The following is a 72,089-nucleotide window of genomic DNA, read 5'->3' as shown; positions in this document are numbered from 1 at the left end:
ACATACATACATATATATACATAGATCACAAGGGCATGACAATGAAATCCTAGATCTCCACTGATATCCACAATCTACACATACATACATACATACATATATGTACATAAATACAAACATATTGATGTAGAAGCGTCCTTGCTATCATGTTATCCCATTGATTTTGTTGGTTGCTGTCGAGTTACAGACATTGTTGAGTGTAAGTAATTTTTTAGTCATTGCCAAGTTGAAGTTATCCCATGTCATATTAACACTCAAGTTAGCGTATTATCCCATCTCACTCTTTAGTGTGTGCCAAGTTCCACAGTATGTGCCAAGTTCTTTAGTGGGTGCTAAGTTATCTAGTGTGTGTCGAGCATTCCTTCATGTGCCAAGTAAACCTGTTGATGGTGAGTGTCAGCATTTTAGATGAGTTCTTTGTGTTTGTTTCCAATTTAAGCCAACTTGGTGTAGTGCCTTGGTTATGCATTTAATATAAAGGTTTGTATTAGTGTAAATAATTAATTATTATTACACTTTACTTAAGTGTACTTAGCTTAAATGCATTATTTTATTTTATTAGTTATCATATAGACATCTAGGATTATGTGTACTTATATGAGTTGTCTTATTGACAACATAGGAGTTTACATATTCATCTGAGTTGTCATGTAGACAACACAGTTGTTTGTACTCCAATTGAGCACATGGTGTCTACAACATCTTTTTACGAGATACACCTATGTAAGCTTATCCTCTCATCATCGCACAAACTCCTATGCTCAATGGAGGATAATCCACTCTTGGTGGACATTCGCTAAGTTGTGAGGCTTATCACTTTACTGACTCCTAGTCATTCTAAATGCTTTTATATACAAGCACTTCTAGTGTATATGTATATGATATAATATTCATTCTCATTATTGTTATTACGATCATATATTATTGGTCCATATTGTGCTAGTTCTTGAGCTTCTTAATCTTGGTGTTATTTTTCCCTAAGGCAAATTCTTACAGGTTTCTTATTTGGTAATTTGTAATAGGTTGACTTGTGGTTATGCAAGTATTTAAGGGGATCTTGGGTAGAGTCTTAATCATAATTTTGCAGTGTGGAGGCTTAGCATGTAGTAGCTTGGAGATAGAATTCCACATTTGGGTCTGGAGATCTAGTCTTCTTGAAAGATGTATTCTTCTTTGTAATGGTCATAACCTGGAAGGTCATACAGTCAAGCATGTTGGATGTAAACTTCTTGATTTGAATATATGAAATATTATCTCTCTGGATCTGAATCTCATTTCTCTTGTTCTTTTTCCACTATGTATTAATTTGTTGGTTTTTCGATCACCTCATTTTGGGGTACATCCAAATTAGTGTTGCATCATTTCTATAACTTGGTAGCAACCAACAGAATTAGTGAGATAACGTGACAACCAAGATGCTCCTACATCAAACTACTAGGGTAAATAGAAAAGACCTCTTATGCTCCTCAATCACATACATAAATCTACATATGCAATTTTATCACCTTGGAAAACTATATTTGATCTTGCTAGCTAGGAACAGGTGATTGTTCGTATTATTGTACCTAATCTGATGATAGTTCTACAAGAATTTGTAATGAACCCAACTAATCAGCAATTAGACCAATTTAACTAGGTTATGGCTTGTTTCTTGCCAAAAATATTTGCTATAATATGCTTTTTCTAAAATTTCTTACCCATTTTTCCTGGTCTGCATTATTTTTGTGCAGGATCTTAAGCTAAGTCAATTAGCATGGGTTGAGTGAGTTTTATAATTTTATCATTGGCTTTGTTCAAGTCTTGATTTTAATGAAATAACAAAGAGGTTTTTAGGGTGGAAATGACTATATAATGAAGAGGAAATTTGAAAACTTGCATGTTGAAATGTTGAAATGAAAGCTATCAAGGATCAAACACCTATGGTAGAGTTGCAACACAATGTGAAGTTGATTTTAGATATATATATATATATATATATATATATATATATATATATATAAAATACAACATAAATCATTCCCCATTTGTTTTGATTGTGGAGAGTTTCATGTGAAAGAGGGTGGAGAGCTCCAAACGAGGGAGGAGAGCTCCAAACGAGGGAGGAGAGCTCTGAACATTGGTGGAGATTTCATTGTTGTACTCTTGTGATCGCTGCATTTTGTTGTCATGCCCTTATGATCTCTGCATTTTGTTTTTGTGCCCTTGCTGGAGATCAGTGGAGATCTAGGACTCCATTGTTGTGCTCTTGTGATCTTTTCATTTTTTTGTCATAACCTTGTGATCTCTGTGCCCTTGCTCTAAGATTGTGTTGTCATGTTGTGCCCTTGTGATTTATGTGCCCTTTGCAACAATACAACATCTGGGGTCAAATTGTGATGGCAATTTGCAATGGCGGTGTAATTTGTGGTGTTCAAGCCCAAATGCAGTAGTGTTGGCTCTATGATTTTATTCAAAGGGAGAAGAGGTACCTATGTAAATGTTCTTTTATTTCCTTCTAAACATGCATCTCTTTATATTTCCCCCAATAGGTGATTAGAGAAGCTTCTATTTATGTATATGTATGTATCTATATACATACATACACACACATGTGTATATATACATATATATATATATATATATATATATATATATATATATACACACACACACACACACATATATATATATGTATCTATATGTATATACATACATACAAAAATACATATAGATATATCACAAAGGTACGACAACAAGATGCAGAGATACATACATACATTTATACTTATACACATATATAAATACATACATACATTTGCATATGCAATTTTATCACCTTGGAAAATTGTATTTGATCTTTACTCAATCACCAAGAGATAATATAATTTTTAAGTAAAAATTTAAGCATACTTAGTTTGGTATGAATAGTTTTGATTGAATTCATCCGAGGAGAGTGAGTCTACTCGTGATGATAATGGCTTTATGTATTGGGTCTTTAGAGGAGAGAGACTTACAAAAGATTAGATATTGTTTATGGATATGGGATGATTCATTTGTGTGAATGGTTGATCAGTTAAGTTGCAAAAAATTGGGGTGTCAGTTGCAAGTAGTTTCATTAATTAGATAAGGGAATCAACTTTGAAAGTGAAATGATCAAAATTGGCACGTCCATCCTTATGATAGATATCTCTATCTCATAATAGAAAATTACCTCAAACAAAAAGTGATAGATTTTTAAATATATGGAAAATCAAAAGAACATTCACCTATAATATTTTTGGAGGACAAAAATATAATCTGGTGGAAAAAGCCATGAGCTATGTGGCTCCACATTGTGGCTATTCCATTATCCAGTAGTGGAAACTATTGGAAATGATTGAAAAGATCATGAATGAAGAATAATGGAACTCGTAAAGAATGTTTCAATCATTGTTTTTTCATTGATGTCAAACTTTCTACTTGCAAGAATGACAATTGCTTAAGTGATCCAAATACTATCAATTGGTTGATTAACAAGGAGGTGGCAATTAATAAGATGTAACTAGAGTACCTAGAGAAAGGTTGAAGTTATGATGTTGTAATGAAGTATAAGGATAAGCTAAGCCATTGATGAAATAGTGTATTGATGACATACTCTAAGATACAAAGGATGGACACATCGAGACACATCAAAGATGTAAGGATTAACTAAGTTCATTGGAGAGAACCGAGCTAGCTAGTAAGTGCCGAATAGATTCTCAATTGAAGTTGAGCAAGTTCAACTTAGTGTGTGCTGAGTGGCCTTCAGGTGCCAAGTGAAGATTAGGTGCCGAGTGATCCTCAAGTACCAAGCAACTTTTTAGTGCAGAGTAAAGATCAGGTGGCAAGTTAAATAGAATATCTTTAGGTGTCGAGCATCAGTAAACCAATGATGTGGAGTTGGTACATTATTTGTTAAAGTCAAAGATTCACTAGGTCAGCAGCAATAAGGTCGTTACATCAAATTTTGTGAATTAGTTGGATGATAGGGATGATGAGTAAATGTCACAGAATTCTATGTAATCCATGCAAACCATTTTCAAGGCTAATGCTAATGGATTTATCATGAAGTTTCTAGAAGAAACAATTTGGAGGGAAAACAATACCATTTTTCTCAAAAGATTTGAGCGAGAAATGAAGAACAGAACTTCTTTATAAGGAGTTATAGGTCAAAGATCAAATGTGCATGCAGGAGAGGGAATCGGTCATAAGTGTGATCATGCAAAGAAGCCAAAAGGAGTACGAACAGAGCATCATGACTTTGAGTTGATCAAGTGAACATAGAGTGCTTTGGCATAACAAGTGGAAGAACTTAAGGAGACAAATCTTGAAGGGTAAACAAGCTGTCAGCACTGCAAGGGAGGAAAGCCAAGCAAAGAAAAGGACTGAAGAGCGATCTGAAATATGCAAGGTTGAAGTTGCAATCTGTATCAAGTCAAAAACCCTTCTAATAATTTCTTACCATTGTATTAGATATTGAAACCCTACATTGCTAGGTTAGCTTAACAGCTAAGTTGATAAGCCTTGGGGAAAGGATAAAGAGATCCCCAGGAGAAGGACAAAGAGATCCTCAGGAGAAGGATAAAGAGATCCTTAGGAGAAGGATAAGAGATCCTTAGAGAGGAGGATAGGAGATCCTTAGAGAGGGATAAAAGATTCTTTTGAGAAGGTGACTAAAAATCCCATGGACTTGGGTGAGCCTAACAGCTCTATGTAAATCCTTTAACAAGGTGACATTCTAAGTTGAATGTTCTTAAATCCTTTAACAGGGTCACATCTTACAATGTGTAAAGCCTTTAACAGGGCAGACCTTTAATAGGGCAGACCATCAGAAGTGGTTAAAATCAATTGCGTAGTTATTTTGTGGGTATCATCCCCACCCTAGTTTTACGTTCTTATTCCTGGAGGGTTTTTGGATCATCAAAATCCTTAATGTTATGGTGTGATGCATGTTTACTTTTCATGATTGTTTAATGTTCAATTGCATGCATGATAATTTCAATTATGTGTCATTAAGGATTAGAAGAAAAAGTATTATTGGACATTATTAGACCTTGGATAACTGATTCACCCCCCCCCCCCCCCCCCCCCCCCCAAGTTATTCTAAATAATTCTAATAAACTCTTCACGTTAAATATGAAGACCTTGAAATTAGAAAAGATAACTATTAGAGATCTATATTTATAATGGTAGTCTTAAATGTATGTGATTAAATAAAATAAACAAGAGTATTAGTTGTAGTTGTATAATTCTAGTATTACTGATTATGTTAAACAAAATGTTCAATAAAACAACTATGAAGTAACATAAATGGATCATCATCTCGATCCTATTATGACTTAATGTGAATGCATCTGATCATTACCTAGATGATATTATGCACGAGATCTTTACTCAATCACCAAGAGATAATATAATATATAAGTACAAATTTTTACATACTTAGTTTGGTATGAATAAACTCGATTGAATGCAAGGATAATTGCTTATGTGAATTCAAGACATGAATGATTAATTTAATTTAATACAAGTACTATGCAAGTGTGTATGTATGCATGCAAAGCAATTCACATAGTGAACTGATTTACATACATACATGCACATATGTATACAATCATCATAATCATTTATCCTTAAATCTTACCAAAGCTATTATATATGAACAAGAGATACATGTTTAGAAAGAAAAGAAAAGAACATCTACATAATCCACAATCCATAATAAATAAGATCTCTCTATATACATACATACATATATACATCTATATATACTTACATACATATATACATACATACATACATATATACATACATACATGAAAACAACAATGCACTTTCTAAGAGTTTACAATTGTTCAACAAAATTAATGTTTTACAAGAAAATGCATCTGAAGAATTGTTAGCTCAGAAGCAAGAACATGGTGTTGAAACAATATAAAAAGTGCTTGACATGAGAGGTCCGCAAGTGAGGGTGTTGACCAATCTTGAAAACTTGAATGTTGAAATGAAAGCTATCAATGATCAAACACCTATGCCAAAGTTACAACACACAGTGAAGTTGATTTTAGATAAGGTAGAGGCAGATATTTAGAAGTTTGATAATCAAATTTTAAGGCATGAGAGAGAAGGAGAAGGAGCAACTTTAGAAAGAGAATGAGAAGGAGCATCTTTAGAAAGAGGTTGCACGATAGAAACAACCGTTAGACAACATAGAGGATATTATGGGAGCCATTGAGAATTTATAGTCCAAATATCAAATGCTTATAAGAGTGTTTCAAGTATTGGTACAGTCTCCCTACAATGATCCCAAGTATCAAATACTTATAAGAGTGTTTCAAGGTTGGGAACCACTTCACCATTCTTTACATGGTTTAGAGGTACTATCATTGTGGAAGAGGCTTCTGCAAGGGAATGAGCCCCATGTTTATGGTGTTTCCACAAAAGTAGAAGTTGCTTCTTCCACTCCTTACACTCAACTCTTCATTGAAGTTATTCTTCAATTCCTTACATATGTAATTTTATCACCTTGGAAGACTACATTTGATCCCATTAGCTGGGAATAGTTGATTGTTCATTTTATTGTACCTAACCCAATGACAGTTCTAAAGGAATTTGTAATCAACCCAGCTAATCAGCAACTAGATCCATTTAATTGGTTATGGCCAGTTTCTTTCTAAAAATATATACTATGATATGCTTTTGTAAAATTTCTTGCAAACTCTGCCCATTTTTCCTAGTCTGCATTATTTTTGTGGAGGATCTTGAGGTAAGTCACTTAGCACAGGTTGAGTGAGTTTTTTTTTTTGGATTCTAGAATATGTATGAAGCTGGATCAATTTTTCTGTTGTGCAGCTAAGATGTAATAAGAACCTTTAAAAATATCTCTAAATATACATGTGGTCAAAAGGAGATATAAAGAGATACCTATTTAGAAGTAAAAGAAACCAACATTTACATACCCTTGAAAAAATTTGTAGAGCTAGGGCATGGAAACAAAATTGTAGAGCAAAGGCACAACATGGCAATGAAATCACAGAGCAAGGGTATGACATGGCAACAAAATTAGAGCAAGGGCATGGCACTGAAATCACAGAGCAAGGGCATGGCAACAAAACATAGAGATCACAAGGGCATGACAACCAAATCATAAAGTAAGGGCACAAAAATTAAATATAGAGATATATCACAAGAAAGAAATGCACCAAACACATATGCATAATCACGTAGTTCATTCCCTTGCAGAATCCATAACCTAGTTAAATACACATATATTTCAACCCAGCTAATTAGCAAGACCCATTTAACTAGTTATGGTTTGTTTCTTTCTAAAAATATCTACTATGATATGGTTTTGTAAAATTCCTTACAAACTCGGCCCATTTTTCATGGTCTGCATTATTTTTCTGCAGGATCTTGAGGTAAGCCACTTAGCAGGGTTGAGTGAATTTTATTGTTTTATTATTTGCATTCTAAAATATGTATGCAGCTGGATCATATATGTAATAAGCACCTTAAAAAAAAGATCTCTTTGAATATATAAAGAAATAAATGTTTAGAAGGAAATATAAAGACATACATGTTTACAAGGAAAAGAAAAAACATTTACATATGTACCCCTTCTCTCCTGTAGTGTCTGCCCCTAGTTTGCATTTCTGTTATCATTGTCAAACTCTTTTAGGCCAATTTTATGCTTGACTATTAGTAGTATTACTTTGAGATTATCAAATATTATTTTACATTCAATTGATTAAATGATGAGATTACTTGGTACTCTATATTTCATGTATGCATGATGATTATTCAGTAATTGATGATGATTAGTTAGATGGATTATTATGTGTCTTCTTATGGATACTTACCCCATAGTACATGTGTATGGTGTGCGTGTATGTTTTCTTTATGTATGGTGTTTCTGATGTGGTTAAGGAAGGGAGTCGTAGTCACCTGCTAGTTGGGATCTACACAATGCACCACTTCCTGCCATTGTTTGTTTAACTCAGAATATTGTGTTTGTACATGCATAGATTTTATACAGATTGTAGGTACCAGGTATCGACTTTCCTGAATTGCTAGGATGAGCATACCCTATCGCATTATCTCAATGGTAAGAGAGGGGAGATAAATTCTTAAGTCCAAATCCTAACCTTCAAAGCCATTTGTCCTAGAAAATTAGGACAAGTATCCAAGTTGTTTACCTTTTGAATGCATCGAATGACATTAATTCATGATTATAACCCTTTAGTTTGATCTTGTATGTGTTTTTCTATTATGGGTTTTCATTTTTTTTCTAATGAGTCTTTGGTAATTTTTCTATTAATTAAGTCAAATTAAATTATTAAATTAATGATTTAATTTAACAAAAAATTATTATGGTATTTTTAATATTTAATTATATTTAATTAATTAAGAAATTAATTAAACAAAAAGAATTAAATTTATAAGTTTTAACTCTAGAACGTGATAATATTTATTTAATTTAATAATAATATATTTAGAGTTCATTTTAAATAAATGCTAAATACTATTATTATTTAAGTTAATAAATAATTTATAAATTAAATGTTCAAAAATAAATTAAAAAGTGAAAAAGATATTAAATTATTAAAAGTTTCAAAATTGCATAATGTGTGCATGAGATTAAAATTTAATAAATTAATTGAAAAGAGAAGTCAAGTAAAAAATTACATAAAGTTATTTTATAATTCAATAAATGTGCATGGAAAAGATAAAGAAAAGATAAAGAAAAGTTAATAGGAGTAAAAGTCTAGTGAACAAGGAGTCCTCTCAGGTGAACGCACAATTAGTGCCCCGATTTTAGGAGAGAACTCCATATCACAATTTGAAGGTTCATTTTTGAGGGACAGAGAATTTTGGAAGAAGGAATTTTCGAAAGATAGAAGGTTTTGAGAGGAGAAATTTCTCTCACAAATCTTTTTGAGCGTAGCAATTTAGCATCAGGGTCAAGTAGGGTCTTGTGTTTTGATCACTGAATGAACTATGTAATTCGATATTCCTATCTACTCTGTGATTGTAGAATTTTGTTTCCTCAAATTTTGTTGTATGAATCTTTCTACTCTTCATTCTGAATCTTTTGCTATTCGTATTGAATTCCATCTATATATCAGGATTGAAAGACCAATTAGAAAACCTCATTCTGTAATTAAAAGGAATTAGTTTTAAACTAAGAAGGATTTCAAATGGAACAATAATTTTAAATAGAAAATTCAACTGGCTGGCCATATTTTCCCTACTAGGGTATTGCTGAAAAAATTATTGGGGGGGGGGGGGGTTGTTGATAATTTATATATTTTTGAAACAAAATTATTTAAAAATGGGGTGGGTGGAACCACCAACCCCCTACCCCCCTTGCCTACCTCTCACATCGCAGCAAGTATTGTTGGGACAACAGCACTCTTGTGGCAGTAGGTACTGTTGTCACAGTAGTACCTTGTTGTAGTAGTAACAGTACCTTGTTGTGGCAGACTGCAATCTGCAGGCCGTGCAAGCCTTAAGCGCTTAGTTTAAATTTTTTTTTTGTTTTAAAATTTTCATTTAAAAATTTAATGTAATTATTATTTTATTAATAAATATAAATTTTATTAATCATGTTTTATTAATATTTATTAAATTGATTAATAATTGATAAATATTATTTATTAAAGAAATTTTATTAATAAGTTTTTAATTAATATGTATATTAATATTAATATAGTTTTAGTTAAAATGTATTGATTAATTTAATAATTAATGAAAGATTAATATGATTAATTTATATAATTATTAATTAATTTAATTAAATGTAATTTAATTAAGATTAATTAATAATGGAAGGCATTCAATTAAGTTTTAAATTTATTTAATTATTATAATATGGATTTTAATAAAATCTTAGATTATTTTATTTGAAAATCAACAAGTTTATTTTTGAAATATTTAGAAGATTGACTTAAAATCAAATTACGAGTAATTGTACATTTTATTTGAATATAAAAATGGGGTAAATTGTAAGGGGTTAAATGACAAATCGTAGGTATTCGAAAACTTATAATGAAAATGAAAATTGAAACCTTACTATAAACTGAAACTATGTGTTTTCAAAATCAAACCAAAATTTTGATACCTCCACTCTATTTTTTGTGTGTTGTCTATGTTTTGGGTTTGGGTTGACTAGAGTGTTCGCCAATTTTAGGACATCCACCAGAGGCTTGGGAATTTTACGTTTGTGATATTATGATGTTTGATCTCAATCTTTTAAACTCAACCATGGTAATGTGTCTGCTATGCTCTATGATGTGTGTTGATCTATTGATTGTTATTGCTTTCCAATCACTTTTATAAGATTGAGGTGTTTGTATATTTTTTTATTGGTGATGTCATGTTATGACATGTTTGACTTAACCATTTTGAGTCTTCGATTAGTTATTTTTGGGATGCTTTCCAATTGCTTGTAGAGAACTGATGACTTATTATGAATTATCTTGTGATGCTTTCTAGTCACTTGTATAGGACTAAGGTGATTTTATATGATTCTTTGATTTATAATTTTATGAGCCTAGGGTAGGTTATCTATATGTAATGTCAGGAAGTAGCTTGCAATGGAGGTCGGGGCCCTAAGTGGTTCCCAGGGTAACCCATTGTAAGTTGTTTAATAAGTGAAAAAACTACACTAAATTAGAGTAAAATGAACCTAATAAGAGTCTTTATATGTTCTCACCCATGCCTCGAGTGCTAGTTCAAACTAGGATGGGAGTAGAGAGAACGCTTGGTTGCGACCTTGCATCCGTAGTATGCCTTGTCAATACGAGAGGATACTAGTGGCTGCATAAGGATCACTAGGTGGTCGGGGTCCTAAGAGATTGCCAAGGTAACTCTATCGTGATTCATGTGATGACACTTTCCCACTTACATAGTAAGTTTCCTATGTGTCATTGTGTGCCTCTGGGTCTAGATGTTAGTTTATCTTGGAACCTTTGAGTTAGATTACTTTTAGGATTTCTTGGACTTAGAGAGTACTTTTGATATTTGTATTGATATCCTGTTTGGGACTTGAGACTATCTCCTTAGGGTGGTGGGAGTGAGCCTTTTTGGGTTACCACACGGTTAGGTGGTAGTGCTTTTTTACTCTTACCATTGAGATCCATCCGCTGATACCATGGCTGGAGTTTCCTTGTCTACATTTCCTTTCATTCTATCTTTATCTCTTATGATGGATGTTTATATCTTTTATGATGGATGGTTTCATTTATTGTATTGTACTTTGTATCATGGATCCAAGAAGGATAGTGTAATTCTATTATTATAAATGTATATTCTTTTAGCCTTTCATACCCTATGACATGCACAGTGGATGATTGAGCATTCCTAATTTTATTGCCATGTGACATTCAAAACAAATGTATATTATTTAAATGGACTTTGGATTTTCAATTATTCTTTCATATGGATGTGATATTTGTTAGACTTAGTTTTTAATTAAATTTAAATGTGATTCAACGTCTTAGGATCCTTAAGGAATGTAACCTGTTATGTATGCTTATTGATGATTGTATGTTATTGCTTCCACTATTGTATGTTTGATGTGTATGTTATTCTTTCTTGTTTTAAAAAAAAAAATATTTGGAAAACTTTGTAAAACTTTAAGTTAATTCTTTTGGATCCCTTGGCAGGGCACTACATCACCCTTAAAGAAAATTGTAAATCTAGGGCACATAGATCGCAAGGGTACGATAAAGCAATGAAATTAGAGAATGAGGGCACTACGTGACAATGAAATCGTAGAGAAGAGGCACGACACAACAATAAAAACATACAGTAAGGGCACGGAAACAAAATGCAAAGATCATGAGGGCACAGCAACCAAATGCACCAATCATAAGGGCCATGACAACGTTCATAGCCCTCCACCTCTTTTGTGTGCAACTCTCTCCAAAATCAAAAAAAATAGAAAATGATTGTTGTGTTTCTTTTTTTATGCTCACTAGGGCATCGCAATTACAATATCGACATTGGTATTCTAATGGCGTCGAGGACAATTGCAAAAAAAAAACATGAAAATGACCACAAATTACATCGTCGTTGCAAATTGTCCTCACAATTTGACCCCAAATGTTGTAGTGTTTGTTTTTTGTGTTTGCATTTACATTTTATTTTTTTTCAAAATTTGTTTTCCAATTTTTCTCTAGTGTGATGTTTTCTTGTTTGTAAGATTTTCTTTTGCATAAATTTTTTAATGATTTTACTATTAGTTTTGGATAAACCATTCTAGTATGATATGGAATTTTATATTATAGTTCCCTTTTTAAAGCAATTGCAATTGTCACTATCTCATTTATGGAACATGAAAGAAATGTTTGAATAATCTTCATATTTGTAGGCACGTTAATTATAAAACCAGTTAGTCCTATTTGAGACCTTTTGTGCCCTCATTGTCTAATTTGTGCAAAAGCAAGTCGTGGTGATATAATTTGTTCCTCTAGTTTTGATATACATGACAATATCAGAATCAACTTATTTCGTCTAATGCATTGTGGTGTAGCAAAGACTGGGAGTTTCATATTTTTTATCATTCTCTTACAATGTATGCAAGCATTTGTAACGTATTGTTCTACTATTATGCTAGTAAGTTTGTTGTACATTTCTTCATTTGTTTTGCTAAGTGAATTTATATTTTGAGAAAAGTGCAATCTCTTACAAATATAGCATTCATGTTGAGGTGTATCTTGAATTGCTTTGAAATATATTTGTGTTAGATTTTTTTTAATATGTTTATGTTTTTTTATGATGATGGTTTTGTTGTTTTGTGTTATTTTTATGAAATATTTTTTAAAATTTATGGAGAGATTAAAATTTTCCTCCAATAGTTATGTCATTATCTACTGTATTTTTCTTTTGTGTACATTTTTTTTCTAGTTCTATAATTGTGTCATTTTTTTTGTGTTTTGAAATACAAAGTTGTCAAACAATTTTTTGAATTATATTTTTCAATAATATATGAATTAGTATCATGTTTTAGATTGTTCATGTTGATATGTCTTAGTATTATGTATTTCTTTTTTTAATTTCTGAATGATATTGTTTTCCTATCTATTTTTGTGTCACAATATATTGTATTATAGTTTGATGCTTGTATTCCTATAGTTTTTTCAAATAGTTTTGAGTTATACGACATGTATAGTGGCTCATAATGTATATGTGCAATATTTGTTTCAAACAATATTATGTTTTATACTTTTTTTGATATCCCTAGATTTTTAAAAATATGTTGAATTTGTTGAGTTGTTGGGGACCATATACAAATAGTCACTTTAAATATTATTGCCAACCATTGTAAACAAAAAGGGCCTCCTTCAATTTAACCTTTTGAATAAGGTATTTCCATGTTAATATAGTTTTCCCAATTTGGAACAAAGGATATTGTTTGCAACATAGTTGCTGTTAAGTAATGTTGCATTTAATGATTCACATTTCTACAATTACTCTTTTTTGCATTGCAAATTGATTGTGCAATGTATAGTCTTAAAGAGTGTATATCAAATTCCCCATCCATTAAAGATGAAATCAAATGGAAGAGGCTATCACCACAATTTTTTGTTGGAATTGTATTCATCATGATACCTTGAATTTGCATTTTAGATGTAATTTTTTTCCAATTGCTTTGTAACATATAACAAAAGTTTGAGAGATAAATTGGCGATGTATGATTGTGAGGCATGTAATTTTATTTTTTATATGAGTGGCTCATAGTGACCACCAATAGGGTTTTTGTCATGGAATAAAATACTATATGTATATTTTGTAATGTTATTGTTGAAATGTAAATGTTTTTGTTTAGTTGTTGTTGATCATATTGAAATTGGTATATTTAGCCATTTGAAGAACCATCGAATACAAAATGTATCACCCCAAAGTCCATGTTGTCCTTCTTGTTGAGTAGTTGATGTAGAAAACCTCATTCTTTCTAAGTTCATAGGCACATCATTAACAGAGTGTATTTCATTCAAGAGATCTGGATATGGCTCGTATGTAAATGCTTGCATTGTGTCTAAGTCATTCTTTGACATGGATTCCAAAAAATGATCTACTAACCCATTTCATATTTCAATTGAAATATAATGAAAATGTAGCAAAACTTCTAGAAAATAAAATAAATAATCTCCTACAATGTAATGAAAAGACTTTAGTCTAAATAATTTTTCAGTCTTCGACACAATATCAATTGTAGGTGGAATTGGCATGCAATTTTTTTTATAACTATCAATGTCAACAAAACTATTCATTTTTTATTGTCTAATATATGTAACTTGAATTGAGCTTGTATTTTTTATAGCACTACATGGAATAGAAAATGTATAAAAAACTTGAGATTCATGTTATGTACCTAATTTTGCATGACAAAGTATCTATAGTATTGCTTCAAAATGACAAGTACAAACCTAATTTTAGTTTCATCAAATATAATATCAGTATAACAATAATTAAGTATAATAATAATCAACATAAACAAAGATAATTTTATTTTGACTCAATTAGAACAATTATTGAGGGTTAAAGTTTTGAAGATATTGATAATAAATAAACCAAAATCTAAATTGGAAACAAATAGATCTTCTTAAAACACATAAATCAAGGTGTTATAGTCTATTAATTTTATGTTTACTTCCACAATCAATTGAATATATAGGTGTCCTTTTTTACATTAATTTAGGAAACATATATGATATCCCTACTTCCTTTCAACAATATCTAATATATAACTTAATACTTCATTAATTATCTATCATAATTCTACGTTTTATAAATTATTAATGTCTATTTATTTATTCCAAATAAATTATAATTGATACATTAATTTTTATTATCCAAACTATACCTATCTTTTCTATAATGAAAATTTTTTTTAAAAAATATTATTTCACCAAGCAATTTATTGTCACACAAAAACACAAAATAATTAACCTATTTAAAACAATGATATGTATCCTACTTTAAAACATTTATCTTAAGAAAAGCATGTTCTAGAAACCATCTCCAAGAGAATGTTGCCATTGTTTCACAAAATAAATCATATATATTCTTTTATAAAATAAATCATATAGAAACCTTATAGGCCTAATGTCAAAGTGTGAAAGCAATTTCACTTGTACGAAATCTATATAATTTCAATAAGAGAATTGTCTTACAAGGGAAAAATAATGGGTAATTGCTTCTCCAATGATATTGGTAGAGTATAAATGGAGACATGGTCAGTATTTTTCAAACAAAATGCTTAGAGATTCTTGAAAGTAAAAGGCAATTCTTACTTGTAGATATCAAGAGATTTATGATTGAACTGATTCAAGTTATGATAAAGTACTTTGAACTTAACAGAATTGTAACGTGGAGTAAAATATCTAGGAAAACATATAGTTATGAAATGAAGGGACCCAAAAACTTTAATAATAATCATCATGTGATTTGTTATATCTCACCAAGGTCCCTCTGCTACATTTTAAAGGCACTGGCTAATCTCCAAATAAAATGTACCAAAGACATGCAAAAAAATAAATTCAAACATGATTCTTTTTTAGATTCATGAGAACATAGAAAATTTTTAAAATTTTGTTGTTTTCAATCATAAAATATATAGATCATGAAGATCAAATGCTGAAAAATTCAAAAAAAAATTATATTTTCATTTTTTTGAAATTTAGTAAATGGAGCAATTTGTAGGGAGGATAGTCGCGTCCCATTAAAATGAAGCCTTTTTCATAGGGCAACATTCCAAGTCTGAGATTGTTGAAATGCTGAGAACAAACAGCTGCCATGATGAACTCCATGATACTATTACAAAATAAGTGTCGCATCTCTAAATGTGATGAAGTCTGAGGACTCACAAAGGAACCTCTTTGAGAAGATTTTGACACCCAATGATGTTGGGAAGCTGAACAAGCCGGTCATACTAAAACTCCATGCTAGGCTCCCTCTTGAAGTTGTGTCAATGGTTAATGGTGTCATACTCAAAAATATGGGCAAAAAATGACAAGAAATAGCTCATGACTGAGAACTTATTACAAATGTGTGGTTTCCTCTTGTCTAGTTATAAAAAAAGGTACAGAGATGTAGTGAAAATCCCAGTATTCTGAGTATGATCTATGAAGGAGAGCATAACCATTTGCTCAGTTGAGTCGCAATTGCCACCATGAACTCTACCGTTGGTCATCAAATATTTCCCCTACAATTACAAAGAGAAAGAAAGGTCCATTCCAAAAAACCTTCACATAGAAGCAATATGAGTCACTGTCAGTCAGGATTGGACCTGGTGTCATTTCTTAGGGTAGATCCAAATTTTGTAGCAGCAGTAATTGTGGTTGTAGTGGCTTCCCTTATCAAATCAAGTGTACCATGTTAAATAATGAATACGGTGCATAAATATTTTTCTCCTATTCATATGCAATTGCGTACAAGGCATCAAACCTTCTCCTATTCATATTTTTATTGATTTTCAAGTGTGTTTTTATTTTTATGAACCTTTAAAATGAAACTCTCAAAGTGTTTGCTCATTCCATACACGAGAGACATTATTTAAGGAAGCAAAGCACCACATAGGATCCATTGCATGTGTTTGACACTTGTGTGAAGCATTGGGTTGTTGGATTCTTTTATCTCCATTTGAATATGATCTATAGATTTAAGTAATGCCCATGTATTGAAATTAAGCACTAAATTTTGGATATAATGGGTTAGGTATGAGATACAAGTTATTAATTGACTGAAGAGGAAAGGTCACTACAAAATCAAATATAAAATATGTGTGGAATGTAAATTAAAATACTTAATATCCACTAAAGATTAAAGATAATTGTTGATAGTGTTTGTTTTTTTCCATAGCCTATGATTTTATTTGAGAAAATATCCATGTATCATCATCATTGAACTGACCATCAAATGGAGAATGAAGGAAGCAATCAATCAACTTGGAAATAAAGGGTTATTCTGACAAGGCGGTGTAGAAGATGGTGACTCATTCCTTGTAAAGGGAAGAAACACCTTCGAGAAATGGATCTATTGGCCAAATAATTTTCTCAAGAAAAGTGTTAAATTTATCATCAATTCATAAAGAAACATGAGCTTAATCAATAAATTATGAATAGATCATGAAAATTTTCTAAGGATAATGTCCTAGTTTATAATATGATTAAAAGCTTTATTTATGAGTGGGTTTGAATGTGTATATGGGATATGTTGGAGGGAAACCATGCATTGTTTTTCTTTTGATGGAGTTTGACAAGGGATTTCCCATCACAGTAACAACAATAAAACAAGTAAATTGATCATTTTGTGCATATTGCCTAACACTAGACTATCTATCAGACATATATACCCCTTTTATATGATATGTAATTATTATACATTGATGATTATGGTGGTGAATAAAGAAAACAATACCTTGCATGCATGGACGTTCTGATAAAGAGGGGGGAAATAAGTGGAATCCACATGCATTCAATTGTGGGCAGAGAGAGATATTTACAACATTTATGGTTAATGAAGAGCGCACTTGAAAATAAGAATAAGAACTTGGTGCAATCAATGTCCAACTCTCTTATTTCTCGCTTTCCAAATCATTTTCCAGTCTAGTAGTCAATGTAGGAACCTGATGAATATCAATGTAGCTTGAAATGTCTTGTTCAGTTCACTTCTCTAAAACCTCTTTGATCTCTAGCTCTAGGTTTGCTTGCCTAGCCATAACTATATATTTTATCCTTCTTATTGGTGTATAACTGACCCAATCTTATCTATTGTCAGAAAATAATTCTTTTATCAAAATGAAATGTCATTTTTTAGTCTAAACTTTATTAAAATATTTAACAAATCGTAAAATCTTGCCAAAAATAATGAATATAAAGTTATTCTTTGAAAATGAATTTAAGGATAATTTAAAGATCATTTAATGTTTTAAGTCAATCTTATTCTAACATATAGGAAATGTTAGACCATATTTTTCAACTAAGTTGTGTAATAGTATCCCTATCGAGTTAATTTATTTGAATATTAAGGTAAAAAAGGGTTTGTAACTAAATTATATGTGTAGGTTTATGGTAAAAAGGTGGAAGAAGTAGATTATAGATTATTAGGAGGAGTTACTAAATTAAAAAAATTTATCAAATATATAAATGTCTTCATCATAGTCATACTTCTTGCTTGAATGTCCTTTCCCATGTAAAAAACACATATATCTGGATTCATATGATGAAATCTTATCACTCGTCTTTTAAAGAGGAATCAACTTCTAGGCTTTCTTATCAATATGAAAGAAAACAAAAAGAATACCCTTGGAAAACCCATTCCATCTCATGTATATCCTATTACTTTTACTACCAGCAACAACAAATACTTTCATTGTTGGTATACTGTAGAAACACCTTTTGTAAAAATTGTTCCATTTTCCAGACCTACAGATAATTTCATTGTTGGTTTATTGTAGAAAAACATTTTGTAAAAATCGTTCCATTTTTCAAACCTTTCCTCATTGGAATGAATACCAATGGTACCTTCATAATGAACATGAACAATATAAATGTTGTTGTTAAAGCCCAAAACTACAACATTTTCATAATTTTCTTTAGGTAAACTGAGATGTGTGCACTACATCCACTATCTAGTTGTCAAATCAAATTTTATCACTCGCATCAATATGCCATTTAGTCCTACAAAAGGATGGACAATCATAAAATAATTTCTTCTTTCTCTTCTTGAAGTTGACATTTTTAAGACCTACAAAATAAAAGAATAAAAAATGAGATAAGTGACTTCTAATTGAATTTGTCAAATTAGTGCTTTTTTTAATTACTAAATATATTAGATCAGTCAAATGTCAAAATTCTAAACCTGTTCTTAACAATCATCATAAAAAAATTAATCATATAAACACTAAATTGACCCTCTATTTTCATTTGAAGATTCAAAGTTAAGATGACTAATAGATGTATATATCATTTTTTCTAATGAACATAAACCTGTTTTGAAAGAATGAAGTTTTTAAATAAGTCAATAGCATTAATACTTGAGAAAGTTAAATAAAATAAGTTGGTAGAGTGTGAAAAAAATTAGACGTGCTTCCCAAGGAATGATACTTATTGACAAAACATTACCAAGGAAAACAACCCGTGTGTTCCATTTACAAATAATGTAAGCTTTTGAGAACTATTTGGTAGTGAGTTGTGATACACCAAAAGTTCTTCCTAATAGAAAAAATGAAAAATTGGTGGGAAATTAGTTTTGAAGATTTGAAAAAATATCTAGTATAAACTTTTGCATTGAAATCATCTTCCTTAAATCTTCATTTCACCCTTGAATTGAAAGATCAATTGGTGTACTATTATGAATCAAAATTTTCACATAAACAATGTTGATAGAGTTATTTTCTCTAATAAGTTGAAAACAAATGGAATATTGTGCACTGCCTTAACTATAAAGATTCATTTTTCCTGTGACTAATCCAAAGGAATTATTATTGATCAAATAGTTTGCAAGGTTTAGCTTCATATGAATATTGACTATGATGTTTCTATCCTAAACATTTTATTAACATGCTAGTTATAACTGTTGTGGTTGTATGGGCCTATTTTTTCTTCATTAAAATACTCCTAGTTTTAGTGTAAGAATTTGGTATAGCTATGATACCATGACGAATTTGCCTTGGGGCAAAATAACACCAAGATCAAGAAGCTCAAGAATGAAGCACAATATGGACCAAATGATGTATGATCATAATAAAAATATGATAATGAATTGATGTCTAAATCTTTGGATATTAGCTCATTCAATGATTGATGTTGTTATTATGATCATACATCATTTGATCCATATTGTGCTTTGTTCTTGAGCTTCTTGATCTTGGCATTATTTTGCCCTAAGGAAAATCCTTCATGGTATCATAGCTATACCAAATTCTTACATGGTATCAGAGACATAGAAGCATCATTTCATAGCCATTGGAGACCATTCTTGCTTCACCTCTCAGAGGGCCACCGATTCAGATCCAGCAAATATGCAGTCATTGGGAGCGTCTAGAGCCAAAGTGGATCTCACCATTGCAACCAGAGCATCAATTTGGTAAATTTTTACTATAAATTCACCTACCCTAGGCCATAGTCAAAATTGAGGCAAAATTTTTTTGCAAACTGGAACCCAAAGGCCCAATTTGCAAAATTGGTATGATCTCTTTAGATCTGTGCAATTGATTTTCATATCTACAATCAGATATTGGCATCATATTCAAAAGGTCAAAAAATCCCAAATTGACTTTTGTTTCATCAAAATTAGACATTTGAGGTGAAATCTGGAGTCAATTAATTTTTGGAGGTGCGACGGCGGCAATTCAGAAAAACTAATTACAGAGGTGATTTTCAAACAATGATACCTCCCTCATACGGACTCCTTTTTTCTAGCAATTTTTTTTTTTTTGGGGTAGAATTTCGTGATCTACATATTGGTGTAGGATGTTTGAGATCTCTGTTCCTAAATTTTTTGCAAATCACAAATCCCAATTTTTGCAACCTCAAAGGCTTAGTTCAGGCTCATCTAGACACATTTTCAAGTTCCATTTTTTTTAAGTGAATAATTTTTTGTCTACTTTCCAAATTTGTAGTCAAATTATAGGCTTGTGTGTATAGAAATACCACTTTTAGAAATAGGTCTTATTTTGCATTGTATTGCTTAGATCAAACTTCAAAATTGTTGTATCTCTAAGCTAAATTGCTAAGTTCTAGATTTGAACTAGAAGAGAAGGTTGTAAACAGCAAAATCAGAAGTTCACTTAGGCCTAAATTGGCAAATGGCTATTGTAAATGCACTAAGTATAAAGTGCCAAAATCATACACTAGGGGGGTTGATTGATTATTTTTCATTTTGGGGGTTGCATACATTTATTGATCTCATGGAGTTTTGTTTCACATGTCAGTTTGGTGTTAGACCGAGGTTGACAAAAAGAAACTATCAAAAATGGAGTGTCTTGATAATTGATCATCTAAGAAGAGAGAATAAGGAAGTATTTCCTTATCTAAGTTCCAAAGAATTTCCCTCTAATGATCTAACACCTGTTAAAATAATTTTAGATGTCATTTTTTTTAGTATCAATGCTTATTGCCTTGATGTCATTGTAAAGGCAATTGAACCTTATGACATTTGGATGGCTCTTTGGAAAGCATATGGAGATCCTACAGTTCCTTCATTTCCAGAGGACATTCTACCTCCAGTCACTCCAGTTATGGTACCTTCACCTCTAGATGAGATCCCACCTCCTATTGCTCCTATTTCTTCTACTGATCTAGTTCTAGCCACAATTGCTCCTGATTCAATGTAGTAGGATATACCATGTCTTCCTATTTTAGCTTCATGGGATGAATTCCTTCTAGACATTGCAGCATTTTTTGTGGAGTCTTACATTGAAGATGTGGGAGACATCATTGATGACATCCATCTTCTCTTTGTTGAGGAGATTTCTTCTTCACTTGTTGCAAGGGAACACTAACCCTCAATTACTTGAGCTTTCTTTTGAGACTAACATGATTGTGGACACTTCTTTACAGTAGTTGGAGAAGGACTCTTTTACTTTGGAGGAGACACATTAGTCTTTGGAGATTATATTCTAGTTTCCTTAGACATCATATCTTTTGATGATTCTTCCTACTAGTTGGGGAACATTCTCTACTACACCTATGGCACCATTTCTTCCTACAAGGAGGAACATCATTCAACTTTCACGGTGCAACTTCTTTAGTCATCAAGGAGCTTCTTTCATGGGGGTGCATACATCATTAAGGGGAGGCTACATTGCTTCTCTTTCTACATATTCCTATCAGGATGCTTCATTGTCTTTTGAGGTTGATTCACTTTCATACATGGACATGCTACCTTGTTTACCACCTTCTTTTCAGCATGCACTAGATTGGTTTGTGGCATCTACATTCATCAATGACTTGTTAACACATGAGAAGACTTCAAAGGTAGCATCCACATCATACTACATATGGGTCCCTCTTCCATATTTCTATCCATAGTGGGAAGCATACTTGCACCTATACTTGGTGTATCTTCTTCCTAAAGGGAGAAATGTTGTTTGTCAGCATTGGACTTTCTTTTGTCTTCAAGCACTCATCATTCTGAGATCCTTCACTAAGGGAGGTATTTCATGGAGGGATTTTTCTATTGTATATTCATGATGTATGTCATAATGTGGGGGTGTTGATCACTCCATACATACATGCATCTTTCTTTATTGTACATATCTCTCTTTTTGGGGGAGGGTTTTTCCCATGAGGTTTTCCCTCTTTCTCCATTTTCAGAGAGATTGCATTTCATTGTATTGCATTGTATGTACAGCATTGCATTTGTACTTTGGTACCTAACATGGCCTAGTAGCCGAGACCCATCATGCATTTTCATCATAGCTTTTGTAAGCTTAAGTGCATTCCCCTAAGTTGCACTTAAGGGGGGTTGTTAGTGTAAATAATTAATTATTATTTACAGTAAGTTTAATACTTAGGTTAATGTATTATTTTATTATTTATTAGTTAGACACCTAGGATTATGCATACTCATATGAGTTGTCTTGTTAACAACACAAGAGTTAGCAACTCTATTTTAGTACATGGTGTCTACAACACTGGAGTTCGCATAATCAACTGAGTTATCATGTAGACAACACAGTTGTTCACACTCTTAATTAAGCACATGGTGTCTACAACATAATTTTACATGATGCACCTATGTAGGCTTATCCTCTCATCATTGCACTAACTCCTACACTTAATGGAGGATAATCCACTCTTGGTGGACATGTGCCTAGTTGTGAGGCTTATCATATTTTAACTCCTAAACATTCTAGAAGCATTCTAGAGGCCTTTATATATAGGCATTTCTAGTGTACTTGTACAATAATACAACATCAATTATCTATTATTGAATAATCTGATATCTAAAGATAATCAGTTATTCATTCTCATATTGTTATGATCATACATTATTTGGTCCATATTGTGCTAGTCTTATGCTTCTTGATCTTGGTGTTATTTTTCTCTAAGGCAAATTCTTCATGGTATAATAGCTATACCAAATTCGTACATGGTATTAGAGCTATACCAAATTCTTACATGTAGTTTAATTGAAGGTTAAGTTGTAGCCACAAATTCAAACAATAGATAAAGTGTCAGCACAGAACAAAAAAAATTTAGAGATTTTCAAGGAGAAATAAAATTTAATGAATCCTAAAACCTTGCCAAAAATTATGAATATGGAGCACTCATCTAAAAAAGGGTGTCCTATAAGAGAAAATTAATTCAGCCAATCAGAACTGAATTAAATCAATTATATCAAATATTTAATTAAGAAATATTTATTACAACTTCAGTAATAATCAAACCAAAAAGAAATACAAATGTCAAATTGGTTACCAAGTGAACAAATATTGATTAATTCAGGAGAACTAAATGCAATAGTACACTCCCTATGACAAGTATAATAAGACACTTGAATGAAATAGAACTTAAGTAATCTTAGTCCCTACCTAAGTGTCTCGAAGATTTATATGAAGAGAGTATCAAATTAGTTAATGAAGATTAAAAACTTTCATATAAACTCAAAAAATAATACATTTATAAATAAGTTAGATTTTATTGATTTATGTGATCTTATTATATTATAATACTTAAATTTTATATTTAATAATATTATATGTATAATATATAAATATTATATATTAATAATATCTTATATTTTATATTATATTTAATCTATATAATAAAACTAAATTTATGTAAATTAAATATATAATAAAAAATGATATAAGAGGTAGCACAAATATATTAGGAGAAAATATTTGAAATTAAAAAATACTAGATAAATTCAAATATTTGTTCCATTAAAGGATATATTGTGTGAAATGCATTTCAATATTCTTAAAATAAAATTATAAATGACTATTCTACATTTATTACACTTGCTTATGTAGCAGTGTTTTTAAAAATTCACTCATTAAACCATATTATTATAATTATATATTATTATAGTAATATAATATAAAAATATGAACATAACTTAAAATTATATATCTTTACACTAATATAATTACACTTTACATTTGTTTAAATAGATTATGTTATAAGTTTAATTTTAAATTAATTCTCACATTGAATATTGTAATGTTTTATAAACATTATTAATATACCAAATAATTTTTTTAAATAGATATTTTATATAATTGTAAAAAAATCAAGTAAAAGAGATCTAATATAACACGTGAGAGATTAGACATAAGAGGGAAAAGCAAGAAGTAATGATTATCTTACAAATATAAACTTGGATATAAAATCCACTCCTCTATAAACTACATTGTACGTTCCATTTTAAAATTAAGCTATATGAATTTTATGAAGCTAAGTTGTGATTTTCCCTATATTTAGTACAAAAACAATACTGGTGAAAAGAAAATGTAAACCCAAAAAAAAAAAAGTTAAAACAAACCAACTACAAATTTGTTCCCTTGCTCGCAAATAGAAAATACAAAAAATTAAAAAAAGATGAAGCAAGAAACATTTGGAGCAAAACTTTGAGTTTTAAGGACAACAACATAAATAGTCAATCAATTGTCAAATCTGTAGGTGACAATTGTATTCATATATGTAACTCACTAAAACCAAGTCCATTGTGCATTCCAAATTCCAATTAGCAAGAATCAATATACACAAAACTTTTCATGCACATTATCTCTATGTCGGTAACAAGGAAAATGTGTCAAGGAAAATATGATGTAAAAATATCAATGACTAAAACATATGCAATTGTCTTGCACTGTTCTACTAAGATGGTAACTGTTGATTCATAAAATGAGTTTGTTTCCTTTAGTATAGGTACGCCTTTGATGTAAATAGATTCCATGATAGTCTTACAAACCAAAGATAATATAATTGCATGTATTGCATGAGATAATATATTAGCTTTATTGTTATAATAAATGAAGTGTTGTTTAAAGAGTTGATTGTATTAATGTAGAGCTTCTATTTATCAAAGGAGGTTGTAATAAATTTATTATTTGACATTTTGGTTAGCTAATTATTGATCTTATGATCAAGAAAGTTTTGTAATTGTAGCTGAATAAGTAAAATGCTTCTGAAGCTTTTGTGTTTTTTTTTCTCACTTCAGGAAACCATGATTCACATAAAAAATGTATACTCAAAAGAGTTCCCCTTTTGTGTTTTCAGACTTATACATGGAGAGCGACATATGATGAAGGATCTGCTAGTGTATATTTTTGGTGTCGCAATAGATATAGATTGTATTTGCTATAAATAATTTTACATGTTTGATTGAGATATTAAACTATTTCTCAATTTTATTTCCCTTGAAGTTAAAGTTTTAGCTTCTCACCAATAACGATGTAGAACTACAGGAGATGTCATGCATGAAAGAATAAAAAAGTGGTCCAAAAAAGTGTTCACCAATACTTGACTCCCGTTGCACTAATAATTATTCATTCAATCACCAATAGTGGTTCACAAAATGTCCAGTAGTGGTTCACAAATCTCCACCAATAGGTTCACAGTTCTCCAATAGTGGTCCATAAATCACCAACACAAATGAGCTACTCGTGGATCAAAAAAGACAAAAAACTAAAAACTAAAAAATGATCAACTATTGATGTATAAATGATCCACCACTAGTATATTCAATGATGAAAGTTGAGTGAACCACTATTGAAACCCGATTCACTTCTAGATATCTTCCCCTATCCTTACAAATGTATGTTTGGCAAAGTTTTCGATTGCCTCAACACTGCAAAATTAGATACAAATATTAAACATTGGAACTTATCATACCCACGAAAAAATTACTAATGATTGATTTATCTTGTAGAAAAGAACTTGTCTCAGATGAAGTTCTCTACATTTCTTGTAGACCACTTCGCATCGATCCATTTAAGTCATTTTCTATTAAATTCCTATATCTTGGAAAGAACATTTCGCAAAATACTCTACATAATTTGAGTAATATAGCATACTTCAAAAGACCCATACATTACCTATCCATCTTATAAGATAAAATGTAATTATTTACAAACTTGAAATACCCATATGCATATCTTTCAACTTGTAGATCGATAAGATGGAAGAGGGAAGCCAAAGCCAATAGTATTGAACCTCTCAAATTATTTCTTTCCAAATACCTACAAGTGGGAATAAAAAGGCCCTTTTTGGTCTAGTAAGTGGGATGGAGATTGATGAAGCTTCAAGATATGTTGTCAATTAGATTCTTGTTGGAAATAATAATGTGAAAGTAAGTTTTGAGAGGGTGGGGTGTGAATCAGCACTTAAAAATCTTGCCTCTAAAATATATCACCAACATCCATCTCATAACTTAACATATCAACTAAAATAATGTAACCTGCAACACATCCATAGCATAAAGTAAATAACACATAACACAATAAATTTTCTTATTCAAAAACCCTCCAATGAGAAGGTAAAATTGGGATGGGGATGACACCCACAAATCTTCACTACTACAATTGTAAGGTGTGGCCTATTATTGCTACAATGTGTTTGATCATAATCTATGATCTACCCTATGAAAGCTATGCCATGTTAAAGGCTTACAAAGACTATTAGGTCTCAGCTTGTTAGAGTATTTTAACTTATAAGAAAGAAAGTAGTCAGTTAAGAGAATTTACAATAGCCTATTAGGACTACTCAATTAAGATTTTTCTCTGTATCACCTGTTGGAATGATTTAGCAGTATGATCCTTCAGTTAGCACCTTTCTGCTTGATGTCAGATCTTCTCCTTACTGTTTAAACCTTGATCCTCCTAATCAAATATGTCTCTTATGTCCTTTCACTTCTTTACTATGTTCTTCTCAAACGGATTCCATAATATATAGCTCTATCATATCCATCTCAGCCACCATGAATGCTCTCTAAACTCTTAGCATTTTTCTCCTTGCACACACATTAAACCTTTTAGGGTTTGCCTTCTTTTATAAACATTGGTGGTGATGGATTAGGTAAGAATCAACATCTGTGGTTGACCCTTATTGCCACCTAATGCTTCCCTCAATTAGATTGGTTGCATGTATCATATAGGGATTTGTACTATGACTCCATACTTATCTTTCATAATCATAAAATATGATTATGTCAGCCCAGAAATAGTTTACATAGAAGTTTGTGCCATTACAAACATCTATGTCATAAACAATTCACTCGACATCCAAAGGCACTGATGCTCAACCTTCACTGTACTCTTAATGATGTAACTCGACTTCTAAATAGCTCGACACACTCTATTTTCTTGGCACCAAAATCACTTGGCACATACTATTTACTCAGCTTCCTCTGTTGGCTTGACACCTAAATGACTTGATACGTACTGACTACTGAACACCTACTAGTGCTCGGCACTAATTGTCATATTACTGGGCATGTACTATCTGACCAATTATGCTCGGCATGCACTCTACTCTTGCTAGATAATGACTAAGTGTTTTATCACTACTTTGTCAAAACCAAGCTAAGATTAGCAATATCCCCCTTTGACATGAGTGGCAAAAACACTTTTTCATAGCATATACATTCTTATCTAATGCATAAGTCAGATATTTTTTCTTCATTACTTTGCTTCAATATAACACTTCAAATTTTCAAAATTTGTAAAATTGTTGTATATTCTTCATACCTTATTACTCCATTAATCCCCCTGAGTAAATGCTTCATTTCTATTTCTATATTCATTACTCATGTTGAGTAGATATCCAAAACTTCTTCATATCCATCCCAAAAACTTGATAATCCCCCTTTTTTGACACTTATGTCATTTGAGTTGTACATTAATAGTGAGTTTATTGAGGAATGGTTTGTGTAACTCCATGATAATATTTAACATTGCATCCCAATTATCACATGTTGCATCTAATGAGTGAATCTATATTTCAAGATTAGCAGCTAGGTCAACTAAGCCTTCATGAGTAGAAAGTTGTGATCCTTTCTTCATCAAAGTATCAACAAAGGCTAGTTCCTTGTGTAACATGTCCATGTGGGGAGTTAATATTGATTCTATAGTGAATAGAGTAGATCTAATATTATCATATGTTGCTTACAACTCATAAAGCCTACTCTGAGTCATTAGTAACCTCTAAAAGTGTATCTGACTATTACCAGGAGATAGTTTTGAAGTACTACCTATTAGTTGCAGATCTCCTTGCAGTTGGTCAATAGCCTATTGATTTTCCTTAGTGAATAGATCAACATTACATAGCTTTGTGTAGAGAGTGAAAATTTTCTCTAAAACTTTCTTTATAGTTTCCATTTTGGTTGCTAAATCAACTTGTTCTCTAAAACCTTTGTATGAAACTTTCTTTCTGACCATTCTAATAATTTAACATTAGAATATAGGTCTCCATCCTTTATCTTGTCCATAATAGTGACAAGTTGCTTTAGTATAGGCTTATCTTCATTCATTTCTACGAGAATGAAAGCATCAAAAATTATGTCTTTGATCTCATGCAAAACTTGATTTTTCTTATGCTCCCTCTATAAGATTTCTTGCCTTTTTTTCCTCTGTAGAGCTTCTTGAAGAATGCTTATCTCTTGAATAGTGATTGTATTCATATCAAACTTTGGTAACTCAATCACTTCATCTAAATTTATATCCTCAAATGGTGTAACTTCAACACTCTTGGGTGTGTTGGAACTCAGCCTTGAGATTTGTAATGGTGTGATATTAGTACTCGCCCTCTGAAGAGTGTGACTACTGAGAGGAGATGTAGAAATTGGCATTGTAACCAAAGTTTGTATTGCAATTTGTTCCTTAGGCTCAGTAGTCAACTTCAACTCTTCAATCTTTCTTCCTTCCTTCTAGACTTCACCTTATGGTGGTGGTATAGATATAGGACTTGCTTCTTGACCCTTATGTATTTAACTTATATCTTTCTCAATAGTTTATACAGCTTATAATATTGAACTATTAGGTTTGGTACTAATGTGTTCAAAGGTTGTGCTTCTGCCTCTTTCATCTGAATGACAATTGTTGGCATGACAGATGGTGTATGAGTTGTATCATCTTTCTATTCCAAGTTTACATTATGATCTCTTTGCAAATCATGTGATTCCTTATCTTGTATATCTATAGTAGATAGGGGCACATTTGATGTATCTTTTTTTATCTCCCCTACAAATGCAACTTCTTCCTATTAAATTTCATCTACTCTCACCAATATAAGGTTACTACATAATAGTGTTGCATTGGTGGAGTCTTGCAGAATTTTCTTCAAGTCATCTTCTGTCAAAGGATTGACGTTTTGTGTTATTTTATCTAGAACATCCTTGATCCTTACTAAGTTTTGTTGACTCTCTTGGTCATCATGTGGGGGATTGGCACTTGGCATCTGTGTGTCCTACACATCTTGCTGCTCTTCTTTAGTTGTTGCCTCCTATGTTGTTTCTTCAATACCCTCCACATTACCTTCTTTGAGTAGGTTCACTTCTTTGTCTATCTCTTCCTCATTCTTCTCAAGTTCTTGCTCATCATGTTCACCTTTCTTAGTAATTAATTGAGTGGATAACACATTTATTGATTTCCAAATTGATGTACTTTTGGTTACCACATCTTCTATGTTCTTTTTTAAAAATATGGAAAGCTTAATATTTGGGGGAAAATTTCCCTTTATGCTTCTCGATAGCTTTAGCAATCATCTTTTTATCCAATTTAAGCATCACTTGGGCAAGTTTTGTTTCCTTGATTTGTCTCTCAATTTGTAAGTTGAATTGCCACTTTTGGTCAACGATATCATAAATACTTTTGGGTAAAGAGTTGGCAATCTCTAGTGGAGTATTCTTAAAAGTAGCCATTATATCATATATGGCCTCTTCAACCTTATTCTTATCAGCACTCCCTATCTTATCAAAATTGACAAATCTGCATTAGTTTTAATGTTTTTACACAAGTTGTCAATATCAGAAGAGGGATTATGGCTTACCACTTTGTATTGACTCAAGTCATCTCACTCACTCTTCTCATCTTAATCCTTCTAAGGTGTGTACTTCTTCCTTAATCTTTTAAATTTCTTAATAGTAGGTTGGCTTGGCTCTAGTGCAGTATTAGCTCTCTTTCCTTTAGCCTTTATCTCTTGTTTAGCCTGTATAGTGGTTCCCCTTATGCTTTACCTAGTTATAGGTACAGTTGGATTTTGTTGTAACTTCCTTACAGACTTTTTAGGTTTCTCCACTATTTGAGTATCTGCTTTCATTTTGTTTTCCTTTCCCTTAGGTGCTTCCTTGGCTTCTTCTCCCTCGGCACCTTCAACATCTTCACCTAGGCCTTGTGCTAGTGTCAATGGTGCCTAGCCCTATTCTTCTTCTTCATCTTATTCTTCTTCTTCTTCTTCACCTTCAGCTTCACCAAATCTCTCCTTCAACTTTTTAACAAGTTTTTTTTTCTTCCTCAAAACTGTAGTTATTTTCAAATCACTGGTTATTTTGAATTTGGCTTCATCATAGTTACCAAAAGATGTAACATCTTTATCAATTTCTTCTACCAGTAATGTTGTGATTGTTGCAGAGGCTTCATCCACATTGATTGCATATGGAAAGGTTTTTAACCATCTAACCCTAGGTATTGTTGCTTGCACATATGTATGATCTACATTAACTAGGAAACACACATCATTGTAATTTTGTTCCACTAGTGATACAAGAATCCTCACTCTCTATTTCATGGATTCCTTAAAATCCTCAAAATAACTAGTCATCATCGACTCAAATTTATCTCCAAGTTGCTCCATAAATTCTGAATTTTTTTGTGCAATTGACCTATTGGTATTCCAAGCAACTTTTCCAAAGGTGGGGAATGTGTTTTGCACATAGAAAAATATGCAAACAATCAAAGAACCAAACTTACAAGATGCACTTTTGGTTTTCCTAAAGGCTTCCAAGTTTTCAAATAACTATTGTAGTTGTAACTCGGCAAGGTCATAGGAATGATCTCTCTTCACAATTTTGTAACCTAAGTTCACTGCCATACAGGAAATATTATTCAGTTGGCTAGATTGAAAGAACTTATGGGCAATGACTCTTACTGCAAAGACAATAATGGAATCTAAAATACTATATGTTGACATCCCTCTCTTGTTCCACATTGAAATAACATAGAAATGATATATTTATATAATAACTCATACTCTTAACTTCTTTATTGCATATTGATCCATGCATATTTATTCTTTTCAGATCTTAGATATTTGGAATCGATGCATAATATAACTTTTCAATTGTCAATTCTGCACATACCTTTTATTGCCTAGTTGGGGATGATGTGATCACCTAATCCATTGGATGAATTGACCTCATTTCAGCTTGATGTACTAAATTGTCCTCTCTTTCTCTGTGTCTTGTTCATCTGCACCTTTACCATCTCAACATTGACCTTTTATTTGCCTTTACTAGATTCATTGCTCGGTGTTGGTGACCTAGTTGGACAATTTCTACTGACATGATTAGTCTTGAGATAACTAAAGCAAGTAATCTCGCTCAACCATATATTATAGTTACCTCTAAATTGTTTCCTTATGCAATTTTCAATAAAAAGTCCATATTCTTGACAATAATTACAACTATACCTTGTGTTGTAATCCCAATCATAGGAGTTTCCATTTTGGCGCACCTTTGTCTACTTATTTGATGTCCACTTGGTATTAGATCTACATCCATATGCTTTTTGTCCATACTTCTAACAATTGTAGCAGTATCCTTCAAATCTCTGAGTTCTCATGGTCTTGGACCTACATTCATTTTCCTAATGTCCTTGTTTGTTGCAGTTGTAGCAGTATCCTCTGTATTTCTGCTTAGGGTTTTGATTGATAGTTTTCCTCTAAAAAAAATTGTTCTATGACCCAATTTCCACAATTATGACAAGTCAATTTGTAGTTCTTACCTATTTTATTCCTTTGCTCACCACTTTTATATGATTCTCCTTCTTTAGTATCAGTGTATCCCAATCTAGTAGTATCATTATTATGTCTTGGTGATTCCATCAATTTCTCAAAGTGTTTTATGGCTTCACTTGGTTTGTTGAATCTTTCAATGAATTTCTTTTCTACTCTTAGTTCATTTTGTAATAGATCTTTATGTGACTTTAGGGTTGTGATCTCATTGTCCTTTCCATTCAATTCATGGTTTGCAAGCATCAATTGATTCATTGTATCCAATTGCATGTTAGCAAGCTTTTGCACATCTAATGTCTTCTCTTCAAGTCTATTAATCAGTATTCTTTTGTCCTCTTCAAACATGACTTTGTCTTCCTTAGCTTTATTCTTCTTTTTAGACACTTCACATGGCAATATTGATTGGACTTCTTGTTCTCTTTTGAGATTTTTTACCTCTTCAGTTAGGGCATTGTTCTTTTCCATCGGATCTACAACTATTGCATCAAATTCATTTAAGTTTCCATCCTCAAACATTCCAGTAGTGTCTTCTTCTTGGTATTGAGTGTCATTTTTTTGAATAGTTAGTTCCTTTCTTCTCTTCAATGAATGTTGCAATTCATCTCTTGCCTCCTTGAGTTGATGTAGGGAAAGTTGTATATCAATCTTCTGGTGTTCAGTAGTCTTTTGAAACTTGTAGACTTCCATCTCCAAGATCTTACCTCCAAAGTTGTAAAACTTTATTTTCTAGAGAACAAAGCTATGATACCAATTATTAGAAATAACAATGGGAAAGTAAATTCTAAGAGGGGGGAGGGGGTGAATCAGCACTAAAAACTTTTGCCTCTAAATTATATCACCAACATCCATCTCATAACTTAACATATAAACTAAAATAGCTTAACATGCATCACATCCATAACATAAAGTAAATAACACATAACACGACAAATTTGGTTACCCAGAAACCCTCCAATGAGAATGTAAAACTGGGTGGGGATGACACCCACAAATCTTCACTACTACAGATGTAAAGTGTGGCCTATTATGGCTACAATGTGTTTGATCATAATCTATGATCTACCCTATGAAAGGTCTACCCTATTAAAGGCTTACAAAGACTATTAGGTCTCACCTTGCTAGAGGATTTAAACTTACAATAAAGAAAGCACTCAGTTAAGAGAATTTACAACAACCCGTTGGGACTACTCAATTAAGAGATTTTCTCTATATCACCTGTTAGAATGATTCAGGACCATGATCCTTTGGTTAACACCTTTCTGGTTGATGTCAGATCTTCTCCTTACTGTTTAAATCTTGATCCTCCTAATCAGATATGTCTCCTCTATCTTTTCACTTCTTTACTATGTTCTTCTCAAACTGATTCTACAATGCATAGCTCTATCATAGCCATCTCAACCACCATGAATTCTCTCTAAACTCTTAGCATTCATCTCCTCACACACACATCAAACCTTTTATGGTTTACCTTCTTTTATAAACATTGATGGTGATGGATTAGGTAAGAATCAATGGTTGTGGTTGATCCTTATTGTTGTTGAATGCTTCCCTCAATTAGATTGGTTGCATGTATCGTATACGGATTCATACTATGACTCCATACTTTTCTTTCATAATCATAAAATATGATTATGTTAGCCTAAAAATGGTTTACATAGAAGTTTTTACCATTACAAGCATCTATGTCATGAATTGTTTACTCAGCATCCAAAGGCATTGATGCTCGACCTTCACTATGCTCTTAATGTTGTAACTCAGCTTCTGAATAGCTTGGCACACTCTGTTTTCTTGGCACCAAAATCACTCAGCACATACTATTTACTCAGCTTCCTCTAATAGCTTGGCACCTGAATGACTCAGTATTCACTGACTTCCTGACACCTACTAGTGCACAACACTAACTCTCATATTACTCAACATGTACTATATGACCAATTATGCTTGTCATGCACTCTATTTTTGCTAGATAATGACTAAGTGTTTTGTCACTACTTTATCAAAACCAATCTAAGATTAACAGTTTCATGTACAATAAATTCAATAGATTAGGGAAAAGGAATCAATACCTGTCCATCTCAATTTCAAACATTCCAAGCTTCTAAATAGTTCTCAGACTCATAGTTTCACTTTCTCAAAAGTTATGATGAATGTGAGAGGCTTAATTATGTAAAAAAATGTAAAAAATAATTCATTAATATCCTTAATCTATTTATCTAATACACATTGCCTACTATGATTATCAAATTGCACAATTCCTTTAATTAAATTATTAAGTGCATAAATATTTTACTTCTGATATATTTCTAATACTTTCATAAAAATTTAATTATCATATGTTAGAATTTATTTTAAGATAGTAATTGTGGGTTATATATCAAGAGATGAATTGGAACATTGACCACTACTAAACCCTTTCCTCTAATCATCTTCTTAAAAGATTCATAAACAACAATTATGATAGTTTAAAGATGTTGGATACAATTATTCAATTGTGTGTTGTCTTTGATGTTACACAAATGTCATATCAGTTATTAGACAGAGTCTATCAAGCTCAGCTGGTTAGCAAAGCAAAAGACAGAGTCTACAAAGCTCAAATGGTCAGCAAAGTGAATTATAGAGTTTATCAAGCATTCCTGAATGTTACACTATGGAAATAGTTTCTACCAAGCTCACTCGGGCATTGAAGGATTTTGTAGCAGACGTCAGTTTTACTAAGCTCACAAGGTCAAAAAAGGAAAGTTAGTGTCTATCGAGTTCACTCAGTCTCCAAAGGATTTTGTAGAATTTGCAGTGTTTAACGAGCTTCACTTGGTTAACACTAGAAATCATTTCTAGAGTAGTGTCCACTGAGCAAGGTCAACCAATGAAAGATTTCATTATTTTTGGAAATAAAGTTTAATTATTTCATGTAATGTTTGTAGCCAACTGATGTAATGGTTATTGATGATTGTAACTTGTAAATGAGCTAACTTGACAATTGTAAGGTATAAATAAAAAGGTCAAGTTGTGAATTCAAATGAATGGATGAATGAGAGAACATGCAAGTGAGATAATTGTGTAAGTGTGAGAGAATTTTGAAGAAAGATCGGATATCCTTGAGGAACAGCAAAGTTGTATTATATTAGAGAGGATCTAGTGAAGTAGAATAGAGATCTGTATGAGCAAAGTTCAGTTGCATCTCATTTAGGTCACTTCATTGTTACTTTTTCATCATTGTAGCAGGGATTCCTAAATCTCTTAACCAAGTTGGTTTAACATCCATTTTTGTAAATCCTCTAACAATGTGGATAGTTCTATTGAATTGTTCTAAACTCTTCTACCAAGGCCACTCCTAGCAGGGTGATTAAATCCTCTAACAAGGTCACACCTAACAATGTGTTTTGTAACCTTTAACAAGATTGGCTCCTAACAAGGTTCACTTCAGAAGAGTGAAAATTAGTAGCTAGTTACTTGGTGGTTTTTCCCATATTGGGTTTCCACATTAAATATGGTGTCTCTTGTGTTCATTTTATTTCCTTTTGCATGCATGTTAATAATTGTGAATTCTTAAAGATTAGTAATAATTTAATACATAGTATATCTATCGAGTTGCAGCATTTTTCGGTGTGGCTACCGAGTGACAGCAATAACTAGTTATTTAAGACATCTAAGGGACCTGTGGATTTATTTTTGTGGTAACTAATTCAACCTCCCTCTCAATTACTCCATCTATATTTTCAACAATTGGTATCAGAGCTTTTGGTGCTTGTAGGAAGAATTTCAAAGATCTAAGCTAAAGATCAGGATGTCTTACAAGAGGGAAATTCCAAGGCTTAACGGGGATAACTTTTCAGCATGGAAAGGTCTCATGAGACTCCATCTAGCTTCCATTGGAGATATATGATTGAAATATCTTGATGAAGCATATGTGACTCCTTCTGGTACATTATCAGTCAATGACATTGCTAAGAAGAAGACTCATAACACCATGATGATAGATATTGCATCTGCCCTAAGCTATGAAGAATTTGATGATGTCAAGGACTATAAAACTACCTTTGAAATGTGGAACAAGCTGAAAGATATCTATGGAGGTGATGATAATGTGAGAAAAGCCAAAGTAGAAAGTCTAAGAGGATAATTTGATCAGATGAGGATGAGAGAGGACGAAGACATTGCCAAATATGTTGAAAGAGTCAAAGTAGTCATTAGTGCAATCAAGGCTTCTAAAGGAGATATTGAGGAGGAAACAATTGTAAGTGAAGTTCTTAGAACATTACTTCCCATTTATGCAATTAGAGTCTCTGCAATTTAAGAAAGAATATGTGAAGCAAATCATAAGATAAATTTAGAGGCCATGGTAGGAAGATTGACTGCATTTGAGCTAGATAACTATGACAGCTATGTTCTAGCTTCCAAGAACATTGAATCAACATTTGAAGCCAAGCTTTCACTCAAAGAAAAAGGCAAGAAGATAAAGGATTCTTAGTCAAAAAGTGAAGAAGAATCATAACAAAGTTCTGACAGTGATCTTGAGGTGGTTGAAGCTCTGCTGGCAAGGAAATATTCTAGAGGCAAAGAAAAATACAAAGGTAAGGTTCCTCTAATATGTTTTTCATGTGAGAAAATTGATCACATTTCTGCTAGGTGCCCAAACAAGCAAAACAAGGATGAGAAGAAAGGTCACAAGTGCAATGGCAAGAAAGACTTCAAATCATTCAAGGACAAAGGTAAGAAAGCATGTTTCATGACTAAGGATTCTAATGATTCTGATGATGGTGAAGATGAAATTATTTACATTGCTATGAAAAATGAATCTGATAATGATGAGAAAGATAAAATGGCACTTATCTCTCATGTGAGTAAAAATGATACATGGATCATTGACAGTGGTTGTTCAAATCATATGACTAGTGATAAAACAAAGTTTGAACATTTTGAAGACTATGATGGTGGTAGTGTGAGGTTTGGTAATAATGAACCTTGTTGCATAAAAGGAAGAGGAAGAATCTCACTAACCAAAGAGCTTGTATGTGATAATGCCTATTGGGTTGAAGGACAAAAACACAATCTATTGAGTGTGACACAACTACTCAATATTGGATTCAAAATGGAATTCATGCATGGAAAAGCAAGACCGTTGGACGACAAAGGAAAGCTGATTGGATTAGGCATATAGACAAAAGGTAACTTGTTCTATCTTGAACTTGGTGAATGTTCATGTTGTATTGCTCAAGTTGAAGAAATTTAGTTATTGCATAGAAGGTTATGTCATGTGAACTTTGATAACTTGGTGAAAATAAGCAAATTCAAGAAAGTAAGAGGCATTCCTAGTATAAACAAACTTGAGGTTGGTCTATGCAAGAATTGTTAGATTGGTAAGATGGGAAAGACTATCTTTAAAAGTAAGATCTATCAGTCTAAAGAAGTTTTAGAAATTGTGCATACTGGTTTGTGTGGACCTATTGGAATTGAGAGCTATATTGGAGAAAATTTCTTCATTCTTTTTATTGATGATTACTCTAGAATGATGACTGTCATGTATCTGAGAGAGAAATCAGAAGCATTTGAGAAGTTCAAATGGTATTTGGCCAAAGTAGAAAAAGAAACAAGGAAAAGACTAAAATGCTTGAGGTTAGATAGAGGTGGTGAATTCATCTCCCATGAGTTAAATAATTTTTGCATTGAAAAGGGAATCAAGAGACTAGTATCAGCCCCTGGAACTCCCGAGCATAATGGAATAGCTAAAAAGGGAAATAGATATATCATGGACTATGCAAGAACTTCAATGATTAAAAAGAACATTGCTATCAAATACTAGAAGGAAGCTATTAGAACTGTAGTTCATACCTTGAACCGAGTATAGCTGAAGAAGGACTCATTCAAAACTCCTTATGAGTTATGGTATGGCTATAAACCCAATGTTAAGTTACCTAAAAGCATTTGGAAGCAACTATTATATTTTGAAATAATCTAGAAAAGGTAAATTTGATGTGAAAGATGATGAAGGAATATTTTGGGATATTCTTGCAAGAGTAAAGCATATAGATGTTTGAATTTGTCTACTCACAAAGTCATAGAAAGTACACATGTGAAAGTTGATGAGTTTACAGAAAGGATTGAAGAAGAAAGAAAAAAGGAACCAGAAGATTATAGGAGATTTGTTTTCATTGAACTTGATACAGTGCCAGATACATCTATCAATTAGGAATCTTCTACTCCTGAGTCTTCAGTAACCAAGTTGTAAGAAGTTCAAACCGAGTTGCAGGAACCCAAGTCACATTCAGATGCTACTGAGCCAATGCCTACTGAGTTTGAAGGACCCAAGCAGTAGATAGAATATCAAGAACCTGAAATTGAAGTACAAGAGGATGACAATGCAATTCATTCAAAAAGCAAGGAACCTATACTAGCCAAGTATGTCAAGAGACATCATGCACTAGATCAAATTATTGGAGACAAATCTGAAGGTACTATGACAAGAAGTAAGTTAAAAGGTATTTGTTTACTTGCTGATTTTGAACTTAGAAATGTCAAAGATGCATTAGAAAATGAAATTTGGATTGAGGCTATGAATGAAGAGATAAAGTAGATAAAAAAGAACAAAACATGGACTCTTGTACCTAGGCCTAAAGATAAAAATGTGATTGGAACTAAGTGGGTATTTAGAAATAAGTTGAATGAAGATGGTAAGGTATCAAGTAACAAAGCTAGACTGGTATGTAAAGGCTACTCTCAAGAAGAAAGAATAGACTATGGAGAGACTTTTACTCCTGTTGCAAGATTGGAAGGTGTCATGACCTTACTTGCATATGTTGCATACAAAGGATTTAAGGCTTATTAGATGGATGTCAAATCTACATTTCTCAATAGTATTCTGGATGAAGTTTATATTGAGCAGCCTGAAGGTTTTGTTGATCCAGACAAGAAGGACATGGTCTACAAATTACACAAAGCATTGTATGGTCCGAAACAAGCCCCTAGAGCATGGTATAAAAGATTGCATAACTATCTTATTCAGATTGGTTTTCAAAGAACTAATGATAATAGTAGCTTGTATATCAAGGAAGGACCAGATAACAAGATTTTTTTGGCAGAAATATTGTGGATGATACTTTGTTTACAGGGAATGATGATCTATGCAAAGATTTTTTAGAACAAATGAACAAGGAATTTGAGGTGTCAATGTTTGGTGAGATCAAATTCTTTGTTGGTCTTCAAATTTAGCAAAGTAAGAATGGTATCTACATCACTCAGTCTAAATACATCAAGGAGATACTAAAAAAATTTGGTATGGAAGATTGTAAACCAGTTGGAACTCCTATATGCACAGGACTAAAGCTTACCAAGGATGATGAATCAAAGGAGGTAGATCAGACATTATATAGATCTATGATTGGAAAGTTGTAGTATGTAGTTCATACAAGGCCAGATATTACTCTTGCAGTTGGTATTATAGCAAGATTTTCAGCAAAACCAAGAGAAAATCACATGATGGCAATCAAAAGGATCATGAGATACTTGAAAGGCACTGAAGATTATGGATTATGGTACAAATTTGGAGGTAATATGGATTTGAAAGTGTTTACTAATGTAGATTGCGCAGAAAACATTGATGATAGAAAGAGTACAAGTGAAGGAGCATTCTTTCTTGGAAAGAGGTTGGTTTCTTGGACAAGTAAGAATCAAAATTGTAAATCCTAATCTACAGTTGAAGCAAAGTATGTTGCAGCAGTAGTAAACTATTCTAATATTGTTTGGTTTAAAAAATTATTGGAAGGCATGAAGATGGAAATCAAAGAACATGTTGTTATGTTTTGTGACAATATAAGTGCAATCAAAATATCTAAAAATCCAATGATGCAATCAAAAACCAAGCACATTGCAATAAAGTATCACTTTGTCAGAGAATTGGTGTAGGATAAGGAGATCAGATTGGAATATGTCCATACAAAAGAAAAAATTGATGACATATTCACAAGCCATTACCTAAGGATGCATTCTTGTATCTAAGAGGTAAGTTAGGGGTCATTCCCCTATCTAAAGCTCACTAAAATGAAGTTTTAGTGATGCATCAACAAGTACCAAGTTGAAGATCTATCAGTTGATGCACCATAGTTATGGAAATATTGCATATGAATCAGTAGGTAAGGTACATTGCTATTCATTTGGTTTGTGTTGTCTTTGGCATGTGTTGTCAAAGAGGGAGAGTGTATTGTCATATCCTTCTTAAAGTTGAATTTGTTCGTGAAGAGTTTGATGTTTGAAAAAGAAGCTATGTAATTCCTTCACAGAGGGAGATTATTGTATTTGAGAAGTTTGTGGCATAAAATCTAAGAGGGAGAAATATTCTATCAGAAAAAGACTTGTTCTCATCTGCTATGACATGTTGTGTTGCCATCAATGCCAAAGAGGGAGATTGCTAGATACAATTGCTTAATTTTGTGTTGTCTTTGATGTTATACAAATCTCATATCAATTATCAGATAGAGTCTATTGAGCTCAGTTGATCAAAAAATCAAAAGATAGAGTTTACCAAGCTCAGATGGTTAGCAAGAAGAATTACAGAGTCTACCAAGCATTCCTAAATGTTACACTATGGAAATAGTTTCTATCGAGCTCACTTGGGCATTGAAGAATTTTGTAGCAGAAGTTAGTTTCTACCGAGCTCACAAGGTCAACAAAGGAAACTTAGTGTCTACCAAGTTCACTCAGTCTCCAAAGGATTTTGTAGAATTCGTAGTGTTTATTGAGCTTCACTTGGTTAACACTGGAAATCATTTCTAGAACAGTGTCTACCAAGCAGGGTCGGCCAATGAAGGATTTCATTGTTTTGGGAAATAAAGTTTAATTGTTTCATGTAATGTTTGTAGCTGACTGATGTAATGATTATTGATAATTGAAACTTGTAAATGAGCCGACTTGATAATTTTTAAGGTATGAATAAGAAGGTCAAGTTGTGAATTCAAATGTATGGATGAATGAGTGAGCATGCAAGTGAGTTAATTGTGTAAATGTGAGTGAATTTTGAAGAAGGATTAGATATCCTTGAGGAGTAGCAAAGTTGTATTCAACCAGAGAGGATCTAGTGAAGTAGAAAATAGATTTGTATCAACAAATTTCAGTTGCATCTCATTCAGGTTACTTCAGTGTTACTTTTTCATCATTGTAGCAGTGATTCCTAAATCTCTTAACATAGTTGGTTTAATAGCCATTTTTGTAAATCCTCTAACAAGGTGGATAGTTCTATTGTATTGTTCTAAAGTCCTCTAGCAAGGCCACTCCTAGAAGGGTGATTAAATCTTCTAACAAGGTCACACCTAACAGTGTGTTTTGTAACCTTTAACAAGGTTAGCTCCTAACAAGGCTCACTTCAAAAGAGTGAAAATTAGTAGCTAGTTACTTGGTGGTTTTTCTCATATTGGGTTTCCACGTTAAATCTGGTGTCTCTTGTGTTCATGTTATTTTATTTTGCATGCATGTTAATAATTGTGAATGCTTAAAGATCAGTAATAAGTTAATACAAAGTATATCTATCAAGTTGCAGCATTTTTTTGTGTGGCTACCAAGTGACAGTAGTAACTAGTTATTTAAGACATCTAAGGGATCTATGGATTTGTTTTTGTGGTAACTGATTCACCCCCCCTCTCAGTTACTCCATCTATATTTCTAACAAAAGAGAAAAATATATTTTAAATAAAGACTTAACATTGCAATAATCCTTAGTGGCAAGTCTTGATTGCAATCCACTCCTTTTATAGATTAAATTGCCTTGCAATGTCAACAAGAATATTCACAACAAAGTTGACAAATGTTTTAGTATGCTACTCAAATTTACACATTTTTCCATAGAAACAATTTTAAGTAATACATGTATCACCTAGTTTAGTAGTGCAAATTGAAAACTAATTATTAAATGAAATCTTTAACCATACTAAACATGGAAAACACTTATGGAGGTATTTCAGCATTATAATGGTATTTTGGTAGTTTCTAAGCTCTCAAAATAGCATTATAACTTTGCATAAAAAGGTAGATTCTTTTGTGAAGGGAGGAGACTCAATTTATAGGCAAAAGGTTGAAGGAATGGATGGCCAAAATGTCAAGATGATGAGATGGTGAGGGAGGGTCAGGATGCACTCAAAAAGGAGCACAAGGATTGTGCTAGTTTAGCACCAATGAGGAGGTGACAAGTGTCACAAGGAGAGTGCATGTGAGGGGATAGAAAATGGGTTGGTCAAAGGCTTGATGAGGGGAGGGTGAGCATGTAAGAGTCATGAATGAAGGTGTAAGAGCCATTAAGAGGAGTGTAAGAGATATTTGAGGGTCATTTATGTTGGAGGGTGAGGGGAAGATATTTGTTGACTTTAGCTTGGGTTAGCAAGTCTTAACCCATGTTTATGATTGTGAACATGATTAGAAGAGGTTTAGGATTAGCTTAGAAGGTGGGTTAGGTGGTGAGTGATTTGGCTTTGATGGGATGGGTTAGTTAGGTGGCTAAGTGAGGTTAGTGTGGGTGAATGGGTTGGATTAGGGGTTAGGATAAGGTTTAGGAAGGCTTTTGGATTTAGATATTTTATTAAATGATTTATTTAATAAAATAGGGAGTATGAAATTAAATTGAATAGATTTAATGATTTATCCAATTTAATAGAGGAATAGGGATTTAATTGATAAATTGATTTTGGGTGATCATTTGATTTTATCAATTGGACTATAGTTAATTAAATTAATTAATTAACTAGGGGATGACGATTAATTAATTAAATAGTAAATATTCAATCAATAATGTCCTAGGAGATGACTAAATATGATTACTTATTGATGTAATCAGATTTAGGTGTCTACAATACAAACTATCTTCAACATAAGTTTCATTATTGAGAGGGCTACTATATTGATGGATTTTGAAGGGTAACAAATGTGGTTTTAAAAATAGAGGATGGTATCTCAAACTATTTTATTTTCAAAATGTCACATATAGTATTCACATAAAACAATCCATTTTCTATTATTCCCTTCCATATCCTATCAAATTCATCATCTTGTTAGTTTTCATAGGATTGTTGCAAATGTAATAGTACTGCCATAATGTTTAGTATGTGTTTTCCAAATGGAAACATCCTTGTATTTGTATGAGGAATAAACCAAGAGAAAGAGACATGTCCCTTCATGGGACATGTCTATTCATCAATATGATTAATATAATTGAAAACTTAATTAGTTGTGTGTGTGTGTGTGTGTGTGTGAATCATTTTAATTATATTATTTTTTTCTTTGATCACATATATTTATCCTTCTAAAGCTACCAAAACATCAACACTCCCTCTTAGCTAGGGAGGATAATCACATGACATATATTACACCATTGGTAATATTAAGTATGGAAAATTTTAAAGATATCTTTGATTAGAATATTTCCACCATTTCAATATCATGATTCTTGGTCTCCCAGAATATCAACATTCAATATCCACCAAGTGCTCAAAAGTCTTGATATCACATCTGATATCATCAGTGTTAGTCTCCCAGAATACATGATATTCACTAATCACTCAAAAATGTTTGATATCACATATGATATCATGAGTATTGGCCTCCTAGAATATCAATGATATTAATCAACTACTCCTTGAGTAATGGCCTTCCAGAATACAAGATATTCACCAAATACTGTGAGTAATGGCCTCTGAGAACATCAGGACATGTGATATTCACCAAGTACTCTATGATTAATGGCCTTCTAGAATATCAAGACATGTGATATTCACCAAGCACTCTATGCAATGGCCTTCCAGGATATCAATAGCATTTACCATGTACTCAAAAAATGTTTAAAAGATGTGCACGTGCATTCTCATAATATGTACCATATAAACATCCACCATGCATAGTATAATCTATCATGATTTGCATATACATTGTAATATATCCATCAAAATATAAAATTAAATTATTATAAGATCGTCACCTTTCAATAACTTCTAGAAATACAAGTGACGTCATTTGGAAGTCGTCACTTCCTCATGATGTACATAAGGAGTAGGACCCTTAAAATTGTTGGAAATATAAGAGGAGTAACTAAGAGAGGAGGGATGAATTAGTTACCACAAAAATTAATTCTAGATATCTTAGATTTCAATACAAATCAAAACTCTAATTAAACTATATTTTGTAGTAACTCGGCAAATATACATTCGCTCGGTTTACACTAGTAAATGTTGTAACTTGGTAAACACTGAAATAACTCAACAACTACTTAACATGAATACCTTAAGATATTATCTATGATTATCCTTATTTAACTTAGTTGTAAATACATAAAATAAATAGCATGAACACAAGTTACAACAAGATTTAACATGGAAACCTAATTTGGGAAAAACTACCAATTGCAACTAGTTACTGATTTTCACTCTTTTGAAGTGAGCCCTGTTAGGAGCGAACCCTATTAAAGGTTACAAAACACATTTTTAGGTGTGATCCTATTAGAAGATTTGATCACCCTATTAGGAGTGGCCTTATTAGAGGTCTTTAAGACACTTCAAGTAGAAATGCCACCTTGTTAGAGGATTTACAAATAGCTATTAAGCCAACTCTATTAAGAGATTTAGATCACTGCTACAATGACTAGAAAGTAACAATAAAATGACCTAATCACTAATGCAACTAAATTATTGATTGCAAATCTCAATTCTAGCGTGTATACTTGATCCTTCCTGATTGAATGTATCGCTGCAGCTCAACAAAGATATTTTGTTTATCCTTCTAATTTGCTTCCTCTAAGCATCTTCAAATCTTCTATTATTTTCCACACATTCAATTCTCAACTTGACCCAATATTTATATCTTACACATTTCCAAGTCATCTTGAATACAACTTAGAATACTTAATATTCATCTCCTCAATCGGTTAGAACCAATAAAAAAATCAATTGAACTCAATATGCCAAAACAAGAAAATCCTTTGTTAGTCAACCCTGCCTAGTAGACACTAACTCAGCAATGATTTCCCTGTGTTAACCAAGTGAACTCAATTAACACTGCATATTCACAAAGTTCCTTTGGTAACTAAGTGAGCTCAATTAACATTCAACTTCTACAAACTTTCTTTTAACGACTGAGTGAACTTAGTAGACACTGTCTTCTAAACTTGGTAAACTTTGGAATGGTCGGCAGACACAAGAAACTGTCTTTATCGCTTGAGTGAGCTCAACATACACTAGTTGGCAATGATATGACATTTTGTGTAACATCAAAGGCAATACACAATTAATCAATTATTTTCAACAAAAATCACATAGTCATGGGGTATATTCATGAATCACAACCCTCTTGACTGCTACAGTTTATTGATCATTCAAGAATCTATCTCAACATGGTTTACTCCCTCTGAATTGATATGATTGAGATCACCAAAGGTTGACTTTGATGAAGTGTCATACTCCCTCTCAATCTAATATGATCAAGATCTTCAAGGATCAACTAAAATGTATCCTCAATCTATTTCTTTAGATAATGTGTTAGGCTCCCTCTAAGTCTAATATCAATCTCCCTCTTTGTGTAAGAACATTCTCGAAGGAAAGGGTTAAGGCAAATAACTCTTATTAAAAATAAAAGAATAAAAAGAGAGAGGATAATTTTGCATCATGATGTAACATCATTCCAATATAATATAGAGAAATATCTAAAATATATACTTTGAACATATATGTATATATTTAATCTTCTATATGTACTTTTAATGTTAAATTATAATAATAGAAGTAAGATAACATAATATTCAATCTTTATCTTTCATACTCCTATAATAAATCTCTTTATATTTAACAAATATTAAGTCAAATTATTATATATCATTTCAAATGCAATTATATATATAATTTATTGTCACATATATTTTCAATTATAATATCTCATATAATATTTATTAAATACTTACCATATATCTATTAACCTCAATCTTCTTTAGTTCATCAATGAAGAGGTCCATCCCAGTGGCTCTTTCATTTGGAATGGGCTCTTGCGATCCAAGGTCCTGGCCTTTGGCAAAGCCAAATGGTCAGTGGGCAATGGTGTCGATATCAATTTTTGGAAGGATGATTGGCTAAGCCCAGGCCCACTCAGGGAGAGTGATACCTTCAATCCCTGGGCTAATGCTTGCACTGAGAGATTTGGCAACAAGGTTAGGGACTACAGAATCAATGACAGATGGATAGACCTCACTGAGGTCTCTAAGGACCTAAGACTACTCATGGACCAGCTAAGACTCATCCCTTTATCCAATAATAAGGATGCTATTGTATGGGGGGACACTGCTAATGGCCTCTACATGGTGGCCTCTGGTTATGCATCTCTCCTTCCCCAGATCCAGACCCTAGCATGGGAAAAATCCTGGCTTCATGGCCTTACTCTGAAGATTAACTTATTTTTCTAGACTCTCTTGCAAGATCACATTCTCACAGTTGACAATCTCACCAAACGTGGGAACATGTTACCCAATAGATGCATCCTTTGCAAAAGGCATTGTGAAAGTGTGGATCATCTATTTTTACATTGCCCCTTCACTGTTGCTGTCTGGTCTCACTTCCTATCCTTTTTCAAAGTTTCCTGGTGCTTTCCCTTATACACCCTTGAGCTCTTCGTTCAATGGAAGTTTGGTTTCGAAGGAACCCACCCTAATTCTTTATGTATTTGAGCTCTCCCCCATCTCTGTTGGGGGGTGTGGAAGGAGAGGAACAACTGCATCTTTAGGGACAAAGAGATGAATGAGCTGATTGTTTTTCAAAAATGCTTCCATGCCCTTATGGAGAACCACACCATTTCCAAGGGCCCCTCCCCTCCCCCTCTCAAGATCAAGAATAACAGAGAGAATTGTTGATGGTCCTTCCCCCCTGTTGGTTGGCTCAAGGCCAACTTTGATGGGGCTACTAAAGGCAACCTAGGAAGGGCTGGAGTGAGGAGAATTATCAGGAATGAACATGGCAAAGGCATTGTGGCTTTCACTACTCCCATTGGGCGACAAACTAATCACTTTTGTCGAGACCCTGACTGCTCACCAAATTATCAAGTTGGCCAAAGATGTGGGAGTCAAATGTCTCTGGTTAAAGGGAGACTCCAAAAACATTATCGACTGCCTTAAGGGGAAAACTAAACCAACCTAGACTATGGTGAATATTATCGAGGAGAGCATCAAAGACCTTCCAACCTTCGATAAAATTCATGTGGCACATGAATTTCGTGAAGCCAACAAGATGGCAGACAAGCTAGAAAATTGGGGGATCAAAAATGGTGAGGTGGCTAGATGGACAGATGGAATTGACATTCTATCAGAAATTAATGAAACCATCGATATGGATCGAATCCCAGGTAGATTGGGTATTATTAATGATAATAATGAATATTAGTTGCCCGCAGGCTGATTTCAATACACACGTGTGTTCTCAAAAGGGTAATTACTTTCTTTTTAGGAAGGCACAGATCTATAAAGCAAAAGTACAATCTCATGGGTACTCCCCCCGTCATCAAAATCTTTCACCACAAGCTGAGCATCCATTATGACAAGGAAAGTGCTAGAAACACGAAAAACAGAGGAGTCTATAGTTGGAAAATTTTGCAGATTTTAGCTCTCAGAGGTAAAGGCAAGAAGAGAGTCATGGTGGGAGAACAACATAGACGGGAGTCAAAGGATGAGGCCTTGAAATTGAAGAGAAGAACTAAAGTCTAGAAGATCCTGAAGAAAGGGGAGATCACCAATTACATTGAGCGTCTCCATGGCTAGAAACCTTCGATCACCAAAGCTATGGTGAAACACTAGAATGAAGGAAATGTGGAGATTGATGTGGTGGACTTCACTATCATAGAGGAAATTATTTCTAATGTAACTAGCATCCCCATTAGGGGGAAAAAAATTTACAGAGACTGCAAAATCTCAAGGCAAGCGGTGACGGAGTTCACCAAAGACTTGGAGGAGAAGAAAAAGCTAGCGAAAAGTGGAACCCACTATCTCCTGAGGTCTTTCAAGCCCATTTAGAGGTTTGGGTTGAGAGCCATTATCAAATACATAACTCTAGACACCAGGTTCAATCGCATCTGCACCTACCACTTCGTGTTGCTAAACCACTTCAAGTACGGAGCTAAAATCTCCATTCCTTTTTACCTCTATTCGTCGATGAATGATAATATCCAAGAATTTCAAGATAAGAAAATGAGGAACCCTGCTTTCCACGAAGGGCTGCTCTTACAGTTATATGAATATTTCAAGTCTAAAACAATAAGCAAGAAAATTAAGGGAGAGAAAGAGGGCAAAAGGGTTAAAAGGGATTCGGGTGATACTGATGAAATTTACTCCCCCTCTGAGACTGAGGAGGTGGAGATGTACATGGACTTGGAAGATTATGATTCCCCTCAATGCAGTTTGGACATGTCTCCCTATTTCAACAAGGAGGTTGCCACTCCCCCTGAGAGAGATATCTCTTCAAACAAAGGGTATAATGAACAAGACGATGGCATGGAGACTAGGGATGATAGTGTTGATTGTGAGGAGAGGACCAAGGCTGAAAAAGGAAAAGATAGCAGGAAGAGTAAGCGAAAGATTATTATCAAAGTGCCTTCTAGTAGAGAAAAGGAAGCCATGGAGACTGCCAAGAATAAGAGGAAGAAGGAAGAAGTCAATAAGGAGAAGCAGGGTGAGGGAAGTGAGATGATGGAGGAGAACCTGATGGACAAGCCTGAGTAGTAACCCAACTTGGAACCTGACTAGGGTTACGATGATGTGGGCACTTCCACCTATAGGTGCTCCATTACTGGCAAGGATAGGAAGGTGGTCTGGAGAGATTTTGACCACACCACTTCTAATTTGGGGATCAAGAGAGAGATAATCTGTACCCAGGTTTGTGAGAATGAGGAGGGTAGGATCTAGATAGAAGAACTTATAGACCCTTCCTTGATCATCCTCAGTGACATTGCTAGGGACAACTCAGAGATGGATGTGTTGAATAATGCTAAGAATAGCATTGTGGACAGCTACATGACAACTAAATGGATCTACCATGAGATCCTCAATCTCAAACATAGACTCAATGAGTTGGAAAGGGAGACCTACAGCCTTAGGAATAGGGTTAATGAGGATGAACTCAGCATGGACAATAAGTTGGAGGCTTTCAACACTACCTCTTTGGATATGGTGAAGACCTTACAGGGCATATATGAGAAAACCTCAACATCCTCAAGGATCATGATAACATAAAGAGGCTCATCCACCATGGTGAAGTTCAAAGCAGCGAGGAGAAGGAACAGGGTATAAATCAGAAAGACAAGCCCCTGGAGGAAGGTGTTCGAAAAAGAACTAGGGCCAGCACCAGAAAGAAAGACACCACTGCCCCTGAGCAGGACACTATGGAAAAGAAGGAGGAGATAGGCAAGATGTCTAAGCTCGAGATCAATGTTGTGGATATGCTCAGAGACATTGGTTGATCTACCCTGGCCTTTGGTGGCCTACCCTAGTTTTTGGCACTCTTCCCTGGCTTTTTCTTGCTTTATGTTTTAGGGAACTGTTGTTTTTCTTTTTGGCTCTTGGTGGCCTTTTTCATTTAAACTGTTGACTTTCTTTTCTATGTTTGGGGTTTCAGGTCCCTTTTAAAGCCTATTTTCCTTAATCAAAAACAAAAGGTTCTCCTTGTCAACAATGAAGATAAATGCATAGAACGTTAGAGGCATTAGTGCCTTTGACAAAAGAGGTAGGAACAAACAAACAATTGATTCTATGAAGGAAGATATTATCATGCTATAGGAAACCAAAATTTCTCAAAATACTTTTAAAAAGACAATTGCCAAATGGCCAAAGTGGTCTTCTTTGCACTCTCCTAGGATAGCTCATTCAAAAACATAACGATTGGCAGATGTTGAAGATGTCAAAGTTTGATATTTCTTTCATTTTGGTAAATTTTTATGGACCCACTTCAAAGCAAGAAAAACTTAGAATTTGGGACACCCTCACTCATATGATTCAGCTTCAAGATTCCCATAATGTCATCCTAGGGGGTGATTTTAATGCAGTTCTGAGCCAGTCAGAGAAAATAGGGGGTATTAGTCCACTCATCAAAATTATCCAAGATTTTTCTCATTTTTTGGAAAAAAAATAGTCTTATGGATATTCACCCTACTCAAGGTTCATTCACTTGGACAAAAAAGAGAGTTGGATTTGCACAAATTATTGTTTGCTTGGACAAATTTCTTCTTTTTGGAGAATGGAAACTGTATAATTTGCATATAAAATATGAGATCCTATCCTTACCAGGATCTGACCATTTCCCAATTTCACTTATCATCTCCCAGTTTGAAAATGGTGACAACACTCAAAATCATTCATCTTTCAAATTTGAAAGGATGTGGCTCCATCACCCTCTGTTTCTCCACCTTATAAAGCAATGGTGGATCAGTGCACCCTATGCTAATGGATCTAAGATGCACCAATTTTCCATGAAACTGAAGCATACAAAAAATCTCATCAAAATATGGAATCAGTAAGTCTTTAAAAATGTATTTAAACAAAAAGTGGAGGTTAAATTGAAATTAGATGAAGTGTACAACAAGATTATTTGAAATGGCATGAATGAAGATACTTATGTAAAACAAAAAATCCTTTAGCAAGAGTGGGAAGAATTGTTTAGTAGAGAAGAATAATATTGGAACCAAATATCAAGAGAACTATGGCCATGGGATGGCAACAAAAATACAAAATATTTCCATGCTTCAGCTAAACAGAAGAGAGCAGCTAAGACAGTTTTTGAAATCAAGGATGTAGTTTTGGGAAACCTCATTTCAAATGTACAACATATTCACAAAGGAGTTAGATTTTTTAAGAATCTTCTTGCCCCAGCAACATTTCCATCACCCTCAGACTCTCAAGTGAATGAGATCATCTTAGAATCCATCCCAACAATGGTGTCACCTCGAGAGAATTCCATGCTTATGGCCCTCTTTTCTATTAAAGAAATTTGAAAAGTGGTCTTCTCTTTCCCCTTAGATAAAGCCCTAGGCCCAAATGGATTTATTGCTCTCTTTTTCCAAAGTTGTTGGGATACTATTGTCTAGGACCTTCTTGTTGCTATTGAGTCAAGGAAAAACAAAAACATGCTCAAGTACTTCAACACCACGAATATTACACTAATCCCAAAAGTCAAGGATCCAAAAATGTTTACTGACTTCAAGCCTATTTCCCTTTGCAATTTAACATACAAGATCATTACTAAGGCTATTTACTTAAGGATCTAGCATCTCATTCCTACCATTATCTCTAATGAGAAAGATAGTTTTATACCAGGTCGAGAAACCATGGAAGGGACACTAGTAGCTCACAAGGTCCTTCACTCTATCAACACAAATCAAGCCTCGAATTTCATGATCAAATTAGACATGATGAAAGCATATGATAGTATATGTTGGAAGTTCCTATTCCAAGTCTTACTCAAAATGGGATTTTCTAAGGGTTGGTGCAAATGAATAAAAACATGTATATCAAGAGCTTGGTTCTCGGTAATGGTTAATGGTAAACTAGCAGGCTTCTTCTCCTCCACACAAGGAGTTAGATAGGGAGATTTTTTATTCCCAGTATTATTCATCATCATGGCTGAAGCGTTCAACAGAACTATCAAACCTTAGCAAGGGTTAGGTAAGTAGCAGGGTGCATACATGAATGGCACAAATATATCCATCACCCACTCTTTATTTGTTGATGATACCCTGTTATTTGGTCTATCACAAGTTCAAGAGGCTTGGAAAATAAAGCACACATTATTATTATATTCTGATGTATCAAGGTAGAAAATAAATGTTCAGAAATAAAAAAATATACCTTTTCAACACCAACAAAGATATATATGATAGAATAGTTTAGATCTTGGGATTCCTAGTGGATTTCTTGTCATCTTTATATCTTGGTATTCTATTCTTCATGGGATCAAATAAAACAAGTTATTGGTCTTCAGTCATTCAATGTATTAAGAGTAGAGTTGTAGCTTGGAAAGCTATATTGCTTCCATTATCAGGAAGAATCCTCCTAATCAAATTGGTGCTTTAAGCAATTCCAAACTATTATTTAGTTGTTCTTAAGGCCCCGCTTTCAATCCTTTTACAAATCCAAAATTTGATCAGAGGCTTCCTTTGGATAGGGAACATGAATAAGGAGAAGAAAATACCCCTCATATCTCTCTAAGTTATGGCACATATCCTAGCAGTAGGAGGTGCAGGTGTTAATGACTTAACAAAAAGAAATGGGGCTTTCAATGGCAAACTAATTTGGAAAATGTACAGTAAACCACAATCCACATGGTGCCAAGTCATGCAACAGAAGTTTTTGGATAACAATAATCCTTCAAGAATTTTTTCAATCTTGGACCCTCTAAAGAGATCAGTCATATGGGGCTTCATGATATCTTCAAGAGATGTTGTCCTTAAATATGCCACGTGGGAAGTAAGTAGTGGGACTAAGGTTAAATTTTGGAGAGACTCATGGAATGGTCAACCTTCATTATCCAACTAGCAGAACTCAAGAAATATCATATCAATATCAGAAGCTAATTGGGGGACACATGTTATTCAATACGTATCAGTAGTCTGTATACACTCAGGGAAAGTCATCTGGAAGGATTTGGATCAATTACCATTGGCACAACAGGATAGAGATAATTTTTGCATCATTTTAGCAAAAAAACATGTCTTCCTAACGAGTAGCGAAGACAAACTAATTTGGGCCCTAGCCAAGAATGGCAAGTATTCAATTAAAGTAGGTTATAGACTACTACAACAAACAGGTTTGGACAAAATTCCATCTCAGACATATTCATTTTGTTGGAACCATGTTGTTCTACCAAAAGCTGGTTGCTTTACATGGCTTGTAATTAAACACCGGATTTTGACAAGTGACAGATTGGACAGATTGTATATTTCCCCACCATTTCATTTCTCACTGTGTAATGAGTGTCAAGAAATGATTGATCATCTCCTTGTGAACTACCCTTTTGCACAGCAATGCTGGACTTTTGTCTGAAGAAAATTAAACTATAGCACTCCACTTCAAAATAATATATGGGATCTTTTCCAAGCATGGTTGGTTCTCTATTAGAATCTCTATTTGCTAACATCTGGAAGTGTGTCCCAACATTAGTCATATGAGCCATCTAGTGGGAAAGAAATAAATGTATCTTTTGGAAAGAAATCTCCTCTATCGATAGGGTTTTAGAAGGCATTGAGAGATCAATTATAGAAGTGACTAATGTGAGCTTAAGTAGATGCAAGCTCAATCCTATCATTACCCCATGGGATGGTAGGGTTCTTCAGGAATGGAAAAAATTAATTAGCCCAATCAGGTGGGGTGCAAGCAAGTCTGCCTCAACTTCAATAGATCAGTCTGTTGTTTATTGGCATCCACCTACTGCGGGCTCTATGAAAATCAATTTTGATGGGATTTCAAGAGGAAACCCAGGAGCTTTAGGATTGAGGGAATACATTTGAGAAAGCCAAGGCAATGTAATTATTCTCACTACTTCCCCTCTTCCTATTGGCACTAATATTGTTGAAGCACATGCTCTTTTTGCAGGACTAGTACTAGCCAAATAGGGGAATCAACGTCACGTGCACATAGAAGGAGATTTGTTGGTTATCATTAATGCCTGCATCAATAGGAAATCATAATCCTAGCAACTCAAATACATTTTAATTAGTTTCAGGATGTGTGTCTTTTGCACATGCTTCAGGAAGGCAACAAAGTTGTAAATTTTCTCTCAAATTTAGGATGTGATGGAATGGTGATATCTTCTCTAAATCTGATACACTTGATCAAATAGCATAAGAATATTAAAAGCTTGATAGCTACAAATATGGAGGCTTGTCATTAATAAATTCTCAAACTCAAGCATGTTGTGTCATGATTACAAATGTTGAATCTGTCAATAAGATAGTACAAGGCCTTTTACGCCTCCCTCACTCCTTTGTGTGGTTAGTTGTTGTATTGATGCACATAATTTCAAGTACACAATTTTGTCTAGTGGAACTGATGGATGCACAATGATTGATGTCATTGATAAAGAGGGAGAATTTGAAAAGAAATAATTATGAAAGGTTGTTGCTAGAGGCAAATGCACCACTTACAGTCTCTCTTGCAGAGGAATGTGTTTTAGGAATTGCAAGGGTTGCTAAAAAAAATTTCTTCTGAATCCCTGGTTCTGGTGGAGGTTGATGCATTCCCTTGCATAGATGAAGGTGCTGCAATAAATTCAATGGAGATTGATAGTATATCTAAATCTACTGAGTCGTTGAAGTAGAGACAATCCAACCCATGAGAAACCAAAAACTATGGACCTCATGGATTGTGAAGAAGTGAGCAATAAGATCTAGGAGAAAGTAATGCCCATAGAAGATATTGGCATGGTAAGATAAGAGAATGAGCAATTAAAGAGGATTGTATTTGATCTGTTGGAGAAGTCACAAGCTGCATAGGATGGTCCTGCCAAAAAATTATCTTATCTAGATTCTGCCAAGTCTTGAAGAAAATGTATTACTAGTGCAAGTTATTAAGTGATGCCAAATAAGTCAGTTGTTTCTTTTTGTGTGGAGTGGAATGCTTGGTAGTATATTTGAAGTTAGCATATACTCCATAATGTAAATCAAATTTTTTTGCATCCCCAAATTAGCTATGGTATGTAAAAAAATTGATGTTCTCTCATCCTAATGATGGATCATGTAGTATGATCCAAAACGTTGATGCTAAAACAAACTCACACAATATAATCCAGAAATATTGCTCTCATTAAAAATTTGATGATTAGAATTTTTTGTGTTGAGCGACAATGTTGGGTTTTCTTCCTGATTTTTTCTTGGTTGAACTTTTGAATCATTTTTTTTATTAATATAATATTATAGTGGTTCAACCACTTTTACCTTAAAAATAAATAAATTAATAGATGAAACTTAAACAATATATTTCATAATAGTATAAATAGGAAACATTAAATTATATCACATATATACTTACCTATTTTAGGATTGATGTTGTTTGTAGTTGTGATAGTGAGAAAGTTCTTGGCATCCCAAACTGAGCCAACATTTTGGAGAGATCAATATCCTTATCTTAGACCACTGTCACTCAATACACATCACCACTTGCAGTGACCGGGGCACCTTACCCAATTGATATACAATTACTTATTCGGTCCCTTAGATAGGGTCAAGGAGTATGTAAGTACGAGATTTGTCCAATGCTACTTTTCTTAAGGTCTTCCCCTGTGGACATATGATCTATTCATCTCTCAGCTTCTCATCGATATAAGTTGTGAGAGAGCCAACATGTAATCTCTTTTACCAAAGTCAAAGGAAGGGTATTCTCTACATTTTCATGTTACTCCTCATGTTGTCGTGTTTGATTTTTTGTACTAAGGACACTTTCTTAATATTTGATATATATATTACCTTTTGTTATATTCCGTCATACTAGTTCAATCTTACGTTGACTTTCCCGTGACCAAGGAAATGAAGGGGTTTTATACCTTACGTATTATTCCTCTCAACTAATTATCTTATTGATTGATTCTTCTTCCATTTCTCTCAGTTAGATGCCACATATATTTTACCAACAGTTTTCTCCATGGGTTAGAGTCGAGTTTGAGATATCTTGTCACAATCTTTTAATATGCCTGCTCCGCCATTTCAACATTCTATGTGATGCACTATTTGAAATATTCTATTAAATAATTATTGTGTTTTTGTGAAACCTTCCAAATTATTAATTTTAATTGATATGTACACTGTGTCGATGTCATTGACACAATAGAAACAATTGATCTGTTTGAAAAGTTCTGGCAGGTTGTTTGTTCCACAACTAGTAGAGCTTGCGGATAAAATTTGCAATTTGAGGATTTTTAAAACATTCATCTTCCCACTTTAGCTCTTAGTTACAGAGGTCACTCATTTTCTAATTTCATCATACCTCTTCCCTTTGCACATGGTGTCCTTCATTGGACCACTATTCAAATTCTATCTTCATTTTCATGCATTGGCTAGCATTCCATATCTTGCATTCTACTAGCCTCACACCCTTGTCTTTTGTCTATCCCCCTGGATATGGAATGCATACTCTGCAGAAATAAAAAGTCTGAAAAATACTTTCTTAGAATAAAATTTAATTAGAAAATCTTAAACTTTTAAAATTTTATTGTATTTGTGTTTCATAGAAGTATTTGCAGTCTAGTTCTGATACCATGTTAGTTTTCAAAGGATCGCTACAAATGCAATAACACTGCCATAATGTTTGGTATGCATTTTTCAAATGACAACATCCTTGTATTTGTATGAGGAATAAACCAAGAGAAGAGGCATGTCCCATGATGGGACATGTTTATTCATCAATATGATTAATATAATTGAAAACTTAATTAGTTGTATGTGTGTGTATGTGTATATTAATTATTTTAATTATATATTTTTTCTTTTATCTCATAGGTTTATCCTACTAAAGCTACCAAAACATCAACATGTCTAAACGGTATCTGCACAAAATTGCTTATAAATTAAACATGGATCTAAAACCCTTGTGATTGTCACAAATATTTTCAACTTACTTGGTACAATCTCTCATTTAGTCCAACTACTAAGTAAACATAGTTGGAACATATTTTAAAATAAAATAAAAAAGATGTCACAAATTAAGTAGAGGTATAATAATGCTACATGGTTCATAAAAAATTTACTAAGAAAATAGATTTTAGATTAACCATTTATATTAAAAAAATAGGAGTTATATTAGATGTCAAATGATGAAGAACAAGAATCATAATGTAGATTTCCACTATAAATGATCTTTTAAAATATTGAATTTATGTCTATATGATAAAAATATAATTTTTCAACCCCTTAAACTTTGACATATTTTAATCAAATTTAACAAAAAAAATAAAGAATCGCAAGAATGTAAAACGTTGAAAGAGTTGAAAGGGAAACAACATAGGACCTTTTACAACTCCTATAGTCAAATAAAAAAGACATATTAAATTAATCTTTCTTTCAAGAAAAAACCCAAAACAAATTAGATGGTATCTTAAATTGATCTCTTATCCAGAAAAATAAAAATAAAATAAAAAACTAGATGGTACATCATAATGATCTTTCATCTTGAAAAAATCCAAAATTCAAGAATCTAGAAGATAAATTAGATTGATCTTTCACTCAAGGAAAAACCCAAAAGAAATTAGATAGTATATTAGATTTATATGAATCGTTTACAGAGAAATCCAAAAACTAGTGTTTCTTTTTTAAAACTAATGCTTCTTTTTTAAAACTAATGTTTCTTTTTTAAAACTAACATTCATTTTTGTAAAGAAACAGCCTTAGAGGCAATGTTGATCATAGATGAACTCCTAGCCATGGTGATTATTTCCTAGGTAATGATCTCTCTACTTTTGTTTATTACAATAGTGACCCAAGAATTAGCATCAACCATTAATTAAAATTTAGTTTGTAACCGAAGGTTGTCATAATTATGATATAAAAAGAAGGCACAAATTATGTATTTTCTTCCTCACAAAGCAAGTAAATTATAGAAATTTTGCTTTCCTTGAGGAAAACTATGAACTTGTTTTAGTGGTTGTTCCACCTCTCCCTCTAACTTACCACTCAAATTTGTCTTTTTATTTTATGCAAGAGCATCCAAGTGTATGTGCAATCCTCATCATCATAAAATAAAAGGTTTTAATCTCAATATTGGTTTGATTGAATTCAGTCATCGGGAGTGATCAAGATAATTTGGGAGTAATTAGAAGCCATTAACAATTGCCATGTGAAGTACAATATTTTTTTCAATTTTGGCTTGGTTTGGGTTTAGTTTTTTAGAGTAATCAAGAGATGCCAAGAGTCATCAAGAGTGATACAACTCAATCAGGAGATGTTGGGTGTTGTCTCACATAGCCAATGCATTAAAATTAGGAAAAAACAAAAGATATATATTCTTTATGGTTGTTGAATTTCTTTTTAACTCCTCAATTTAAAATTAGAAAGACTATTCATCTCTCTCTCTCTCTCTCTCTCTCTCTCTCTCTCTCTCTCTCTCTCTCTCTCTCTCTCTCTCTCTGTGTGTGCGCGCGCGCGCGTGCGCGAGTGTGTGTGTGTGATGGGTGTGTCTGTGTATTTCAACTCAAACTCATTTGAAGGAGCAACTTGTGGAGGCTTATTTTGGATAATTATTTATGATTGTAACTAATGATTTTTGGAGGAGAAATGTTGAGTTCTTTTTGGAGGCAAAGTGTCTCTTCATATTTCTTGGGTTGTAATTCCTATTTTTTGTGTCATTGCATTTTAATTAATTGTTACAACCTTACTTGTGTGTTTTTGTTTGTTAATTTATTGTTGCATGTTTGGGAATATCTCCTAACATGAATGCTCCAAGTGGCATCAGAGTAAGTTTTAGGAGAATTGAAGGTGTCAAAGATAAAGTTTTGAAGGAGTTTTTTTGTGGGTAAGAAGAGAAAAAGAGAAGACCTACAAGTGCAAAGAACTTTTGTGAAATGGGACAAGGAGGGTGTGTTAGGGGAAGAGAACATAGAAGTGAAAACTCAATAATGATGGAGATGTTCATAGAAAAAACAACTAGATTGGAAGCCATTGAAATGTCACATTGTAGAGGTATTCATGTTGAAGATGTAGAGGATGAGGAAGATGAACAAGTTGAGGTGACAATTGAAGAAACCCAACTTGAGCTCAACCAAGGAGAGGAAAGGTTTATTCAAGACTTAACTAGAGTAAATAATAGACCTCATTTTGACCCTTTGATGTGTAATGATAATTTGAATAGATAGATGAAGCATTGGGTTGGGTCTTCGAAATGGAGAAATATTTTGAATGTGAAAGTATAAAAGAAGATAAAAAGGTGAAGTATACATGTTCAAAGTTGAAATCTCATGCATCCTTTTGGTGGGATCATTTGCAAACTAATAGACAACAAAGAGGGAATAATAAAAATAAAATAATGGTAACAAAGTTGAAATCAAATTTTCTGCTAACAGACTACCATATGAGTTTGTTTTAGAAATTGTGAAATCTAAAAAATAAAATAAAAACAAGTGTCAAGGAGTACACAAAAGAATGTTATCAATTGAGTATATGAGTAGGCCATGTTGAAGATGATGTGGAACAAGTCTCAAGTTTTTTAAATGTTACGTGTATGCCAATAGAAGATTAAAGTTTATTAAAGATGCATAATATTGAAGAAGTCTAGTCTATCAATATGTTTTGAAGGCTGGAGAGAAATTGAATAGAAAGCAACAAAATAATAATAGAGAAAGAGGTAAAAGTACACTTGGTAGAGGTTAGAACAAGGGTGGAAAATGAAATTATACCAAACAAGATGAAGAGCTTCAATCTCCTAGATGAGTTTATACACTCAAGAAATAAGTGGTGGAAGAAATTTAAAAGGAAGAAGAGAGTCCTTCAAAGGACATGAAAATTTTGGAAGGGGAAGAGGAAGAGACATTGTTGGTACATGCTACCAATGTGGAAAAACTAGGCATAGAGGCCTTTGAATGTCCACAAATACAATGAAGTGAATGTAAAGGAAAAAAGGCCAGACTTACGTGTCCCAAGTAGAAGGTGAAGTTGGAGAAACATCAAGACAAATAGAAAATCCAAAGGATAGAGAATTTTTAATGATGAGACAAAAACTATTAAATCTGGAGAAGGAAGAAGATAAACTAGTTCATAGGAGAAATTAGTTAAGAAATAGATGTGAGCGGAGTGGAAAATGTTGTGAAGTGATTGTAGATAGTGATAGCACAAACAATATTGTGTCTGAAGAAATGGTAAGAAGTTGAAGCTAAAATAGTTGAAACATACCATCACATACAAAGTTTCATGGGTGCAATAGTAGCATCAATTATGGATAAGAGAATAATGTTTGGTTAATTTTTAGATCAGCAATTATAAAGATGAAATATTATGTGATATAATGCCCATAGATGCACGTCACATCTTGTTGGATAGGTATTGGCGATAGATAAATAGGTTGTTAATGATGTAAAAAATAATACTTATACTATTAAGAAGGATGGTCAACAATTTATTCTAAATCCCATTAAGAATAAAGAAGAAGATGTTGAAGGAAGTTCAAGAGTTTGTTTAGTTTCACGAAAGAAATTCTTGAAAGACCTAAAAAAATAGGGAGTCTGTTTTGGTATTGTTTTCTAGCCAATGCAAAATGGGAAAGCAAATGAAGAAGAATTTTTTTTATGGAAATTCAAGAGTTCCTGATGAATATGCGTAGATTATGATAAAAGAATTACCAAAAAAATCGCCACTAGTAAGAGAAATCAATCATTGTATGGATTAAATTCTCATTTCAAGATTGCCAAATAAAGCACTATATAAAATGACATGTCAATAAAATTAGGAAATAAATAGACAAGTTCAAGAGATTTTAGACAAAGGGATGATTAGTGATAGTCTAAGTCAATGCATTGTACCAAAAACATTGGCACCAACAAATCATTTTTTGTTAAAAGCACTTCTAGAGATAATTTTTTATAAAAACTCACAAGTGAGTTTAAAATGTTGAATGACATATCTTTTGAAGTGATTTTTAGAGGAGATTATAAGATCAAGTAGGTTTTTCCCTAGCTTTTATTGATATTTTAGTTTTGAGATGATGGATTCAAGAAGTTGTAGATTTTCTTATTCTTGATCTCAGATTGGTTTTGACAAGTGAGTGTCAACACACTTAAGTTATTTACTTAGTTCATGTCAAACTAGTAGTAAATGTCAAGCACAACATATATATATATATATATATGACCATGCCAAGTCATAGTGAGTGTCGAGCCACTCGTGCCGAGTCACTCAAGTGTCGAGCATATAGTATATGCTAAGTGACACAAGAGCTAAGTAAATAGTAGATGCCAAGCAATACAGGTGTTGAGTCACAGCAGAGAGATTAGTGTATGTCAAGCATCAAAGACTTTAGATGTCGTGTAAGAGAGCTTTTGACATATTTTTTTGTAAAGGCACAAACAACTATGCAAACCATTTTTGAGCCAACTTAAGATTGAATTTTGATACTTTGGAAATAAGGACGAGTCTCTAGTTGGATTCCCTATGTAATTACATGCAACCAATCAGAAAATGGAAAGGATTAAGCAGCAAAATGGATGAATCTTAGCCATAAATTCATACCTAACCCTAAGTCACTAAGTCTTCTTAAGGAGGAAAATCCCTAAACTCTTTAGAGAGAGAGAGAATGAGCAAGTGTGTAAGGAATTGAAGGAGTGAAGAGAGAAGTTTGCATGCCCAAACAAAGCATTCACGGTGGTTTAGAAGTTATGAAGTGAAACAACATTGCTGAATTAGGTAGAGCAGAACAAAGGAAAGGAAAAGGATACAACAAAGAGACATCTAATTGAGAAGGATCAAGAAAACATTAGTTTAGAGATGATCTATTATGTAGAAAGCAAGTGGTAACCGCAGGATCCAAGTTGAGACATTATAACACATGATTTCAGTCAAAATATCTTAACAGAGTAGTCCTAATAGGTTGTATGAAATCCTCTAATAAGATGCTTACTTAGTTGTAAGTTAAAGTTCTTTAGCAAGGCACACTTCTAACAAGGTGTTGAAATTTTCTAACAAGGTGAGACCTAACAGTCTTTGTAAGCCTTTAATAGGGCAGACCTTTCACAGGGTAGATCATGTTTCATGGTCAAAACATTGTAACCTTCATTAGATACACTTTATTACTATAGTAATGAAGATTTGTGGGTGTCATCCCCACCCCAATTTTACCTTCTCATTAGAGGGTTTCAGGGTAATCATATCTGGTGTCATTTGATTGCTTCTGTATTCACATGATTTAGATGTATATGTTTTACATGTTATTTCAGTTTACTCATTGAATGTATGAGATGGATGTGTGGTGAATTTTTTTATGGGTCCAAGTTTAAACTACTGATTCACCCCCTCCCCCCCTCTCAGAAGTTTACCTTTCCTATTGTAGTTCCAACAATTGGTATTAGAGCTTTTTTCTCTAAAAGAGAAGCTTTGCGGCTTTGAGGAAAGATCTTGAAATGGAAGTCTATAAGTTGCGAAAGACTATTGAGAATTAGGGAATTGAAATACATATCATTCTACATCAGCTAAATGAAGGAAGAGAACTAAATAAATCTTTAAAGAGAAGGAAGGAAATTAATATTGCAGAGAATGACACACAATACAAAGAGATAGACACTACTAAGCTATTTGCAGATGGAGACTCCAATAAATTTAATGCAGCAGTTGCAAATATAATGGAAAAGAATAGAGCCCAAGTTGAGGAAATCAGAAATCTCAAGTTAGAGCACGAATCACAAGCTATACTGCTATGTGAGGTGACTAAACAAAAGAAGAAAGCCATAGAAGACAAAGCCATGATTGAAGAAGACAAAAGAATTTTGGCTAACAAATTGGAAGAGAAGTCATTAGAACTAACCAAGACTTCCAACATGTAATTGGATACTCTAAGTCAAATGATGAATTTCAACTATGAATTGAATGTCAAGGACATTGAGATAACTACATTGAAGTTGCAGAATGAACAATTGCAGAGTGACCTAAAGAGAGAAAAGGAATTTGCTAAAAGTTTCAACAAGCCTAATGAAGCCATCAAATACTTTGAGCACCTATTGAGATCCCCTAGATCCAATAATGATAAATTTGGACTAGGATACACAAGCACTAAAGTAGGAGAATCATCCAAAGTGTAGAAGAAAAGAACAAAAAAGCTAAGAACTCCAAACCTACTAGTCATAATAGTGGGAAGAAAGGACATACTACTAATGTGTGCAGGAGGAAGACTATAAATCAGAATATCAAGCCTAGGAGCATGGTTCACTGCCATAAGTGCAACAAGTAAGGTCATTAAGCACATGAATACAGAACCAAGACCGTGTAAACACAAAGATTTGAAGGATATTGCTACAATTTTCAAAAAAATGGACATAGAGCCTTTGAATGCAGATCCAAACCCATGTGGTCATTAAACAAGCAAGAAAAGGTAAGGATCAATGGCAACTCTTATAACTAGGATTATAATACAAGGTATAGTTGTCATTATTGTCAAGAATATGGACATATTCCTAAGAATTGTATTAGGACACACTTTAGAGGAAACTACAAAAGTGGTTTAGCTAAACCACATGTTTTAGCTATTTGAAGACTAGCCACATCAGTAGGTATTGTCCAATTAGGTCAAAGGCACCAAGTTGTGAATTTGATAAAGGCAAAGGCAAGGTAGATGTTGAACACATCAGAGATGGGATGAAAAAGACATGGAAAAAGAAAGATGATTGCAACACATTAAATGGAGAAGGGATCACTTCACGCAATGGGTAAGGTGATCACACCTCATCTAACTGGGCAATCAAGAGGTATGTGGGACTAATACTTAAAGGTTATATCATACATCAGTTCCAAAATGCCTTAGCACTGAAAAGATTACATTAGCATGAACAAAGATGAAAAATGTTGTTAGAAATCCAAGATGAATCTTTAATTTTTTCATGTTGTTGTTGAGCATGAAATATTTCCTATGCATGCCGAGTGAAATGCTAGAAGATGTTGAGCTTACAAACTAGGTAGTTGATGTCGAGCTCATAGTGGTTGCCGAGTGATTGAAATGCCAATGGATGCTGAGTGAGCTTAAAATTAGTTAGCTTATTGCTATGTAATCACTCAGCATTAATTACAAGGTTTTTTAAGGGTATTTGATCAATTTTAGCTCATTTTTCATCATTATGGTGTCCAGTTCGAAGAATGTAGAGGGCAAGGAAGTTTTGAATGTTCAGTTATGAGTAATGAGGTCAAGCAACCCATTTTCAAAGTTATTCCTAATATTGCATACAAGCAAGACCCTTCTGGTGCATTGTCTATGATTCCACCGAATGTGATAATGGTGCAAGATGTAAGAAAATGCTACAACTATAAGATAGGAAGCATTGGTGATATGGAGATTATGGAAGCATACAGTAAACTCTATGATAATAATGTTTTGAAGGAAGAGTTTAAAATTGTTGAGAAGAAGGGATTAAAATGAGCCCTAGAATTTCCAAATGTATTCAAGACAAAGTGGATTAGTATAGTGCTTAGCCAAATTCATGATGGTTCATTATGGCTAGAAAATCGACCTATCAAAATTACTAAGAGAATAATCCATAGGGTTACTAGTTACCCAACCCTAGATTGGCCTAAGACATAGAGAAGTGATTTGAAGGAAGTGATTGAGAAAAATACTAGAGCTGTTTAGAACAAGAGAGGCATGACAATTGATACAATTACTGATCCTCTAATAAAAATTTCTGTAAGGGTGATTTCACACAAATTTTATCAATCTAGTAGATTGAACAGTCTGCCCTATATAGCTGTGGATGTGGAATAAAAAATTGTAAAGAAAGATCACACATATGATCTAGTAGAGCTATAATTGCAACAATTGTTGGAGTACCTTGGAGCAATCAAAAAGATAAAGAGTGCACAATGTAAATTTGGTTCTATATTGATTTGTATATTCTTTTATGTGCAAAACACATTTCCCTCATTTGGCACTGTGGGATGGAAAACCAATAAATCAATAGCAGTACAAATTGGTGAGTACATTGAGCAATTAGGAGAGAATTTTGAATCTTTGATGACAAGTTATTTTGAAGACTTCAAGAAGTCAATGAAGGAAAGATTGAGAATACCAATATCCTTAGTTGAGAAAGACTATGATGATATATGTTTTCTTATGGATGTTGATTATACATTTGTACAAGCTGCTACACCAAGGGTGAGATGGTTGAGACCCTTGAGTTATGAAATTTATATGGATGAGGCCTTTATAGCTATAAAAACTTTACTGGCAGAAGAGGTAGATAAAATTGCAAAGGTATTTGGAAATTATGAGATGGTGAAGTCCAAAATTACCATGGTATTAAAGACTGCCTCTTCCATGGAGAAAAAGGAGAAGATAGAGAAGAAACTAAAAGCTAAGTTTTGGAGAGGGTGTTGAGGAGGAACAAGAAGATGAAGAGGAAGAAGAAACCCAAGCACAAGCACCACTTGCATTGACTCAAGGTATGGGAGAAGACCAAGAAGAGGAGGAGACTAAAGGTGCCAAGGGAGAAGAAGTTGAGGAAGCACCTACTCCTGCCAAGCCAAAGAAGAGGAAGGCTAAAGCTCAACCAATGACTAAAGCTAAAAAGGTAGCTAAGCCAAGTCAACCCAAACCTACTACACCTCCTACGAGAGCTAGTACACATGCAACAACCCAAAAAGCCAAGGAAAAAACAAAACAAGTAGAACAAGGAGGCCAAGAGAAGAAAAGGCCAAGAAGAAAGTATGTTACACAAGTAGATTCTAATGAGGAGAAAATAGAGTCAGATGACAACAGCCAATTTAAGGTTGTGAGTCATAATCCTTTGTTAGATCTTGAAAATTTGTGTGAAAACATTAAGAATAGTATAGACCTATCAAGATTTACACATGTAGATTTTGATAATTTGGGTAAAGTAGAGAAAAATCAAGTGGAGGAGACCATACATGCCATGATGGAAAAATTCAAGACAACTCCACTAGAAATTGCCAACTCAATGCAAAAGAGTCTATATGATAGAGTTGAGTACAAATGACATTATTGTCTAGACTTGGAGAAACAAATTAGAGAAACATCTCTAGCCCAAGTGATGCCTGAACTAACTAAGGCATAGATTGCTAAGGTTGTAAAGAAATGTGTAGTTAGGTTCACACCTAAATACAAAGCCTTTAGTATCTTGTAAAACAATATTGAGGATGTTGTTAAGAAGTCCACACAGATGTGGAATCTCACTTATGGGTTTACTACAGTTAAGAAAGGAGAACAAGCACCCATTGAATTGAAAGATGATAAAGAAGATGATGACAAAGTTAACACTATTGGAGAAGGAATAGAAATGTAAGTAGATAACAAAGCAATAGCTGAGCCAGAGTAGCTAGAAGAATAGAGTGTGCAAGACACACAATTGTCAAGTGTCAGTCATCCACATGTCACACATGAGACTATTGAAATAGTAACTGTCAAGGATGTTTCTAATCTATCAGCTCAAAATATCAATCCCCTTACTGAAGATGATTTGAAGAAGATATTAGATCAGTCTACACTGTGGGCCAAACTTTGTGATAACCCTATTTAGGTCCATGTAGATGAGTTACAAAAGTCAATGACCGATGTTACAAGGGAAAAGGTGAATCCACAAGAACCACCTTCTATCATCCGTCTAGTCACTAATGTACAACCTGTGGTCCAAATTCTAGAAGATTCATCTAACAAGGTTGATAAAATTGCTGAGATTAATACTATAGAGAAGAGCACAGTGGAAAGACAAGTTGCTACTATATAAATAGGTTAGATAGACTTATTTGCACCTACAACACAAGGACAAGGTGCAAGTCAAGTCATTGTGGAAAAATAGGGTAAGCGTAAAGAGAGTGAGATGACACCACAACCGAAGGAGAAAACTGCCATCCAAGCCTTACTAACCTTACCAGTATCTGGCACTCCATCAAGTCATACTCTTCAGAAGCTGAGCACAGATGCTACACCACTATAGATCTCAATGTCGAGCCCGAGTTCATGAAAGGATGAAGAAGTAATTCAATATGGAGATGTGAGCCTAAATGAAGAGATCATATTTCCCAAGTATGATTATGACACCATGACTATAGAACAAATGGGCATATTGTAGCAATCCCTAGCAAGGAAAATGCATCAAGAAATGTGTAGAAGGGAGCACAAGAAAAAGTAGGCACTACAAGATACTAAAGACATCTTTTAAGATGCATTTAGTTTACCAACTCCAGATGACACCAAGCCACTAATGGAACAACTAACAGATATAGTGGAAAAGGTCAATAATGAAGACCTAGATACTAATGCTAAATTGTTAGAATGGTCATAAAAGAAGTTCCAAAACAAAGTGAATGAGAAAATATCAGGTGATATAGCACTAACACAAGTTGCATTGGCAACTAAGGTTGAGGATGTGAAGAAGGTACTTGAGAACATATTCTCATTGCACACTAAATTGTGCAATCCCTTACTCTTTACCCAAGAGACCAGAAGTCACATTCTGAGTCTGGAGAGCCTAATTATTGCATCAGGTGCAAAACTACGAATGAATCTAGCTCAGAGTGAGAAGTATTTTAGGACATTGCTTCAAACACAGAGTCAGTTAGCTGTATTGACATCAGATGAGGCCAACATATGGGCCAAAATAACTAGTATCCAAGAAAATCTCACCCCCCATATGGAAATTTTGCACAAGGAGTTAGGTTATGCCGAAACCTTAATGAAGAAAGATCCTAATCTTTCTATCTTAGATGGTCTAGTCCACCTTGCTACTGAGCTAGCAATCCAAATAAAGTCATTGGATGTAGCATGTGAGAACTAGCATGCAGCTCTTAAGATGATATTGGATGTCCATAAATCTTTTTTGGACAAACATACAATAAGTGTATAACCCATTTTACATAAGTGTCCAAAAACTGGGAGAATAAGATAGAGGGAGAGACATCTTTTGGGGAGAATGAAATAAAAGAATGGGGGAGATATTACTTTGGGGAGACATAAGTGTAATAAATAAGAGGAGCAAAGAAAATATTAGATGAAAGAGTATCAACAAAACAACATGAAGTCAATGTATATCAGTAGAGACACATTTACTTAGCAAGAGAACAAAATTTTGGATACAGAACAGACATATCAACTCAAGGGGAGTTATCAAATTTTGAGGTATCTAAGTGATTGCAAAATTTTGACATTTTAAAGTTTTGTATATAAGTTGAATTAAGATATGTTATGCTCATAAGATCAAGGATATTAACGTATATTCAAGTGTTTTTGACACTCATGTCAAAGGGGAGGATTGTTGATCTCATATTGGTTTTGACAAGTGAGTGTCAACACTCTTAAGTTATTTACTTAGTTCATGTCAAACTAGTAGTACATGTCGAGCATTATATATATATATATATTAGATCATGTTGTGTCATAGTGAGTGTTGGGCCACTCATGTGCTGAGTCACTCAAGTGTCAAGCAGATAGTATATGTCAAGTGACACAAGAACTGAATAAATAGTGAATGTTGAGTAATACATGTGTCAAGTCACAGTAGAGAGATTAGTTATGCCAAGCATCAGAGACATTAGATGCCAAGTAAGACAATTTTTGACATATTTGTTTGTAAAGGCACAAACAACTATGTAAACCAATTTTTAGCCAACTTAAGAATGAATTTTGATATTTTGGAGATAACGACAAATCTCTAGTTGGATTCCCTATGCAATTACATGTAGCCAATCACAAAATGGGAAGGATTAAGCAGTAAAATGGATGAATCTCAGCCGTAGATTCATACCTAACCCTAAGTCACTAAGTCTTCTCAAGGAGGACAAACCCTAAACTCTTTAGAGAGAGAGAATGAGCAAGTGCATAAGGAATTGAAGGAGTGAAGAGAGAATTTTGCATGCGCGAATAGAGCATTCATGGTGGCTTAGAAGTTATGAAATGAAACAACATTGCAGAATCAGTTAAAGCAGAATAATGGAAAGGAAAAGGATACAACCAAGAGAAGGATCAAGAAAACATCAATTTAGAGGTGATCTGTTATCTAGCAAGCAAGTGTTAATCGCAGGATGAAAGCTGAGACATTCTAACAAGTGATTTCAGTCAAAATCTCTTAACAGAGTAGTCCTAACAGGATGTATGAAATCCTCTAACAAGGTGCTTACATAGTTGTAAGTTAAAGTCCTTTAGCAAGGCACACTTCTAATAAGGTGTTGAAATCATCTAACAAGGTGAGACCTAACAGTCTTTATAAGCTTTTAACAGGGCATACCTTTCATAGGGTAGATCATGTTTCATGGTCAAAACATTATAACCTTCATTGGATACACTTTATTACTGCAATAGTGAAGATTTGTGGGCGTCATCCCACCCCAATTTTACCTTCTCATTGGAGGGTTTTTGGGTAATCATTTTTGGTTTCATATGTGTATGATTGCTTATGTTTTTACATGATTTAGATGTACATGCTTTACATGTTATTTCAGTTTACTCATTGAATGTATGAGATGGATGTGTGGTGAAAGTTTTTATGGGTCTAAATTTAAACTACTGATTCACACCCCCCCCCCCCCTCAAGAAGTTTACCTTTCCTATTGTAATTCCAACACTTGTCTCTCTTTTCTTGATACTTAGAGGAGATCATCCTTTTTTCTTGTGTCCTTACTAATGGTTGTTATTTTTTATTGTCTTCTTGTTATTTTAATTGGTGAGTAGTTGTGTATCATAAGATAAATATTCAAGTAGATCTTTGAAATGACCACTGAAATACATAATTGCACATTTGGTCATAGATACCACTATTGAAAATATGGTTAGTTAGAAGTCTAGTGAGTTTTCATTTATGGCAACATGTATTCAGCATTTCATTTATGCATTTACATATAGAAAATTGTCTAAGTTTTAGACAATTTGCAACAATATAGAGATAGATATGATGTGTACAGATGACACACTTTGAGTTAGCTTATGCACAATTGAGGATACCTTTATGACAATGTCATAATGATGTGGTTGAGTAAGTAGATGTGTATTATTAGTACAACGCAAGTTATAGTCAAAATACTAATATGAGTGTTCAATAGAGCAGAACAAAGCATAATAGAAAATTGAGTTATACGACTTAAGGAATTATTTTGGTAACAAAATAATTACTAAGTCATGATGAGCTGACTTTGTGGATATTAATCCATAAGATATTTTATATTAGGTCAAGCGTGTGAAGACATGAAGACCGATTGGGCAGAGAATTATTAATTTGTGAGGTATAAGTAAAGATCTTGTCTTACACAAAGAATGTGAAGTTGATGTGATGACATATGATATGCAAACTATTTTACAAATAGCTTGAAAGATATATGAGCCTTATTTGATGCGAGAGCTGATGTATGATCAAAGAAGGTGTGAATTACAATAGTGAGAAAGTATTGTATGTATATTTATTCATGTGAAGAAATTTATTGTATAATTGCATGTTAAGGCAGTGGGCTCTTCTTGCATACATTGTATTTGTTCTACCAACTCCTAAAAGGGTTGAAGAAACTCCTAAGAAGGTTGATGCTTTTAACAAGGACTTGAGACACTATATAAGCTTTATAAACTCCTAACAAGGTCAATATCCTTAACAAGATTCTTTTGTTTAGTGGATGGTCTAGTGGGTATCATCCCCATTGGGGTTTTCCGTTGGTCAGAGTTTCCTTAGTTAACAAATAATGGTGTTATGAGTTCTCTATTTTTATGGTTATAGTTACTATTCAAAATTGTTGGTTTACTTTCATATGCAAGTTATAAAGTAATTAACAATATTCAGTTGTAGGGAAAAGTTTGTAGAATATTGATTCACACCACCCCCCCCCCCCCCCCCCCCCCCCACCTCCATTTCTCAGTATTATCTATTTCTAACAATTGGTATTAGAACCCAATTAATCTAAAGAGGCTTAAAAGCTTGCGTAAGATCTCTATGGATATGGAATATTTAAAGAGGAATCTTGAAGAAGCTCTTGAATAGAGTGACCTTCTTACAAAAGAAAGAGATAACCTGAAAGATAGGTATGAAGATGCAAAAGTTTACATTCACAAACTGAAAGACAAGATTGATGATTTGAAATCTAGTAAGGAATAAAATGTACAGACTAGTGACAATGATAAATTAGGAAATCTCAAGAAAGAAAATGAGATCTTGAAACATGAGTTGAAAATTGTAGAACTCGAGTCTTAAGAAAGATGGTAGTAAGAGTGAACCTGATCTAAAATTTGAGAATACAGACCTTAGATCCCAGTTGAGTCAAGTACCATATGAATTAGATTCTATTAAGATTGAGTGTATAGAATTAGAAAAGTACAATACCATTGTGAAGGGAGAATCAACACAAGCTAAGCAACAATTAGAGAAACTTTATTCCAACAGTGAGAAAATTGATGAACAAATATTTCACTAGAGACCTTCTTATGATAAGAGAGGACTTAGATATCTTATTGGAGAGAAATCAGCCAAGAAATTTGGAATTAGAAGAGAACCAGATCTAGTTTTTCAATCCCCTAAAGAATTTGATCTGAGTAAAGTAGAATCAAGCACAACTACTGAAGTATCAAAGGAGATTAAATTAGTTGATTTGTTTGTGAAACATGATGAGCCTAAGAAAACAGAGCAATTTGATAAACCTAAGAATGATGAACCGCCCAAGGAAGTCAAACATGAGTTTAGAGGTAGATGTTTCATGTGCAATGAAGTTGGTCATATGAAAAGAGATTGCACAAGTAAGTCTTTTAAACCTATTACTAATTTCTATTGTTATAATTGTCATGATTATGGACATAAAGCAATAGATTGTAAGAAACCTAAGTTTGACGGTAATAATGCAAATAGTAGAATGTTTAGGAACACTAGCCTACAGTTAATGAAAGAGGAAGATCACAAAGTAGATAGAATGATGGAGGAAGATTTGATGGAGAAAATAAATAGTTTGTATGTTACAAGTGTAACAATTATGGACACATTGCAAGGAATTATAGAGCACCTGATAGTCAGAATGTAACCAATCAAAGGAGGAATGCACTTATATATTAGTTATATAATAACTTTGGACACACAGTGAGATATTGTAGAATGGACGGAAGGAACTTCAACAGGAATCCAAATCACAGAAGAAACAACAACAAAATGACAAAAAAAAATGATAGTAGAAATGAAAACAATTAGAAGGAAGCAATCAAGGAACATGTTGATGAATTCAAAGAAGCATTTATGAAAGTTAAGGATCTAGAAAGTTCTTATACAGTTTTGAAGGAACAATATTTCGATGCACTTGATGAGAAATTGAAGTTAACAATTGTTTGTGACTCATCTTATTTGAGTTAAAGCATTAGCAGTAGAGAAAGAGTGTCAGTTGGTCAGAATTGATGTTACAGAGAAAATGAGAAGTTGTGCAATGAATAGAAGGTACAAGACGTAGAAAGGAAGCTATGGTCAAGTGCACAAGCCAATATATGATCTTAGGAAGCTATGA

The sequence above is a fragment of the Cupressus sempervirens genome, chromosome 9 (assembly GCF_028749045.1).
Source record: "Cupressus sempervirens isolate cs-2001-9-10 chromosome 9, ASM2874904v1, whole genome shotgun sequence".
NCBI classification, from domain to species: domain Eukaryota; kingdom Viridiplantae; phylum Streptophyta; class Pinopsida; order Cupressales; family Cupressaceae; genus Cupressus; species Cupressus sempervirens.
This window is presented reverse-complemented; position numbering follows the sequence as displayed.